The sequence below is a fragment of the Coccinella septempunctata genome, chromosome 7 (genome assembly GCF_907165205.1).
Source record: "Coccinella septempunctata chromosome 7, icCocSept1.1, whole genome shotgun sequence".
In the NCBI taxonomy this organism is placed as follows: domain Eukaryota; kingdom Metazoa; phylum Arthropoda; class Insecta; order Coleoptera; family Coccinellidae; genus Coccinella; species Coccinella septempunctata.
Window position 1 is genome coordinate 21808691 of NC_058195.1, and position 72089 is coordinate 21880779.

Consider the following 72089-nt stretch of genomic DNA (forward strand, 5'->3'; position numbering starts at 1 on the left):
CTTAGTTAATACCACGTAGTGATCACTTCCGATATCTGGTCCTCTTCTCACTCTTGTATCCAGAATAATTGACCTTTGTTCTCTCTGTAGTAGGACGTAATCTATTATCGATTTCTCTCCGCGACTTTTAACCTCCCTTGTGTATCTATGAATGTTCTTGTGTTCAAATAATGTATTTGTTATTAACATATTATTTAATAAACAAGAATTAAGTAGTCGCTCACCATTATTATTCCTTATGTTTTCTCCAAATGGTCCCATTACCTCCTTGTACATCCTGTCCATTCTACCCACTCTACCATTGAAATCGCCCAATATAATTATGATTCCCTTGGCTTCTTCGGTGACCATTGTTAGATCCTCCCAAAATTTGTCCTTAGTTTCAGTATTGTCATCTTCATTTGGGCCATATACCACTATTATTGTCTTGATTTCATTATTCAAGTGCTTAATTTCCACTGATAATATCCGGTCTGACCAATTTCTCCACCCATATACACTCTCACATATTCTTCTACTTATTAGACATCCAACTCCTGATTGTGCCCTCCTGTTTTTCTCTACTCCACTATATATTAATAGATGATCATTTTTTGTTCTTGTTGATCCTTCCCCTTTTTTCTTTGTTTCAGTTATTGCCAATAATTCCAGTCCTATATCCTCAAATTCAGCCTCCAGTTCATCCTCTTTTCCCTGTATACCCCTTATATTCCAAGTTGCTATCTTCCACATACACTCCGACTTCAACTTCTTCGATTTATCGTTTTCTTGTCCTCTTTCATGCTTTCCCTCCTTTTTGGTCCCCACTTGCATGGTTATTTCTAGTTTTTTGGTTGCGATTTCTCTATTTTTCCTCTCTCCTCATTCCATCTGTACCTCACGTTGTCTATGATCAATTTTTGAAAACCTTCCTTAACATTCTTCCCTGCGTTTTTCTCCTCCTTTCCAAATGTCCTCAATTTTCTCTGTATTTCCCTTTGTGCTTTCGTCATATCGTTGTTGATGTACACTATTTCCCCTCTAATTTTCATCAATTTACTCTTGTTTTTCATCACCTTCAATTTCTCAGATTCAGTCTCCAACTCAACTACATAAGTTTTCACGCCTATTTTCCTGGTTGCTTTGAATTTAGGTTCTATCTCCAAGTTCTTTTTGAAGAAATTCTTCATCTCGGTTTCCACTGAATCTTGTTGAATATCATTTATATCTAGAGCACTTATGACTATGTTATTCCCCCTTTTATCTCTATCCATACTCTCTAGTTTAGAGTTTATCATCTTTATTTCCGTTTCAAGTTTTTCGTTTTCTTCCTTGATGTCTTCATTTTCCTTTCTTAACTTTTTCATCTCTTTCTGGTAATTTCGCTGTTCCTCTCTTATTTCTCTCATTTCCTTTATCATAACCTGCATCATTTCCATCATTTGATCCATTTTATCATCTTTGACGATGCTTGATCTGGGTTTTTGTGGTGATCGAAATACTTTCTTACTTGTTGTAAACATTTCTCCCTCATCGTCCTCGTCCCTTCTTCTCTTTCCTTAGTTGCTTGTGTAATCTTCATTACTCATTTTGTTATTCTCTTCTGTCTGCAATCTTCAAAATATAACCGAGTCCACCTCTGTTCCGGAATCCGGTATCAAGATCGTTTATCGGCGGCAATAACGTTCGTTATCTCTGGCGACAGCTGGTTTCCTTTTCTGTTGTTAAATTTTCAACCCGAATTGTTCGTTATTATTTACTTAATTACGGATAATTTGCTCTCAAAAACTGTATTCTTCAACTTGGTATCCACCAGTGTATCTTCAATAAGCCTGATGACTTTTGAAAAGTTCCCGCTCGTAATTTTCGAGTATATCGAGTTTAATTACGGAGCTCCGAATGTCGCGTACCCCAGCACGGTTCTCTCTCTTCTCCATGCTAACGTTATATGCTGACGACACAGGCATAGCAAAACGACACCGCAACCCAGAAGTCATAGATCGAGTTCTACAGGAAACTATCGACGAAACAAATGACTGGTGCATAAAGTGGAAAATCAAGCTCAATGGACAAAAGAGCCAAGCAATATTACTACAGAAAAGAAGACTGCGACCCACAACGAAACTGGAGGTTGACGGCGAAGAAATCGACTGGAAAAATGAAGCTAAATATTTAGGAATAACGCTTGACAAAGGACTTACTTGAGAAAGTCATATCAAACAAGCAATCGACAAAACGAAAGCAGCGATGAATAGACTCTAGCCTATTCAATCGTTGAGATATGCCGCCTGGCTTGCAATAATGGAGGAGAAAACGCGCTGCGCCTCTCTTTACTTAATTCCTCCGTATACTGATATTCCGCCTGTCTACATCTGCTTGCACAGTACAACGTTGCCATTTTCGGAGGTGCTAACGAGCAAAGAGTCTTTCAGAGCAATTCTCCGATATACAGCTCAGCACACTAGCGCCAGTGATATACACTCGAACTAAAAGATTGTTCAGTACATAAAGGGGGTGCGTTGTGACCTCAAAACGATTTTTTGATATGTTGGTCCCTGAAGCCTATATATATATATATATATATATATATATATATATATATATATATATATATATATATATATATATATATATATATATATATATATATATATATATATATAATGTAATCTGACTAACGGGATTGTTTGGAGTGAATTTTGATATTTATATATATATATATATATATATATATATATATATATATATATATATATATATATATTTACATCTGGCATACTTTATTGCGTCCTTTCAAAAAGCAACCTTATTGCGTCTCCCAGAAATACGCTACCTAGGTGGAATCTGATCGAAGTATATTAATCTACGCAAAAAATTACGTAGTTTGGTCGTTTCAGATCTCAAATATCTTCATTAATAAAGAAGTTGATATACGCACATTATTGCGTCCTTTCATGGTCCTACCATTAGTGCGTCCGGCGTATATTTTGTTTTCATATGTAGCACAATGCTGCGTCCGAATTTTATTCAATCTTTCACCATTAGCATGTTGTTGCGTCCAGCGTAGTTGCCATATATGTTTTAGAATCTGGTACAGTAGGATTATTCGAACTCAATGACGTGATCGTATTATAACATTGGCTCCAGTTATTACAACTTTCATCTTTCAAAACACCTCTATATTTATGATGGCTATCATCCTTAGTTTGTGGACTGCTCACTTGGGGAATCGTATTTCAGAATGTTTCAAGCACTCTTCAAGTGTCTTTTTGTCGAGAAGAGCTTAAGAGATTATGTAATAATTCTAAAAACGTTATATATTTCATTTTCATTTTTTTTTTTTTGATAACAAATGAATGTGAGAGAGTGGTGCTCTGGAGATAACTTAAATTAGGAATGCATTAACTGCACAGCTGTTAGTTTATCCTACGTTTATCCTACGAACAATTTGGCAGTCTGGAGAGTCAACTACTCTCTCAGGGTAGTTAAATGGACGGCGAATGAAATTCTCGACTTCGATAGAAGAGTTTGAATATGAATCGTAGCCTGCATCCTAGCTCTTCGATATACAAGTACTCTCTTTGCTTATAGGAGGACGAAACCATTGAGCATATCCTCAGTGACTGCCCAGCGGCAGACAAGGTTCGCTCAGGCTGGTTCTAGGGGAACTCATGAACTACTCCTCCTCTGTTATCACCTCTTCCCTTTGGAAGATGGCACTGGAGGTAGAAGCTTAGCTCTTTGAGCTTGTTTGTGTGCCACATAGAACCACTTTGGTCGCGGTACTCGCGGTAGCAGGTCTGGGGGATTCGACAGATGCGCCGAACAAACTGTAACTGTAACTCTTCGATACAAAGGATATACTTTCCTCGAATGCAGGAAGACAGGGGTTTCAAAGTTTGCAATACCAACATTATACACAAAAGTTCGAAATGGAATGAGATTATTGAGAGGTCAAGACCCACTTAAGGGAATAGTAGCTCATAATAAAATCACAGTCAAAGAGCTGGAGTGCTTTGGAGAAGCTAATATCCGACATATGAATCGATCTTAAGCTAGTAGGAAAATCTATCACGCCAGCAGAACAAAAGATATTAGAAAGCCAGATTAGACAAGTAAAACTGAAGTTTTCATTCGAATATCATATGGGTAAACATATACTTTATATATTTCAAGAGATTGAAAGACCATGACTTGCTGTAAAAATCATCTTCTGCTTTTCTGGAGTCGGCTGAGCTGATGTCGGAAACGAGAGGATTTGTTCATCAAGATGGACTGATACTAGATACTAGAATACTAGGTATTATAGGAAGAATATAATGCAAGTGGTCACCTCAACATCTTGCAGGGCTAGCCGTGATCGAGGAAAACTCTCATGCACATCGTGTCCGCTTGCAGAATTCATACTTTATCAGGGTATATAGAGAGACACAATGCGAATTCCTTAATTCCATCTGAGAGAAGTTTATGGCATAGACAAATAACCAAAGCTCTCATTTGTACCTCCAAAGACCAAAGCAGTTTTTGAGAATGATAAAGCTCGCATATATTGCAATTAGGCAATTAGGCGTGTATATACACGCAATAAAGCTCGATAAAGTTCTGCCAGAAAAAAAACTCAAAGAATTTCTTGTGTTGTATTCCCTTCGCTGCCAAAAATAATGTGGTAGTGAACGAAGAACAGAAAAGTGAAAAATAAGGATCAATGTTCGAACAGGGGGCTTCATACCCAGGGCATAAAGTTTGAATGGTAAATCTGATTGAAGAATTTTTAGATCTGAGAACTAATAACGATACTGAATTGGAGATCATTCTGGCCTGCATAACTCTGGCAGAATGAAGAACTATCTCAAGAACGTGGGGACAACACCTGGTTCTGTCACTAGGGCAAGAAAAGGGTTTCTGGGCGTGACAATGGTCAACGCAGCTTCCAGAAGAAGTTTTAAAGTTTGGGAAATGGTGACCATACCATCAATCTCTGACCATAGGATAATCGAATATAAAATAACAGAAGAGGAAGTGATCCACCATTAAGATCCATCTGAAGCAAACTGAACAGTTTTCAAGGAATTGATATCACACTTTGCCGAATTGACCACTGAAATCTCAATTCCTATCTGAACTATCAAACTGAAATTCAACATGTGCATTTCAATTCGAAAACTACGTGCAGTTTCGAGATTTGGTTCGAATTGATCCAACAGTTTTCGAGGAATTGATATCACACTTTGCCGAATTGACAACTGAAATCTCAATTCCTATCAGAAATATCGAACTGAAATTCAATATATGCATCTCATTTCGAAAACTATGTGCAGTTTCAAGATTCGGTTCGAATTGATCCAACAGTTTTCAAGGAATTGATATCACACTTTGCCGAATTGACCACTGAAATCTCAATTCCTATCTGAACTATCAAACTGAAATTCAACATGTGCATCTCAATTCGAAAACTATGTGCAGTTTCAAGATTTGGTTCGAATCGATCCAATAGTACCTTAGGAATTGAAATGATATTTTGCCGAATAGACCACTGAAATCTCAATTCCTATCTGCACTATCGAACTGAAATTCAACATGTGCATTTCAATTCGAAAACTACGTGCAGTTTCGAGATTTGGTTCGAATTGATCCAACAGTTTTCGAGGAATTGATATCACACTTTGCCGAATTGACAACTGAAATCTCAATTCCTATCTGAACTATCAAACTGAAATTCAACATGTGCATCTCATTTCGAAAACTATGTGCAGTTTCAAGATTTGGGTCGAATTGGTTTAACAGTTTTTGAGGAATTGATATCACACTTTGCCGAATAGAACACTGAAATCTCAATTCCTATCTGAACTATCGAACTGAAATTCAACATGTGCATCTCAATTCGAAAACTGTGTAAAATTTCAAGATTTGGTTGGAAAAAAAATGTAATTTATTGTTTTTCCATTTTTCATTTTCCAAATCACTTTGAACTGCTCTCTGGAGTGCAATTCTCTATTGAATCATCAACTGTTAGGTTCGGTTGAATCAAAAAAGTGAGTTTTATACACTCCATATCCTAAGACAGTAGTAGGACACCCTGATTTTTATGCAGAGGAGCAAATAGGTCATTTTATGGGGGTCTGAGCCCTTGCTCCTTTTTGACCCAAAAAATCGAGATTTTCGATATTTAGTTGTTGAGCTGGAACGGGAGCCTGATCAAATCTGATTACGAAACCGGAAATCCTAATTGGATCAAACGAATATAACAAGAGATATTGCAGATTGAAATTTTCAACTTTTGAAAAATGACATTTCCAAAATGAAAATATGAACGGTGAGAGATAGGCTTTCAGGAATACTTGCTATAGATTCAGCATATTCGAAAACCTATATTTTCATGATGAACTTTCAAATATCCGACGTTTTTTAAAGAAAAATCGAATTTATCGTTTTTTCATTTTTCATTTTCCAGTTCACTTTGAACTGCTCTCTGGAGTGCAATTCTCTATTGAATCATCAACTGTTTAGTTTGGTGGAATCAACAAAGTAAGTATTATACACTCCATATCCTAAGACAGTAGTAGGACACCCTGATTTTTATGCAGAGGAGCAAATAGGTCATTTTAGGGGGGTCTAAGCCCTTGCTCATTTTTGACCCAAACAATCGAGATTTTCGATATTTAGTTTTCGAGCTGAAATGGAAGCCTTATCAATGCTGATTACGAAACCGGAAATCCTAATTGGATCAAACGAATATAACAAGAGATATTGCAGATTGAAATTTTCAACTTTTGAAAAATGACATTTCCAAAATGAAAATATGAACGGTGAGAGATAGGCTTTTGAGAATGCTCGCAATAGATTCAGCGTATTTGAAAACCTTCATTTTCATACCAAACCTGCAAATATCTGACTTCGTTTAAGAAAAAATCGAATTTATTGATTTTCGATTTTCAATTTTCCAGTTCACTTTGGACTGCTCTCTGGAGTGCAATTCTCTATTGAATAATCAACTGTTAGGTTTGGTTGAATCAAAAAAGTAAGTACTATACACTCCATATCCTAAGACAGTAGTAGGACACCCTGATTTTTATGCAGAGGAGCAAATAGGTCATTTTAGGGGGGTCTAAGCACTTGCTCATTTTTGACCCAAAAAATCGAGATTTTCGATATTTAGTTTTCGAGCTGGAATGGAAGCCTTATCAATGCTGATTACGAAACCGGAAATCCTAATTGGATCAAACGAATATAACAAGAGATATTGCAGATTGAAATTTTCAACTTTTGAAAAATGACATTTCCAAAATGAAAATATGAACGGTGAGAGATAGGCTTTTGAGAATGCTCGCAATGGATTCAGCTTATTTGAAAACCTATACTTTCATATCAAACTTTCAAATATCTGACTTCGTTTGAAAAAAAAATCGAATTTATTGTTTTTCCATTTTTCATTTTCCAGATCACTTTGAACTGCTCTCTGGAGTGCAATTCTCTATTGAATCATCAACTGTTAGGTTCGGTTGAATCAAAAAAGTGAGTTCTATACACTCCATATCCTAAGACAGTAGTAGGACACCCTGATTTTTATGCAGAGGAGCAAATAGGTCATTTTATGGGGGTCTAAGCCCTTGCTCCTTTTTGACCCAAAAAATCGAGATTTTCGATATTTAGTTGTTGAGCTGGAACGGGAGCCTGATCAAATCTGATTACGAAACCGGAAATCCTAATTGGATCAAACGAATATAACAAGAGATATTGCAGATTGAAATTTTCAACTTTTGAAAAATGACATTTCCAAAATGAAAATATGAACGGTGAGAGATAGGCTTTCAGGAATACTTGCTATAGATTCAGCATATTCGAAAACCTATATTTTCATGATGAACTTTCAAATATCCGACGTTTTTTAAAGAAAAATCGAATTTATCGTTTTTTCATTTTTCATTTTCCAGTTCACTTTGAACTGCTCTCTGGAGTGCAATTCTCTATTGAATCATCAACTGTTTAGTTTGGTGGAATCAACAAAGTAAGTATTATACACTCCATATCCTAAGACAGTAGTAGGACACCCTGATTTTTATGCAGAGGAGCAAATAGGTCATTTTAGGGGGGTCTAAGCCCTTGCTCATTTTTGACCCAAAAAATCGAGATTTTCGATATTTAGTTTTCGAGCTGAAATGGAAGCCTTATCAATGCTGATTACGAAACCGGAAATCCTAATTGGATCAAACGAATATAACAAGAGATATTGCAGATTGAAATTTTCAACTTTTGAAAAATGACATTTCCAAAATGAAAATATGAACGGTGAGAGATAGGCTTTTGAGAATGCTCGCAATAGATTCAGCGTATTTGAAAACCTTCATTTTCATACCAAACCTTCAAATATCTGACTTTGTTTAAAAAAAAAACCGAATTCATTGTTTTTCCATTTTTCATTTTCCAGATCACTTTGAACTGCTCTCTGGAGTGCAATTCTCTATTGAATCATCAACTGTTAGGTTCGGTTGAATCAAAAAAGTGAGTTTTATACACTCCATATCCTAAGACAGTAGTAGGACACCCTGATTTTTATGCAAAGGAGCAAATAGGTCATTTTATGGGGGTCTAAGCCCTTGCTCCTTTTTGACCCAAAAAATCGAGATTTTCGATATTAAGTTGTTGAGCTGGCACGGGAGCCTGATCAATGCTGATTACGAAACCGGAAATCCCAATTGGATCAGACGAATATAACAAGAGATATTGCAGATTGAAATTTGCAACTTTTGCAAAATGACATTTTCAAGATGAAAATCTGAACGGAGAGATAGGCTTTCAGGAGTACTTGTTATAGATTCAGCATATTTGAAAACCTATATTTTCATGATGAACTTTCAAATATCGGACGTTGTTTGAAGAAAAATCGAATATTGTTTTTCCATTTTTCATTTTCCAGTTCAATTTGAACTGCTCTCTGGAGTGCAATTCTCTATTGAATCATCAACTGTTTAGTTTGGTGGAATCGACAAAGTGAGTATTATAAACTCCATATCCTAAGACAGTAGTTGAACTTCCTGATTTTCAGGCAGAAGAGCAAATAGGTCATTTTAGGGGGTCTAACCCCTTGCTCATTTTTGAACCAAAAAATCGACATTTTCGATTTTTAGTTTTTGCGCTGGAATGGAAGCCTCATCAACGCTGATTACGAAACCGGAAATCCCAATTGGATCAGACGAATATAACAAGAGATATTGCAGATTGAAATTTGCAACCTTTGGAAAATGACATTTCCAAAATGAAAATCTGAACGGTGGGAGATAGGCTTCCGGGAATGCTTGCAATAGATTCAGCGTATTTGAGAACCTTTATTTTCATATCAAACCTTCAAATATCTGACTTCGTAAAAAAAAAAATCGAATTTATTGATTTTCGCTTTTCAATTTTCCAGTTCACTTTGAACTGCTCTCTGGAGTGCAATTCTCTATAGAATCATCAACTGTTAGGTTTGGTTGAATCAAAAAAGTAAGTACCATACACTCCATATCCTAAGACAGTAGTAGGACACCCTGATTTTTATGCAGAGGAGCAAATAGTTCATTTTAGGGGGGTCTCCTTTGCTCATTTTTGACCCAAAAAATCGAGATTTTCGATATTTAGTTTTTGAGCTGGAATGGAAGCCTAATCAATGCTGATTACGAAACCGGAAATCCCAATTGGATCAGACGAATATAACAAGAGATATTGCAGATTGAAATTTGCAACTTTTGAAAAATGACATTTCCAAAATGAAAATCTGAACGGTGAGAGATAGGCTTTTGAGAATGCTCGCAATGGATTCAGCTTATTTGAAAACCTATATTTTCATATCAAACTCTCAAATATCTGACTTCGTTTGAAAAAAAAAATCGAATTTATTGTTTTCCATTTTTCATTTTCCAGTTCACTTTGAACTGCTCTCTGGAGTGCAATTCTCTATTGAATCATCACCTGTTGGGTTTGATGGAATCAAAAAAGTAAGTATTATACACTCCATATCCTAAAACAGTAGTAGGACACCCTGATTTGTATGCAGAGGAGCAAATAGGTCATTTTAGGGGGGTCTAAGCCCTTGCTCATTTTTGACCCAAAAAATCGAGATTTTCGATATTTAGTTGTTGAGCTGGAATTAAAGCCTGATCAATGCTGATAACGAAACCGGAAATCCCAATTGGATCAGACGAATATAACAAGAGATATTGCAGATTGAAATTTGCAACTTTTGAAAAATGCCATTTTCAAGATGAAAATCTGAACGGAGAGAGATAGGCTTTCAGGAATACTTGCTATAGATTCAGCATATTCGGAAACCTATATTTTCATCATGAACTCTCAAATATCGGACGTTGTTTGAAGAAAAATCGAATATTGATTATCCATTTTTCATTTTCCAGTTCAATTCGAACTGCTCTCTGGAGTGCAATTATCTATTGAATCATCAACTGTTTAGTTTGGTGGAATCAACAAAGTAAGTATTATACACTCCATATCCTAAGACAGTAGTTGAACTTCCTGATTTTCAGGCAGAAGAGCAAATAGGTCATTTTAGGGGGGTCTAACCCCTTGCTCATTTTTGACCCAAAAAATCGAGATTTTCGATTTTTGTTTTTGCGCTGGAACGGAAGCCTCATCAACGCTGATTACGAAACCGGAAATCCCAATTACATCAGACGAATATAACAAGAGATATTGAAGATTGAAATTTGCTACTTTTGAAAAATACCATTTTCAAGATGAAAATCTGAACGGAGAGAGATAGGCTTTCAGGAATACTTGCAATAGATTCAGCATATTCGGAAACCTATATTTTCATAATGAACTTTCAAATATCCGACGTTGTTCAAAGAAAAATCGAATTTATTGTTTTTCCATTTTTCATTTTCCAGTTCAATGTGAACTGCTCTCTGGAGTGCAATTCTCTATTGAATCATCAACTGTTTATTTGGTGGAATCAACAAAGTAAGTATTATACACTCCATATCCTAAGACATGAACTATTTGCTCCTCTGCATAAAAATCAGGGTGTCCTACTACTGTCTTAGGATATGGAGTGTATGGTACTTACTTTTTTGATTCAACCAAACCTAACAGTTGATGATTCTATAGAGAATTGCACTCCAGAGAGCAGTTCAAAGTGAACTGGAAAATTGAAAAGCGAAAATCAATAAATTCGATTTTTTTTTTACGAAGTCAGATATTTGAAGGTTTGATATGAAAATAAAGGTTCTCAAATACGCTGAATCTATTGCAAGCATTCCCGGAAGCCTATCTCCCACCGTTCAGATTTTCATTTTGGAAATGTCATTTTCCAAAGGTTGCAAATTTCAATCTGCAATATCTCTTGTTATATTCGTCTGATCCAATTGGGATTTCCGGTTTCGTAATCAGCGTTGATGAGGCTTCCATTCCAGCGCAAAAACTAAAAATCGAAAATGTCGATTTTTTGGTTCAAAAATGAGCAAGGGGTTAGACCCCCTAAAATGACCTATTTGCTCTTCTGCCTGAAAATCAGGAAGTTCAACTACTGTCTTAGGATATGGAGTGTATAATACTCACTTTGTCGATTCCACCAAACTAAACAGTTGATGATTCAATAGAGAATTGCACTCCAGAGAGCAGTTCAAATTGAACTGGAAAATGAAAAATGGAAAAACAATATTCGATTTTTCTTCAAACAACGTCCGATATTTGAAAGTTCATCATGAAAATATAGGTTTTCGAATATGCTGAATCTATAACAAGTACTCCTGAAAGCCTATCTCTCTCCGTTCAGATTTTCATCTTGAAAATGGCATTTTTCAAAAGTTGCAAATTTCAATCTGCAATATCTCTTGTTATATTCGTCTGATCCAATTGGGATTTCCGGTTTCGTAATCAGATTTGATCAGGCTCCCGTTCCAGCTCAACAACTAAATATCGAAAATCTCGATTTTTTGGGTCAAAAAGGAGCAAGGGCTTAGACCCCCATAAAATGACCTATTTGCTCCTCTGCATAAAAATCAGGGTGTCCTACTACTGTCTTAGGATATGAAGTGTATAAAACTCACTTTTTTGATTCAACCGAACCTAACAGTTGATGATTCAATAGAGAATTGCACTCCAGAGAGCAGTTCAAAGTGATCTGGAAAATGAAAAATGGAAAAACAATAAATTCGATTTTTTTTCAAACGAAGTCAGATATTTGAAAGTTTGATATGAAAGTATAGGTTTTCAAATAAGCTGAATCCATTGCGAGCATTCTCAAAAGCCTATCTCTCACCGTTCATATTTTCATTTTGGAAATGTCATTTTTCAAAAGTTGAAAATTTCAATCTGCAATATCTCTTGTTATATTCGTTTGATCCAATTAGGATTTCCGGTTTCGTAATCAGCATTGATAAGGCTTCCATTCCAGCTCGAAAACTAAATATCGAAAATCTCGATTTTTTGGGTCAAAAATGAGCAAGTGCTTAGACCCCCCTAAAATGACCTATTTGCTCCTCTGCATAAAAATCAGGGTGTCCTACTACTGAATTAGGATATGGAGTGTATAGTACTTTCTTTTTTGATTCAACCAAACCTAACAGTTGATTATTCAATAGAGAATTGCACTCCAGAGAGCAGTTCAAAGTGGACTGGAAAATGAAAAACGGAAAAAAAATAAATTCGATTTTTTTTTTAAACAAAGTGAGATATTTGAAGGCTTGGTATGAAAATGAAGGTTTTCGAATACGCTGAATCTATTGCGAGCATTTCCGAAAGCCTATCTCCCACCGTTCAGATTTTCATTCTGAAAATGTCATTTTTCAAAAGTTGCAAATTTCAATCTGCAATATCTCTTGTTATATTCGTCTGATCCAATTGGGATTTCCGGTTTCGTAATCAGCATTGATCAGGCTCCCGTGCCAGCTCAACAACTTAATATCGAAAATCTCGATTTTTTGGGTCAAAAAGGAGCAAGGGTGAGTTTGTCAGTGGAATTTGACTGTGAAATAGCTGCAATAAAAACACAGAAATTAACCCTAATATCAATTTATCGCTCAACTAATGGTGATTTCGGGAATTTTTTGGAAATACTTGAAAATGTTTTGAACTTGGTGGATATTCATGATGATCTTGCTATTGCAGGTGATTTTAATGTGTTTTTCAGCATGTATGGGAATGATACACTGGATAGGAATGCTGTAGCACTGGTGGAGGTTCTTGAGTCTTATGGCCTAAAACAGACTATTTTTGAGCCCACAAGAATGGATAAATGTATAGATAATATATTTGTAAGGAACACAGAATTGTGCAGTTTTTTCCCCAAAATTCTGAGAGTGAATTTTTCGGACCATGATGCACAGCGCATTAGTATCCCAATGCATTCAGCACCCACCACTTCCATCACTAATAGCAGGTGCAGACCATTGACACAGGTAGGCTATGTGAATTTTATTGAGTTAATTATTCATCCGGGTCTCAGTGAATTTTATTGAATTAATTATCCATCCGGACTTCAGTAAATTTTTGAATTGATTATTCATCCGGACTTCAGTGAATTTTATTGAGTTAATTGTTCATCCAGGCCTTGGTGAATTTTGTTGAATCAATTATCCATCCGGACTTTAGTAAATTTTTTTTTTTTTTTGAATTGATTATTCATCCGAGCTTCAGTGAATTTTATTGAGTTAGTTGTTCATCCGGGCTTTAGTGACAGTGATATTTAATCGGACTTAGTGATACTGAAACATTATAACCAGTGTTGAATTATTCCGTGTGTTAGCTTTGAACTTAGACTTTACATTATTTCATACCGGACATTGAACTTATTGAGAGTGTGTTACTGGATCGTGGTTCGGGTGGCAAGATAGTTGAACTATATGTCATTGAACATGGATGTGAAGAGGCTGCTCAGTGATGAATTGACTTATGAACTAGAACTGAGAGGACAGTCAATACCAAGCACTGTGATGACAAAGCGGAGTCTACTACGACAAGTGTTACAGTCAGACATACCGCTACAGCCTTGCACATCAATGAACCCCACACTGGATATCGACATTTGCCAAAATAAACTCACCGATCTAGTGGAGGCACTTCAGAATTTCAATCACGCTAATGCGACTAACGAATTCTCGCGAATATTCACAAGATTAACACACATTCAGGGAAGACTGAATTTTATTATCACTTCCGATGAAACACAGTTACAACTGATCGAACAACTGAAGGCGACTACAACTAAGGCCTTGGAGACGCTGGAGCAACTGAGTAGTAGCAACACCCGTGGACAGCCATCCAGTCAGCAGGAACGGTCCCTCTTGGATGTGGAGGTTCCCAGTTCACCTGGGATGTCCCCGATCCAACCGGAAAGAGCTGAAACATCCCTGATTGATCTTGGAGATGGGGTCAATCTTCCGATAGCTGCTGGTGTCTCACATCCTGGTACACCTGTAAGGAATAAAACATTAGAACATGTCATGAACGAGACAAGGCGGACATGTACAGCATTACTGCGGCAGATACCGGCATTACCTGTCACCCAGTCACAGGACTGTGGGACAGCATCACCTGAAGGTCCGACACCAAGAAGATGGATTAATTCTACCCGTAGAGTATCTTTTCCACACTTACCTGCATCTTGTGTGAGCTCTGGCAGGACCATGACCAGAGAGAGAGTACCATTAGAGCCGGAACCTCGACCGTCACCGGTGCCAAACATTCCTGTCCACAAATGGAATATTTCATTTGGTGGCACAGGTAGTGTGAGCGGCTTCATCGAGGAGGTGGAGAGATTGGCCGAATCTCGTAAGGTACCCCTAGAACAAGTGTTCGAGTCAGTTTATGAACTACTGCGGAAGGATGCCAGGGATTGGTTCATCCCCAGGAGGGGTACATTCAGGAATTGGCAGGATTTCAAGGAGCAACTTAAGGAAGCATTTTTACCGGTGAACTATGAGGAGAACCTGTTGGAGGAAATAAAAAGGAGAATGCAGGGTCCTGATGAAAAGCTGCTGATGTACGTCACTCGAATGCAGAATTTGTTCCAGAAGCTAACATACAGTAGACCAACCGAAACGGAACAAATCCGAATCATCAGGCAGAGGCTGTTACCGACCCTACAACAGGCCTTAGCATTCCAGGAGACAAACACCTACGATGAGCTCCTGCGAAAAGGAAAGGTTTTCGAGTTAGTACAGTGGCAAATGAGCCAGTACACCAGGCCACCGTCGAAACCAGGTCTTCTTGACGAGCCCCACCTGACGTATCGTCCGGTCCAACAAAACCGACAACAGGCCAGTTTCTCCTTGGACACCGAAAACATATCAGGAAACTCAGAACCACCAGTACCAGTAGGTCACAACAGACCACAAACACCGCCGTCACCGCCTAGAAACACCCAGCCAAGACCGGATCGACCAACGGCACGAGTCGACAAGCAAAATACAGGTTCACCCAACCGAGCTCCATCACCTACACCAACACGACGATCAAACCAACAAGGAGACCGACAGGAAACACAAGGAAACCGGACTGACCCACCGACAAGGAAAGTATCTTTCCAAACACAGTGTTTCCGATGTGGTGAATACGGCCACATGCGGCGAGAATGTCGAGGACGACCGAGGTTGTTCTGTTCTCGTTGCCAGAGGAAAAACATTCGCTCAAGCGATTGTCCATGCGGCCCGGAAAACTAAAGGGAGGTATGGAGAAGGGGTCGACCATATCTCCGGGGACGCTGACTCCTATGGCATCGACTGTGTGTAACGACAACCGTCCGCTGGTGGAAGTAAAAGTAGCCGGGAAGCGCTACAATGCACTGATTGACACCGGAGCCACGAGGAGTTTCATCAGTCAGAAAGTGGCAGAACAATGTGAATGTCAACCAGCAAATAAATCAAATGGGGAAAGGGAAAAGAAAACACAGTCAGTTTTATTATTCAAGTGAAAATCATAAGCGTGTGAAAATCATAAGTCAATTTCCATATTGTGCGGTTATCAGAAATAGCTGGTTAACTGTTCGGTTCTGTTTAAGGTTACCAGTGATGTTCTATTATAACTCAAGATAGGTTAACTCAACGCAATCAGCAAATCGGTCACTCAACTGATCTAAATAAATTATATTTCAGAAATATAAGCCGGATAAAATATTTCTTGCAAGTCAACAGCTGAATAAATTGGTTTGTATGGTTCACTGTTCAAAACTATTCTCCTCGGTTAGATAAAAAAAAGAAGTTATTCCAAAAATGAACCCGGTTTTAAGAGTCCCAACGCTCGGGCGTCAATTTTGTAACGGGTTTGGTTCGGAAAAAGGATTAATCTCGAGCGCCAGCTATTCTTTCAATAGGGAGAAATAGCAAACCCACCCAGGCACCTACCAGTCGGAGACAGAGTTGGGTTTATCTAAGGTGGTAGCGATAACAACATGTGCATCTCAATTCGAAAACTATGTGCAGTTTCAAGATTTGGGTCGAATTGGTTCAACAGTTTTTGAGGAATTGATATCACACATTGCCGAATTGACCACTGAAATCTCAATTCCTATCTGAACTATCGAACTGAAATTCAACATGTGCATCTCAATTCGAAAACTATGTGCAGTTTCAAGATTTGGTTCGAATCGATCCAATAGTACCTTAGGAATTGAAATGATATTTTGCCGAATCGACTACTGAAATCTTCATTCCTATCAGAACTATCGATCTGAAATTCAACATGTGCATCTCAATTCGAAAACTATGTGCAGTTTCAAGATTTGAGTCGAATCGATTCAATAGTTCCTTAGGAATTGAAATGATATTTTGCCGAATCGACTACTGAAATCTTCATTCCTATCAGAACTATCGATCTGAAATTCAACATGTGCATCTCAATTCAAAAACTATGTGCAGTTTCAAGATTTGGGTCGAATTGGTTCAACAGTTTTTGAGGAATTGATATCACACATTGCCGAATTGACCACTGAAATCTCAATTCCTATCTGAACTATCGAACTGAAATTCAACATGTGCATCTCAATTCGAAAACTATGTGCAGTTTCAAGATTTGGTTCGAATCGATCCAATAGTACCTTAGGAATTGAAATGATATTTTGCCGAATCGACTACTGAAATCTTCATTCCTATCAGAACTATCGATCTGAAATTCAACATGTGCATCTCAATTCGAAAACTATGTGCAGTTTCAAGATTTGAGTCGAATCGATTCAATAGTTCCTTAGGAATTGAAATGATATTTTGTCGATTCGACCACTGAAATCTCAATTCCTATCTGAACTATCGAACTGAAATTCAACATGTGCATCTCAATTCGAAAACTGTGTAAAATTTTGCCGAATTGACCACTGAAATCTCAATTCCTATTTGAACTATCGAACTGAAATTCAACATGGTCATCTCAATTCGAAAACTATGTGCAGTTTCAAGATTTGGTTCGAATCGATCCAATAGTACCTTAGGAATTGAAATGATATTTTGCCGAATCGACTACTGAAATCTTCATTCCTATCAGAACTATCGATCTGAAATTCAACATGTGCAGTCGATTCGACAAAATATCATTTCAATTCCTAAGGAACTATTGGATCAATTCGAACCAAATCTTGAAACTGCACATAGTGTCCGAATTGAGATGCACATGTTGAATTTCAGTTCGATAGTTCAGATAGGAATTGAGATTTCAGTGGTCAATTCGGCAAAGTGTGATATCAATTCCTCGAAAACTGTTGGATCAATTCCAACCAAATCTTGAAATTTTACACAGTTTTCGAATTGAGATGCACATGTTGAATTTCAGTTCGATAGTTCAGATAGGAATTGAGATTTCAGTGGTCGAATCGACAAAATATCATTTCAATTCCTAAGGAACTATTGGATCAATTCGACCCAAATCCCGAAACTGTACACAGTTTTTGATTTGAGATGCACATGTTGAATTTTAGTTCGATAGTTCAGATAGGAATTGTGATTTCAGTGGTCTATTCAACATGTGCATCTCAATTCGAAAACCATGTGCAGTTTCAAGATTTGGTTCGAATTGATCCAACAGTTTTCGAGGAATTGATATCACACTTTGCCGAAATGACCACTGAAATCACAATTCCTATCTGAACTATCCAACTAAAATTCAACATGTGCATCTCAAATCAAAAACTGTGTACAGTTTCGGGATTTGGGTCGAATTGATCCAATAGTTCCTTAGGAATTGAAATGATATTTTGTCGATTCGACCACTGAAATCTCAATTCCTATCTGAACTATCGAACTGAAATTCAACATGTGCATCTCAATTCGAAAACTGTGAAAAATTTCAAGATTTGGTTGGAATTGATCCAACAGTTTTCGAGGAATTGATATCACACTTTGCCGAACACACCACTGAAATGTCAATTCCTATCTGCACTATCGAACTGAATTTCAACATGTGCATTTCATTCAATTCGAAAACTATGTGCAGTTTCAAGATTTGGTTCGAATCGATCCAATAGTACCTTAGGAATTGAAATGATATTTTGCCGAATCGACTACTGAAATTTGCATTCCTATCAGAACTATCGATCTGAAATTCAACATGTGCATCTCAATTCGAAAACTATGTGCAGTTTCAAGATTTGGGTCGAATTGGTTCAACAGTTTTTGAGGAATTGATATCACACTTTGCCGAATAGACCACTGAAATCTCAATTCCTATCAGAAATATCGAACTGAAATTCAACATATGCATCTCATTTCGAAAACTATGTTCAGTTTCAAGATTTGGTTCGAATTGATCCAACAGTTTTCGAGGAATTGATATCACAATTTGCCGAATAGACCACTAGAATCTCAATTCCTATCTGCACTATCGAACTGAAATTCAACATGTGCATCATCTCAATTCGAAAACTATGTGCAGTTTCAAGATTTGGTTCGAATTGATCCAACAGTTTTGAGGAATTGATATCACACTTTGCCGAATAGACAACTGAAATCTCAATTCCTATCTGAACTATCAAACTGAAATTCAACATGTGCATCTCAATTCGAAAACTATGTGCAGTTTCAAGATTTGGGTCGAATTGGTTTTAACAGTTTTTGAGGAATTGATATCACACTTTGCCGAATAGAACACTGAAATCACAATTCCTATCTGAACTATCGAACTAAAATTCAACATGTGCATCTCAAATCAAAAACTGTGTACAGTTTCGGGATTTGGGTCGAATTGATCCAATAGTTCCTTAGGAATTGAAATGATATTTTGTCGATTCGACCACTGAAATCTCAATTCCTATCTGAACTATCGAACTGAAATTCAACATGTGCCTCTCAATTCGAAAACTGTGTAAAATTTCAAGATTTGGTTGGAATTGATCCAACAGTTTTCGAGGAATTGATATCACACTTTGCCGAATTGACCACTGAAATCTCAATTCCTATCTGAACTATCGAACTGAAATTCAACATGTTCATCTCAATTCGAAAACTATGTGCAGTTTCAAGATTTGGGTCGAATTGGTTCAACAGTTTTTGAGGAATTGATATCACACTTTGCCGAATAGACCACTGAAATCTCAATTCCTATCTGCACTATCGAACTGAAATTCAATATGTGCATCTCAATTCGAAAATTATGTGCAGTTTCAAGATTCGGTTCGAATTGATCCAACAGTTTTGGAGGAATTGATATCACACTTTGCCGAATTGACCACTGAAATCTCAATTCCTATCTGAACTATCGAACTGAAATTCAACATGTGCATCTCAATTCGAAAACTATGTGCAGTTTCAAGATTTGGTTCGAATCGATCCAATAGTACCTTAGGAATTGAAATGATATTTTGCCGAATCGACTACTTAAATCTTCATTCCTATCAGAACTATCGATCTGAAATTCAACATGTGCATCTCAATTCGAAAACTATGTGCAGTTTCAAGATTCGGTTCGAATTGATCTAACAGTTTTCAAGGAATTGATATCACACTTTGCCGAATTGACCACTGAAATCTCAAATCCTATCTGCACTATCGAACTGAAATTCAACATGTGCATCTCAATTCGAAAACTATGTGCAGTTTCAAGATTTGGTTCGAATTGATCCAACAGTTTTCAAGGAATTGATATCACACTTTGCCGAATTGACCACTGAAATCTCAATTCCTATCTGAACTATCGAACTGAAATTCAACATGTGCATCTCAATCCGAAAACTATGTGCAGTTTCAAGATTTGGTTCGAATTGATCCAATAGTTCCTTAGGAATTGAAATGATATTTTGTCGAATCGACTTCTGAAATCTTAATTTCTATTAGAACTATCGATCTGAAATTCAACATGTGCATCTCATTTCGAAAACTATGTGCAGTTTCAAGATTTGGTTCGAATTGATCCAACAGTTTTTGAGGAATTGATATCACACTTTGCCGAATAGACCACTGAAATCTCAATTCCTATCTGCTCTATCGAACTGAAATTCAACATGTGCATCTCAATTCGAAAACTATGTGCAGTTTCAAGATTCGGTTCGAATTGATCCAACAGTTTTCGAGGAATTGATATTCACACTTTGCCGAATTGACCACTGAAATCTCAATTCCTATCTGAACTATCGAACTGAAATTCAACATGTGCATCTCATTTCGAAAACTATGTGCAGTTTCAAGATTTGGTTCAAATTTTTTCAACAGTTTTCGAGGAATTGATATCACACTTTGCCGAACACACCACTGAAATGTCAATTCCTATCTGCACTATCGAACTGAATTTCAACATGTGCATTTCAATTCGAAAACTACGTGCAGTTTCAAGATTTGGTTCGAAATGATCCAACAGTTTTCGAGGAATTGATATCACTCTTTGCCGAATTGACCACTGAAATCTCAATTCCTATCTGAACTATCGAACTGAAATTCAACATGTGCATCTCAATTCGAAAACTATGTGCAGTTTCAATATTTGGTTCGAATCGATCCAATAGTACCTTAGGAATTGAAATGATATTTTGCCGAATCGACTACTGAAATCTTCATTCCTATCAGAACTATCGATCTGAAATTCAACATGTGCATTTCATTTCGAAAACTATGTGCAGTTTCAAGATTTGGTTCGAATTGATCCAACAGTTTTCGAGGAATTGATATCACACTTTGCCGAATAGACCACTGAAATCTCAATTCCTATCTGCACTATCGAACTGAAATTCAACATGTGCATTTCAATTCGAAAACTACGTGCAGTTTCGAGATTTGGTTCGAATTGATCCAACAGTTTTCGAGGAATTGATATCACACTTTGCCGAATTGACAACTGAAATCTCAATTCCTATCTGAACTATCAAACTGAAATTCAACATGTGCATCTCAATTCGAAAACTATGTGCAGTTTCAAGATTTGGGTCGAATTGGTTTAACAGTTTTTGAGGAATTGATATCACACTTTGCCGAATAGAACACTGAAATCACAATTCCTATCTGAACTATCGAACTAAAATTCAACATGTGCATCTCAAATCAAAAACTGTGTACAGTTTCGGGATTTGGGTCGAATTGATCCAATAGTTCCTTAGGAATTGAAATGATATTTTGTCGATTCGACCACTGAAATCTCAATTCCTATCTGAACTATCGAACTGAAATTCAACATGTGCATCTCAATTCGAAAACTGTGTAAAATTTCAAGATTTGGTTGGAATCGATCCAACAGTTTTCGAGGAATTGATATCACACTTTGCCGAATTGACCACTGAAATCTCAATTCCTATCTGAACTATCGAACTGAAATTCAACATGTGCATCTCAATTCGAAAACTATGTGCAGTTTCAAAATTTGGTTCGAACCGATCCAATAGTTCCTTAGGAATTGAAATGATATTTTGCCGAATCGACTACTGAAATCTTCATTCCTATCAGAACTATCGATCTGAAATTCAACATGTGCATCTCAATTCGAAAACTATGTGCAGTTTCAAGATTTGGGTCGAATTGGTTCAACAGTTTTTGAGGAATTGATATCACACTTTGCCGAATAGACCACTGAAATCTCAATTCCTATCTGCACTATCGAACTGAAATTCAATATGTGCTTCTCAATTCGAAAACTATGTGCAGTTTCAAGATTCGGTTCGAATTGATCCAACAGTTTTCGAGGAATTGATATCACACTTTGCCGAATTGACCACTGAAATCTCAATTGCTATCTGAACTATCGAACTGAAATTCAACATGTGCATCTCAATTCGAAAACTATGTGCAGTTTCAAGATTTGGTTCGAATCGATCCAATAGTACCTTAGGAATTGAAATGATATTTTGCCGAATCGACTACTGAAATCTTCATTCCTATCAGAACTATCGATCTGAAATTCAACATGTGCATCTCAATTCGAAAACTATGTGCAGTTTCAAGATTCGGTTCGAATTGATCTAACAGTTTTCAAGGAATTGATATCACACTTTGCCGAATTGACCACTGAAATCTCAATTCCTATCTGCACTATCGAACTGAAATTCAACATGTGCATCTCAATTCGAAAACTATGTGCAGTTTCAAGATTTGGTTCGAATTGATTCAACAGTTTTCAAGGAATTGATATCACACTTTGCCGAATTGACCACTGAAATCTCAATTCCTATCTGAACTATCGAACTGAAATTCAACATGTGCATCTCAATCCGAAAACTATGTGCAGTTTCAAGATTTGGTTCGAATTGATCCAATAGTTCCTTAGGAATTGAAATGATATTTTTTCGAATCGACTTCTGAAATCTTAATTCCTATTAGAACTATCGATCTGAAATTCAACATGTGCATCTCATTTCGAAAACTATGTGCAGTTTCAAGATTTGGCTCGAATTGATCCAACAGTTTTTGAGGAATTGATATCACACTTTGCCGAATAGACCACTGAAATCTCAATTCCTATCTGCACTATCGAACTGAAATTCAACATGTGCATCTCAATTCGGAAACTATGTGCAGTTTCAAGATTCGGTTCGAATTGATCCAACAGTTTTCGAGGAATTGATATTCACACTTTGCCGAATTGACCACTGAAATCTCAATTCCTATCTGAACTATCGAACTGAAATTCAACATGTACATCTCAATTCGAAAACTATGTGCAGTTTCAATATTTGGTTCGAATCGATCCAATATTACCTTAGGAATTGAAATGATATTTTGCCGAATCGACTACTGAAATCTTCATTCCTATCAGAACTATCTATCTGAAATTCAACATGTGCATCTCAATTCGAAAACTATGTGCAGTTTCAAGATTCGGTTCGAATTGATCTAACAGTTTTCAAGGAATTGATATCACACTTTGCCGAATTGACCACTGAAATCTCAATTCCTATCTGCACTATCGAACTGAAATTCAACATGTGCATCTCAATTCGAAAACTATGTGCAGTTTCAAGATTTGGGTCGAATTGGTTCAACAGTTTTTGAGGAATTGATATCACACTTTGCCGAATAGACCACTGAAATCTCAATTCCTATCTGCACTATCGAACTGAAATTCAACATGTACATCTCAATTCGAAAACTATGTGCAGTTTCAAGATTTGGTTCGAATTGATCCAACAGTTTTCGAGGAATTGATATCACACTTTGCCGAATTGACCACTGAAATCTCAATTCCTATCTGAACTATCGAACTGAAATTCAATATGTGCATCTCAATTCGAAAACTATGTGCAGTTTCAAGATTTGGTTCGAATCGATCCAATAGTACCTTAGGAATTGAAATGATATTTTGCCGAATCGACTACTGAAATCTTCATTCCTATCAGAACTATCGATCTGAAAATCAACATGTGCATCTCAATTCGAAAACTATGTGCAGTTTCAAGATTTGAGTCGAATCGATCCAATAGTTCCTTAGGAATTGAAATGATATTTTGCCGAATCGACTACTGAAATCTTCATTCCTATCAGAACTATCGATCTGAAATTCAACATGTGCCTCTCAATTCGAAAACTATGTGCAGTTTCAAGATTTGGTTCGAATTGATCCAACAGTTTTCAAGGAATTGTTATCACACTTTGCCGAATTGACCACTGAAATCTCAATTCCTATCTGAACTATCGAACTGAAATTCAACATGGGCATCTCAATCCGAAAACTATGTGCAGTTTCAAGATTTGGTTCGAATTGATCCAATAGTTCCTTAGGAATTGAAATGATATTTTGTCGAATCGACTTCTGAAATCTCAATTCCTATTAGAACTATCGATCTGAAATTCAACATGTGCATTTCATTTCGAAAACTATGTGCAGTTTCAAGATTTGGTTCGAATTGATCCAACAGTTTTCGAGGAATTGATATCACACTTTGCCGAATAGACCACTGAAATCTCAATTCCTATCTGCACTATCGAACTGAAATTCAACATGTGCATTTCAATTCGAAAACTACGTGCAGTTTCGAGATTTGGTTCGAATTGATCCAACAGTTTTCTAGGAATTGATATCACACTTTGCCGAATTGACAACTGAAATCTCAATTCCTATCTGAACTATCAAACTGAAATTCAACATGTGCATCTCAATTCGAAAACTATGTGCAGTTTCAATATTTGGTTCGAATCGATCCAATAGTACCTTAGGAATTGAAATGATATTTTGCCGAATCGACTACTGAAATCTTCATTCCTATCAGAACTATCGATCTGAAATTCAACATGTGCATTTCATTTCGAAAACTATGTGCAGTTTCAAGATTTGGTTCGAATTGATCCAACAGTTTTCGAGGAATTGATATCACACTTTGCCGAATAGACCACTGAAATCTCAATTCCTATCTGCACTATCGAACTGAAATTCAACATGTGCATTTCAATTCGAAAACTACGTGCAGTTTCCTAGACTGATTCATTCGCCTAGACTGATTCATTTTTGCTACAGTGATGATTTATTCGTTTTTTCTCTTTATTTGTGCAATTGATGAAGAAGTTAATTTGCGCGAAATATTTCTTCCTACTATGGGGGTCATGTCAAGAAAAACAATGGTTAAGACTCATTGATGAATCCACCTGCTACAGGTTAAATTATGTTGGAACGACCGCATGCTGAAAATTTACTGGGAAATTCACAACCGCACAGAACAAAAGGGGCTTAAAAATTTCGAAATTTCCAATACCTTTTTTTTTCCGTACTGATTACTTATTCGCTTCACAAAATGTATTGGAAAATCCAGATACATTATCATTCTCAGATTTAATAACCATACAGTGGCACCACAGGTATATTAATAAACATGCATTTTTAGGATTATAAGGCCTGCATTGAACATGAGCTATTTGAATTCAAATTCTACAATTACTTCAGCTTCATTATCCCAAGGTAGATTATTATTTCAACTGATCACAACAAACGATCGAAATTAAAATATTTTTTGCAGATTGTTCTGCTTATATACCTGATTTGAGTGGGAGCATCGATTTCTCAGCCAATACAATCAACATCTCAAATGCTGTCGAAAACCCTACGACAGATACTTCAACGGACTTCGAGAAGTCTCTTCTGGTGAATAAACCTGGACACAGTGCTCCAGATGACAATATCATGTACGTGAATACGGTAGAGTCAGGAAGAAAAAAAGATTATTGTATCTTCTGTCGAACTGAGCAGGCCAAACTGAGTCGGCATTTGATAAGAAAACACAAAAATGAAGAAAAAATAAGAGAAATTCTTAGTCACGAAATAGGAAGCAAGAGAAGAAAGGAATTATTTGCAGCGATTCGTAAGAATGGCCAATTCTTCTTCAATACGAGTGAAATGGTAAATACTGGCGAGCGTAAAGTAGCCAGACGTCCGAATGCAAAATATAATAAAAAGGCCGTTGATTTCGTGACTTGCCCCTCTTGCTGTGGCGATTATGCCAAATCAGCATTCAGAAGGCATTTCCAGCGGTGTGATAAATCTGGAATCAAGAATAAGAGGAATAATTTAATAAAATCTAGACAAATAGTAGGAAGGATCCATAGAAGCGCCAGCGACATCCTAAGGAAAAGGGTGTTTCCGACATTGACTGAGGATGATGTCTCAAAAGAAATCAGATATGATGAGTTGGTCATTTTATTTGGAAACAAGTTATGCCAAAAATATAAGGACCCTCATTTTTACGACATGATTAGACAGAAACTCCGCCAACTAGGACGTTTTCTAATAGAAATAAAAAAGATTAATGATGACGTAGATTATTTGTTCGATGTCTATTACCCAAAGAATTATGATTCGGCAATAACTGCTGTGCAGAACTTGGCTGGAATGAACGAATCAGGTATCGAAGGAAGACATTTTGAAGCTTCAAACCTATGTGCGTGATAGGCTGAGAGCTAATCACGAAATTCTGAAGGTGAAATTCAATGAATTGAATTGGCTTCAATTAGGAGAAGCGGCGCTTCTCTCGATTCAATTGTTTAATAGAAGAAGATCGGGCGAAATAGAACGAATCCTTATCGAGGATTTTCGTTCATTCGAAAAAATCGATGAAACATCTATTGGACAGGCGTTCAATACCTTTTCCTTGAAAGAAAAAGAAGCGGCACTGAAATACGTGCGCTTCACCATCAGAGGAAAACTGAACAGGACAGTGCCTGTTTTATTGCACCGTGAAGTTTTAGAATCATTAGAAACTTTACTAAAATATAGATCAGAAGCCGGTGTAAGCAAAAACAACCCGTATTTATTCGGAATCCCCGGCACATTGAAGGGGGATTTCCGGTATTTGAGCGCCTTTCAGTTAATGAGAAGGTACGCCTATGAGTGCGGGGCAAAAAATCCTCAAAATTTAAGGGGAACGGTACTAAGAAAGCACGTCGCCACAATGTGCGCAAATTTCAATCTCAAGGACAATCAGGTTGCAGATTTGGCTAACTTTATGGGCCATGCCGAAAAAATCCATAAGGAAATATATCGTCAACCTGTATTAACAAGGGAAATCGTACACATTTCCAAACTATTGGAAGCAGTGCAAGGAAATGATGGCGAGGATTCCGAAGACGACTCGGATACGGATTTGAATCTAGTTAGTTGTAACACAGACAAACTCGTCTCTTATAGTAGTACCATTGCCAATGATAGTAAAGAAGCTACTTCAACTACGTCACAAAGCATGGAAATCGATTTTCAATTAGAAGAGGCAGTGATTTCGAGTAAGATACATATTTATACATATATATGTAAGTTTGAATCTCGCGCCAAACTTCTGCTTCCGTTGATGTATGAACTGTCAAGGGGACAAAAGAGGAAAGGCGAAGTTTAATAACGGCTGCGATAATTGTGATCCCATATATAGAATAATATAATAAGATTAAGGCTATCGACAATTGTGTTGAATCAGGTTTGTTGATTTATTGTAAATATGTATGTAAATTAGAATAATGTTTTGTTTATTACAGTTTTCACTGCATCAACTGTGTCTGAATATAACCTTAAATATTCACTTTGCAAAGTCTCTGATTTCGAGACCTTACAATTCAACACAATGGAGAGCAAAGCTAAATTCCATTTTGCATCTGAGGCGGGTCCTGATGCCAAGAGCACTATAGTTAAGGTAAAAACTATACAGCTGATGGATCAACCAGAAATTTTTCGATTTCCAAACGATAAACAGAGCAGCTTGCACCATAAGCAACTTTTTGATACTAATGTGGTCAAAAATGTTGTAAAAAGTTTGAAAATTAGAAATAAATTTCGAAATGTGATGATTACTCTGGATGCTGAATTACAAGGTATTTACATGGACGAAGAAGGAAATGTCGCATTCAACGACGAATATTTAGAAGAGGTCTCACCGTTAGAAAATCCAACTAAAACAGGTATCCAAGGAAAATCTACAAGATCTTTAGCGAAAGATATGATCATAGAAAATTTTAATGGACAAAATTTCAAAGCGAGTACTTGGATTAGATTATTCGTTCAGGAATGTATTAGAGTGGGAATCACACAAGATAAATATGCAGAAACTTTGAGGTTATTTTTGACAGATTCTGCTGTAAACTGGTTTAATGTTTGTATGAAACAAAATAGTTTAAACAATTGGGAATTATGGAATAATTCTTTCATAGAAACCTTCTCAGTACAGTCGTGGACAGATATAGCATACGCATATAATTTTAAGTATTTAAATGGATCTCTATTAGATTTTGCACTTAAGAAAAGAAATCTATTGATGGAAGTGGACGATGAAATCTCCCTAAATTCTCAAATAAACTTAATTGTTATCAGTTTACCAAATCATATACAAAATAGAATAGACAGAAAAACAATAGGAACAATAGAGGACTTAATGTCAAAATTAAAACAATTTGGTCACTTGAATGATAGGAAAAAAGAAAACAACAAAACAGTACCTTCACATAAACAATGTTCAAATTGTGAAAAGTTGGGATTTCCTAACAGATTCCACCCTGAAAATATGTGCAGATTAAAAGAACAAAAATCAAGTTACAAAAAAAAATAATAATATTAAAGTAGTAAATAATGTAGATTTTGAAAATGCTGTAGCAAACTCAGAGGAGGCAAAAAACGAATAGTTCCCCCACTTATTAGATTAAATGTATTGGTGAATGATGAACCAGCGGTGGGCCTGTATGACTCAGGGTCTAACATTTCACTAGTAAATTATAAATTTTTAAATAAAATTAATATGCTTAAAAATATGATAAGTGGGAAGGAAAATATAGAAGGAGTAGCAGGAATAGCTAAAGCTGAAGGCGCTGTTACCCTCAAAGTAAAAATTTGTAATATAGAAACTAATTTTTCGTTTTTCATCATAAAAAGCGGGACTTTTAAGGAAGATTTATTATTAGGTCTGGATGTAATAAAGAAATTTAGACTATGTCAAAATGAAAATTTAAAAATTACACAAAAAGGTGAAATAAAGAAAGATAAACAAGAAAATATAAATTATAAAAAAGAACCCAACAATATACAAATAATTTTGCAAAATTTTGATGATGTATTTGCAAAAACAAAATTTGATATTGGAATAATAAAAGGGTATGAAGCAACTATAAAATTAAAGGAGAATAAATACATATCTAGAAAACCATACAGATGCTCATTTCAAGATAAAATTGAAATTGAAAAGCAAACAAAAGAATTATTAGAAGCTGGTTTGATAGAAGAGTCATGCAGTCCTTATGCAGCTCCAGTGACAATGGTCTATAAAAAAGAAGATGGAAAAAAATCTCGTTTGTGCATAGACTTTTCAGATTTAAACAAAATACTTGTTCCTGAAAGTCAACCATTCCCTAGGATTGACGATTTAAAAGTACGTGCTAGAAATTGTAAATATTTCACAAAACTAGATGTAAATTCGGCGTTTTGGTCGATACCTATACGAGAAAAGGACAGGTACAAATTGGCTTTTGTAACCCATCAAGGCCACTGGCAATGGAAATGCTTACCATTTGGTCTGAAAACCTCACCGGCAATTTTTCAAAGGACATTATCTAGTATTTTAAGAAAGAATAATCTTAGTGAATTTGCTGTAAACTATATAGATGATATTTTAATTCATTCAGAGAACTATGAGGATCATTTGAAACATGTTGAATTAACTCTACAAGCACTTCAAGACCAAGGTTTTAAATTAAATTTAGCAAAATGTGTATTTGCCAGTAACAAAGTGATTTACCTAGGTCATGAGATAAGTGGTAACTACATAAAACCAATGAATGATAACCTCATTGCCATAAAAGAGTTTCCGGTACCACAAACCAGAAAACATATCAGACAATTTTTGGGGAAAATAAATTTTTATGTGGAATATATACCGAACCATGCTATATTACTAGAACCTTTATATAATTTATTAAGGAAAAACATAGAGTTCAACTGGTCTGAAAAATGCCAGAGTAGTTTTCAAAAAGTAAGAGATTATTTGTGCACTGGTCCAGCTCTGGCTATATTTGATCCTGAAGCCCCAATCTATATTTTAACTGATGCGAGTATAGATGGAATTGGGGCAGTGTTGAAACAACCCCAAGAAAATGAGGAATTAAAACCAGTATTTTTCTTCTCAAGAAAATTAAATAACTCACAAAAAACAAAAAAAGCAATATATATTGAATGTCTAGCTATCAAAGAAGCCATCTTATATTGGCAATATTATTTAATAGGAAAAAAATTTGTTATATTCACAGACCACAAACCCTTAGAAAATTTTAATGACATAGTATATAATCCAGGAACAGAGAATCTAGAAGCAGATTGCTTATCTAGGAATCCTGTACTAGAACCAAGAAGAGAATGCGATGAAAATTCAATAATAAAAATAGCAAATTTTTTACAATTAGAGGATATAAAAAATAACCAAAGAAATTTACAAGTAGATAACAAGTGCAATATTAAAAATGATATCATATATAAAACGCTAAATAACAGAGAAAAAATATGGTTAACAGAAGACTTTGGAATATCTTTGGTACAAAAGGTTCATAAAAATCAAGGACATATTGGAACCAAACAATTAATTCTGGTTATATGTCATAAGTTTTATTTTAAAAACATGTATAAACATATCAAGTTGACATGTCGTTCTTGTGAAGTTTGTAAGAAAAATAAAACCAGAATTGGCTGTTTCAAAGCACCTTTATCTCAATTAGGCCCAGCAAAGGAACCTTTTGAAATTGTCTCATTGGATACTATAGGAGGTTTAAAAGGAAAAAGCACTAAAAGATATATGCATTTAATAGTGGACCATTTTACGAGATTCGCTTTCATAAGCACATCAAAAACACAAGTTGCTAAAGATTTTATAAATTTAATTAAAAAAGTAGAACAACATGGGAAAATTAAAACAATACTAACAGACCAATACTCTGGCATAAATTCGACACAGTTTAAAAATTATGTTAATGGTCAAGAAATAAATTTGATATTTACAGCAAGCGACTGTGCATTTTCTAATGGTCTAAATGAAAGAACAAACCAAACATTAATTAATAGAATGAGATGCAAGATATTTGAAAATAAAAATAAATCATGGCCAGTAGTAGCCGAGGAGTGTATAAAAGATTATAATAACACAATTCACAGTTCTACCGGTTATACTCCGAATTACTTGTTAACCGGAAATGAAAGTTCTATTTTACCTGAGACATTAGAATTAAACAATAAAGAGAATTGGGAAATTAATAAGGAAAAAGCATTTGAAAATTCTAAGAAAATACATTTACAAAACAAAAAAATTTACGATGAAAATACGAAAAAAATAGAATATAAAGTAGGAGATTTAGTGTATGTTCAGAACAAAAACAAACTGAGCAGAGATAAACTGGATACTATCAGAGTAGGACCATTCAGAATCAAAGCAAAAATTTCAGATGTAATATATGGTATTGCTAGTAGATCTAGAAAGAGCGATAGTCTATTTCATGCTAGTAAATTAGTCCCATATACCGGGTGAATGACTTATTCGCCAAAAAGGGGGGATGTAAGTTTGAATCTCGCGCCAAACTTCTGCTTCCGTTGATGTATGAACTGTCAAGGGGACAAAAGAGGAAAGGCGAAGTTTAATAACGGCTGCGATAATTGTGATCCCATATATAGAATAATATAATAAGATTAAGGCTATCGACAATTGTGTTGAATCAGGTTTGTTGATTTATTGTAAATATGTATGTAAATTAGAATAATGTTTTGTTTATTACAGTTTTCACTGCATCAACTGTGTCTGAATATAACCTTAAATATTCACTTTGCAAAGTCTCTGATTTCGAGACCTTACATATATATTTAATGATTCTTATTTGTGGGAATGCAGCAAAGATCTAAATTTTAAAAAACCCTATCTCTTAAGGCGAATTCAGAATAGATTAGAACTATTTGTTTCGGACAATATTATTCAGACATCGAAACTCGCATACGATTAAAATGATGTGATTTTTTAGCTTAATAGACTGCATATCTCAAAAACAATAATGCATGATTATAACTGGTTTTAATTCATGAAAATATTATTTTACAGCTCCGTCTCCTAATGTCAAATGCCGTAGGATCCGTTGGTCTGAAGAAGAGAAAAGAATAGCTTCAGAAGCCTTCAAAGAATACATTCTGAATAATACATTGCCATCATTCCAAAAAATTCAGGAAGTCATGAATGCAAATCCAGGTGTATTTCATAGAAGTGTAGCCACCATTAAAACCTGGGTCAAAAATGAACAGTTGAAAAAAGCCAAGAGAGGGAATTGAATAATGTCCAGTATTTTGACTGTTTATGTGATATCAAAATATATTTTTTGATATGTTTTATATTTGTGTTTTATATATATATATAGTAGAAATTATTTCACCAACTCCTGAATTTTGATCCACATAATTTTTTCAATAAATCTGAGTATTTTTCTTATGTTGAATAAGTTTTCCTATATTCTCATGTGAATTGAATTGAATTTCTTGGAATATGGTAAATCAAAATTATTTTCAAGTGCTTATCAACTAATATATGAAGTTTCAATTCAGTTTTGCATTTTTTCCATATCAAAACACTTTTTTAATGATATGTAGCCATACATACAAATAATCAGTCGACCAAATCAATTCGTGAGCTGTCCACAATTATATCATAGAGGAATTCATAATGAAATGGACAATTCAAATTTATATACACTGGTCCCAATAATTACCGTTGTATCTATTTTTGAAACGGTCCTCATATGTACTGCTAGACAAACGAAAACTTATGGGGACCGGTCCCAATACGTACCGCTGCATCTAAAAACATATGGGGACCGGTCCAATAAGTACCGAAAGTCCCCATATGTACCGCGCGATCTCCGAAACGGTCCCCATATGTCCCGCTGTACATAGATATATATATATATATATATATATATATATATATATATATATATATATATATATATATATATATATATATATATATGACTAACGTTGAGTTCCAATATATATATATATATATATATATATATATATATATATATATATATATATATATATATATATATATATATATATATATATATATATATATATATATATATATATATATATATATATATATATATATGACTAACGTTGAGTTCCAAGACATTTTGTACATATGGAAAGAGCATATACATCCGATTGTATATCGGTTCATTTTACCATATATTAGTTCGAGAAAGCTTTGGTTACATCAAACTCAATATACTCATTGTTGTTCAACTTTTATATCAATTTTTGCATGCAATGTCTAGTTCCAAGACATTGCCTAAAAAAGTTGTTTAATGTTGATTGCCTAGATTTCCTCATTTTAAATAATTATACATGGTGGACATGTGTTGATTATATGTCCTGAAGTAATAAACTTAGTAGAAAATGTTAGGATACGAAATTCCTCCTACTATGAAAAAAATTAAGAATGAATTATTTACTTTAAAGTCCTAACCACACAAAGTTCCTTTCTTCATCGGCCTTAGGTACCTTTTTATTATTGAATATTTTTTCGTCACAATTCTGATTGGTATTGATTAAACTTATCTTATTTCAAATCAATTATATATATATATATATATATATATATATATATATATATATATATATATATATATATATATATATATATATATATATATATATATATATATATATATATATATATATATATATATATATATATATATATATTATCAAAAATACAATTCTGGTTATTAATAAATTAAAAAAAATTGTTCCATTTCCATCATTGGAATTCCCTTCCATGTACGAACTGGGTCCATAGTCTCTTATCCATAGCCATAGTTCTTGCTTCATTCCATGTTTGTCCTTTTCCATTAATTATTTCGGTTATAGTGTTATTCCAGGTTTGTTCTGGTCTTCCTCTTTTCTTTCTCTTTTGGATTTTGGCCTCCCATATTTTTTTCACAGGTCTTGCGTTGTTCATTCTATTTAAATGTCCCCACCAGCTGAGTTGCCTTTTGTCTATAAAATCCTGTAATGGCTCTATCTCTAGATCTTGACGTATTTTCTCATTCTTTATTCTATGCATTTTCGTCACTCCCTTCGCTCTTCTAAGATATTTCATTTCTACCGCTTTGATCTTACTTTTCTGTTTTCTATTTAATGCCCATGACTCGCATGCAAAGGTCAGTGTCGGTCTATAGACTGCTTTGTACACTTTAATCTTTGTGTTTTGAGAAATCTCTCTTTTGCTTATGAAGCTGGTATTCATCATATGGAATAATTTTATTGTACTTTCTATCCTTCCATTAATTTCTATGTCCTGTTTTCCATCCCCACTCAATTCTACTCCCAAGTATCTAAAAGTCGTCACCTGTTCTATTTTCGTTCCATCCAATTGTATTTTTATTTCTTCGGGGTTGCCTATCACCATGACTTTTGTCTTGGTCGTATTGATTTCCATTCCGAAATCCCTAGTTATCTCATTCCAGATCTCCATGTTCCTCTGTAGATCCTTTTCTCGTCCATTGATCACGACGATGTCGTCTACAAATGCGCACTCTGATATTTCCACCCTCTGTAAATTTTTGTATCCGACTTGATATTTCTTAGTTCTTTTTGTGACCTCTTTCAGTATTTCATCCATAAATATTAGGAACAGCACCGGACTCAAACTTCCTCCGTGTCTTAATCCTGCTTTTGTATGGAATGTTTCTGATGTCCTATTCAGGCTTATAACTTGATTTTTATTTAGTTTGTATATGTTCTTTACGACCTTCAACAACTTTTCATTTACTCCTCTTCTTTCCAGTATAGTCCACAATTTCTCTCTCTTCACCTTATCGAAAGCCTTCACTAGGTCTATGAAGCCTACATATAAGTTTCTGTTCTCCGTTCTTGCTTTTTCACATAATATCTTCATAGTAAAAACATTATCTTGAATGCTTCTTCCTCTCCTGAAGCCGCTCTGTGTTTCCTCCAGTGTTGTTTCGACTTTCTCTCTAATTTTTTTGTCCAGTATTATCTCATACAATTTGATAGCGGTGCTTAATAAAGTTATTATTACAATTCTGTTTGTCACCTTTTTTATATATCGGGACTATTAAGGCTGTCTGCCAATCCTCTGGAATTATTTCTTCCTTCCACACCCTCTCAGAGATCCTCAGCAAATTTTCCAGTCCATTATTACCTAAGTTCTTAATAATTTCCGATGTTATCTTGTCACATCCAGGCGCTTTTCCATTCTTCAATGTTTTTATCGCCTGCTTTAGCTCCTCCATTGTTATTCTTCCACCCTCATAGTCATCAACATTTTCCGGTTTTCCATATGATTCTTCTCTTTCGTCCTGTCCACCATCCAATAGTTCTAAAAAATATTCTCTCCATCTCTTCATTATTTCATCATCCCCGGTCAACAAAATTCCATTTTTATCCTTAATTTTCACATTTTCATTTTTACCTTCATTTCTTTGTGCTTTGAGTGTTCTGTAGAAGAGTTTTTGATTAGTCTTATAACTGGTTTCCATTTTTTCCCCAAACTCTTTCCATTTTTTCTTTTTTAGCGATAATATAAGGGCTTTGACACTCTTTCTCTGATTTTTATATTGTTCATAATTGTCCGTAGTTCTATTACTCAAGTACTTCCTCCATTTTTCCTCCTTTTTCATTTTTAGCTGTGCTTTCACTTCCTTGGTCCACCATGCTGTTTGCTTTTTCTTATTTGATTTCTTGTAGCTTCCACAAGCTTCTTTTGCCGTTTCTATGACTATGTTTTTAAAGTCATTCCACATGTTTTCCAGTGAAGAGTCCTTCATCTGATTGTTTTCCTGCTAAAATCTTTTTTCCGTTGCCACTCTGTATAATTCTGATACCTCCTTGTTTGATAGTCTATATGTTCTTATGCATTCGTGTTCTATTTTCTTTCCTCTGCTTACGAGCTTCTTTATTTTACTATTGGTATCTACTTTTAACTTAGTTAATACCACGTAGTGATCACTTCCGATATCTGGTCCTCTTCTCACTCTTGTATCCAGAATAATTGACCTTTGTTCTCTCTGTAGTAGGACGTAATCTATTATCGATTTCTCTCCGCGACTTTTAACCTCCCTTGTGTATCTATGAATGTTCTTGTGTTCAAATAATGTATTTGTTATTAACATATTATTTAATAAACAAGAATTAAGTAGTCGCTCACCATTATTATTCCTTATGTTTTCTCCAAATGGTCCCATTACCTCCTTGTACATCCTGTCCATTCTACCCACTCTACCATTGAAATCGCCCAATATAATTATGATTCCCTTGGCTTCTTCGGTGACCATTGTTAGATCCTCCCAAAATTTGTCCTTAGTTTCAGTATTGTCATCTTCATTTGGGCCATATACCACTATTATTGTCTTGATTTCATTATTCAAGTGCTTAATTTCCACTGATAATATCCGGTCTGACCAATTTCTCCACCCATATACACTCTCACATATTCTTCTACTTATTAGACATCCAACTCCTGATTGTGCCCTCCTGTTTTTCTCTACTCCACTATATATTAATAGATGATCATTTTTTGTTCTTGTTGATCCTTCCCCTTTTTTCTTTGTTTCAGTTATTGCCAATAATTCCAGTCCTATATCCTCAAATTCAGCCTCCAGTTCATCCTCTTTTCCCTGTATACCCCTTACATTCCAAGTTGCTATCTTCCACATACACTCCGACTTCAACTTCTTCGATTTATCGTTTTCTTGTCCTCTTTCATGCTTTCCCTCCTTTTTGGTCCCCACTTGCATGGTTATTTCTAGTTTTTTGGTTGCGATTTCTCTATTTTTCCTCTCTCCTCATTCCATCTGTACCTCACGTTGTCTATGATCAATTTTTGAAAACCTTCCTTAACATTCTTCCCTGCGTTTTTCTCCTCCTTTCCAAATGTCCTCAATTTTCTCTGTATTTCCCTTTGTGCTTTCGTCATATCGTTGTTGATGTACACTATTTCCCCTCTAATTTTCATCAATTTACTCTTGTTTTTCATCACCTTCAATTTCTCAGATTCAGTCTCCAACTCAACTACATAAGTTTTCACGCCTATTTTCCTGGTTGCTTTGAATTTAGGTTCTATCTCCAAGTTCTTTTTGAAGAAATTCTTCATCTCGGTTTCCACTGAATCTTGTTGAATATCATTTATATCTAGAGCACTTATGACTATGTTATTCCCCCTTTTATCTCTATCCATACTCTCTAGTTTAGAGTTTATCATCTTTATTTCCGTTTCAAGTTTTTCGTTTTCTTCCTTGATGTCTTCATTTTCCTTTCTTAACTTTTTCATCTCTTTCTGGTAATTTCGCTGTTCCTCTCTTATTTCTCTCATTTCCTTTATCATAACCTGCATCATTTCCATCATTTGATCCATTTTATCATCTTTGACGATGCTTGATCTGGGTTTTTGTGGTGATCGAAATACTTTCTTACTTGTTGTAAACATTTCTCCCTCATCGTCCTCGTCCCTTCTTCTCTTTCCTTCGTTGCTTGTATAATCTTCATTACTCATTTTGTTATTCTCTTCTGTCTGCAATCTTCAAAATATAACCGAGTCCACCTCTGTTCCGGAATCCGGTATCAAGATCGTTTATCGGCGGCAATAACGTTCGTTATCTCTGGCGACAGCTGGTTTCCTTTTCTGTTGTTAAATTTTCAACCCGAATTGTTCGTTATTATTTACTTAATTACGGATAATTTGCTCTCAAAAACTGTATTCTTCAACTTGGTATCCACCAGTGTATCTTCAATAAGCCTGATGACTTTTGAAAAGTTCCCGCTCGTAATTTTCGAGTATATCGAGTTTAATTACGGAGCTCCGAATGTCGCGTACCCCAGCACGGTTCTCTCTCTTCTCCATGCTAACGTTATATGCTGACGACACAGGCATAGCAAAACGACACCGCAACCCAGAAGTCATAGATCGAGTTCTACAGGAAACTATCGACGAAACAAATGACTGGTGCATAAAGTGGAAAATCAAGCTCAATGGACAAAAGAGCCAAGCAATATTACTACAGAAAAGAAGACTGCGACCCACAACGAAACTGGAGGTTGACGGCGAAGAAATCGACTGGAAAAATGAAGCTAAATATTTAGGAATAACGCTTGACAAAGGACTTACTTGAGAAAGTCATATCAAACAAGCAATCGACAAAACGAAAGCAGCGATGAATAGACTCTAGCCTCTGATAGGAAGAAGGAGCTACATGTTTAACGAGAGAAAATGGAAGATAATCAAAGCCGTTACTAGGCCGCAACTGACATATGGATCAGTTGCCTGGGGTTTCGCGGCAAAGAGCCAAATCAAAAGAATTCAGGCCACTGAAAACAAGCTGCTACGATGTGCAATAGATGCACCTTCTTTAGTCAGGAATAGGCAGATTTATAGGGACCTAAAATGGGAAAGCATAACGAAATTCATGAACAGAAAAGCAGAGAAATTATTCGAAACAGCGAAAAACCATCCGAATCAAGAACTCAGGAGACTTGTGGACTACGACCCAGAGGAAGACAAAAGGAGAATGCGAATTTACCGAAGGAGACCAAGAGATCAATTAAGAAGAGATTAAAATAAGAACATAAACTTATTGAAAAATCCAATAAAGAGTTATCCGTTAGAGGATAAACACATAAATCCCAGCACGATAGTGTGCGAGAAGAAAACTGACTAAGATATGAACGGTTTAAAGGCAAATGCCCGGAACCCATATTCAAGAAGCAGTTAAGGGTTTTTAGTGGGTCTCAAGCTCAGGAGAGTGAGAATCCCCACACTTGTTCCCCCTCAGGAGAGGGTGGTTCGTCTGATTTGCAGATTTTCCTCTGTTACACCAAAAAAAAAAACTTGACGGTTTGACAATTTGAGCTTTCAACTTCCCTGAGATTTACAAGCTCCTCGTGTTCGCCGTCGCTGAATTCTTCAGCCTCGGTCGCTTCTATATAGGAACCCTCATTATCTGAGGTTTCCGACATGGTTTTATACTCAGATTTCTCAAAATATCGAACAATTTGAAAATAATAAAATATTCAGCAATCTTCACTGAAATAGACTGATATAAATCTATGGTATGAAGCCAAAAGTTTTCTATGCTATGAGAAAAATCAGAAAAAAGCTCACCTGATGTTTTCTGAAGTATCAACGATCAAAAATCTGGACACTGGGGATGAACACCAACTAAAATTTCAACGAATTAAAATTCCGATAACAAATATAGAACCTACACAAACTTCACAGACGGAATCAAATATTCCGTAGCTTTGTTAGTGGGCACTTCCACTTCGACTTTCTCTTCCGCTTTCACATTTATAGCACAATGGAGCACTATAGCACGTCTTCTTTTGTCAAGATTTCATTCGAGACTGGTGGAGCTTACTATTCCTCGGGTTGAGTTGCCCTACTTTTCTCGGAAAATCGAGGAATGGCCCTGGTTATTTTTTCGTGTCGAGAAATGGAGTAGGATCGAATCATTTGTCGTCGGAGATGCATTTGGGTGTAGGTACTGCGGCTGAGGCAGTAGTGTCTGTCAGCTATTGGCTGACCACTTCAAATCGGTTTTTGAACCTGAGAAGTACTCATTTAATCGTAATTAAGCGGAAAGCGTTGATACCAATATCCTCAGTTCGATTTATTTATCTAGGAATGGGATACTCGAGAGTCTTCAGGAGCTCAACTTGAAAAAGGGTTGTGGACCTGACCATGTGCCTGCAATTTTCTTGATTAAGTTCGCGACGTCCTTAGTTGAACCACTTTATATCATATTCAACAGGTCTCTCACGGAGGGGGCTTTTCCAACTTTATGGAAGGAAGTTCCGGTGATATTCATCTTCAAAAGCGGCCAGAGATCGGATTTAAGGAATTACAAGCAAATCAGCAAATTATCGTTGATACCGAAGCTGTTCGAAAAATTCGTCCATAAATATCTCATGTTGCTCAACTTATGATACCAGAACAACACGGTCTCTTTCGTGAGAGATATGTGGAAACTAATTCTCAGTATTTACTGAATATAAACATGATGCACTAGACGCGCGGGAGCAGGTCGATGCTGTGTACTCTGACCTATGAACAAATAAATAAATATATTACTCCAAAACGATACCACGTGTTATTGGTTCATTCTTGGTGGGACAGGTAGCGCGTCGTGATAAGGATTGAAAAATATTCCTAAGGTGGCCTTTCTTTCCGGCTTAAAGACACCATCCTGCAGTTGAGACGTATTACACTGTACTGTACTGATGAGGGACAATAAGGGCCAAACCAGTCTACAGTTTGTGTCTATATTTTTTAGCCTCTCTGGGAGTTCCTCCACTGATTCATGACTAGCACGCATTAATGGAACGTCAATTATTTGAATTGTCGTTTCCATATTGAAAATGAATTTAATCGAAACTTCAATAGGAACTGCACTTATTTGTTTGATGATGATAATAATAATTTTTTCATTTTTCAGCTGTGCCGTTGTGGAAACTTGAAGTTGATAGTTTAGAAATTGACACACCACTGGATCTGATTGTAGCTAATATTATCAATGAATATCGTAACCTCCAAAATTAGTGACCGCTTCATTGAAGAGGTGTATTTGTTACAGTTAAAGGTTGATGCTAGTATAAAGCCACCTAACTCGAAGTTTTTACCTATTCAAGGATGGCTAAAGTTCGATAAAGTGTAAATTTGCCTTGGAGAATTTTATATTCAGCCGACTTTTGTGCACATTACCTGAAATTGAACGGCTAAAAACCTGAACGATGAACGCGCGAGGTGGTTATGGCTCATGGCTCGTGAATTAAACCTATTGGCTCCCTAGGCCAAAGGATTTAATCCTGAATAATTTGAAAGCCTACAGCAGCACAATTTGGCTTCGATACATGGCAAGACCTTCAAGCGTTCTTGGCACATGCCCTAGATTGTGAATAATATGAATTCATTTTAATGCTGAATGCTTTTTTTTTATTGAATTAACAAGATAAAATGAGTTAATCAAAATTGTAAAAATGCCAATATTTCTAGGTTGATAAGATATGCCAGTTTGCAGTCTTCAAAGGTTAGTAAATAATGCTATTTGTGTACCTATGAGATGGTTTAGGGTTAAACTATCTGACAATTAGGTGAGGAACGTTAGGTTACATAACGCCATTCGGTTTTTAAATCGAACAAATATTATATGAAATTGAGCACTTCTGTTCTTCTTCCTTTTGTCTATATTCACATTCTACTTAAAACTTTCAATGCTGACAACGATACAACTGCAGCTACTGTTTCAAACTGTTTGCTGACAACTACATGTAAATGGTATATCAATTTGCTTGAGTTTGGCTGATTTTGTTATTTCCAGACTAGGTAGGTGAAAATGTCCAGAGGAGTCCTGGGCTAGATTTTTGTGAAAAGTTCATTACTGGAAACCGTTTTACTTTTATATACGTATACAGGGTGTTCCTAAATTGAACGTACAAACGAAAAGGGGAGATTCCTTAAGTGAGTTTAAGAAAAAAAAGTTCCATAAACATGAGGTCGCAAACGTTTCGTTTTCGAGATACAGAGTGTTGAAGTTTGAATTTTTTTCAAGTTTTTTTCTCATAGTATCTACACTTCACAAGATATTCAACTGAAATTTGGCATAGATATTACATTTTAGAGTTCTCATCACGTGACATGGCAATTTCGATAGAAGATCTACAGGGTGATATTTTTTCTGGAACACTGCCACCTGTTCTTCTGCAGAACTTTTTTTTGGTGAGCAACTGTTAATTTGAAAAAATGTAAAAAGAAGCTTTGTTCTTATACTAAACTTTTCGGTCTCTTGTAGTTTTGTCGTATCTACCAACGATTTCGAGAAAAAAAATTTTGAACGATTCTCTCGAAATCCTCGTGATAATCCAAACTTTTTTTTCTCGAAATCGTTGGTAGACACGACAAAACTACAAGAGACCGAAAAGTTCAGTATAAGAACAAAGCTTCTATTTGCATTTTTTCAAATTAACAGTTGCTCACCAAAAAAAAGTTCTGCAGAAGAACAGGTGGCAGTGTTCCAGAAAAAATATCACACTGTAGATCTTCTATCGAAATGGCCATGTCACGTGGTGAGAACTTTAAAATGTAATTTCTATGCCAAATTTCAGTTGAATATCTTGTGAAGTGTAGATACTATGAGAAAAAAACTTGAAAAAAATTCAAACTTCAACACTCTGTATCTCGAAAACGAAACGTTTGCGACCCCATGTTTATGGGACTTTTTTTTCTTGAACTCACTTAAGGAATCTCCCCTTTTCGTTTGTACGTTCAATTTAGGAACACCCTGTATATTACGTTTTTACGTTATATCTTCAAGTCAGATGAAGATATCGTGGTGCGATTTCCAGTTTTTCACTTTTCACGAAAATTCAGCCTAGGACTCCTCCTTACGTTTCTTTCTTTCTAGAAGTACCAGAAACAGGGATACCCTGAACATTATGTTGTGCTTGATTGAAATGCATTTACCCATGTTTCTGTAATCAGTATATTAGCATTCGTGATTTGAATACTATCTTTCAGTTCACCTATTTTGCTTATCATGGAACACACATAGGAAGACTTCAATAAGAGACACTTCTAATTTTTAGTATCAGTATCATTCTGTGAGAAAACTATCTTTGGAATGTTATTAACGTATTCGATTCGTATGTATATCCTTCCTTTATAATTGTTTCTTCTAGTCCCTTGAGTACGTTTTCCAAAATAATATGTTCTCTATAGCGAATATATTTGGAAATATATGTTATATTTACGAAGTATCGCTTTATTTCTTAAGATCTCTCAGGACACTGCTTGGACGTCGCAATTTGTTTCTTCAGATTATGTTGTTGTAACGCAATTTTTGAAAGAAAATACTAGTTTGATCACCGATCTAGTACTTCCTTGGCTGGTAACAATACTTGTATTGGATAAATTGGACTTATTAATCCAATACAAGTAGACGTGATGAAAATCCATCCCCAATTTCCATCCGAGAGGTTGCGCTTGCATTTAAGTTAAGAGGGATGAACCTAAAAGAAACTGATATGAGCATCTTCTCAAAGACCTGAGCTTAGCCAGCTAATCTTTTCTTTTCACATCTACCTTAAGTCGTAACATATAAACTTGTATGAAGTTGATCAATAAGTATCTAATGATAGCACCCGAATAAAATATTGTTTGTTGTTAAGGGTATGGTCCGTGAGTCAACCAGATCAGGTCAGGAAATCGTTTGAGAGCGGTTATGCGTCAACTGATTTTGTTTAATGAAGCTGGTTAATATACGAAACGCTTCGGTTCATCTTGTTTTCATTCGTGTCTGGCCTGTAAATTTACAAATACTTTTGGAATAACTTACTACTCTTTTTACAGAGCTGATATAAAATTCGAAACAAAAACAATTGAAAGGTCGGAGAAATTAAAAAGCCTTATGTCAATCTACAGAACACATACATAAAACCGTGAAAATCGTCTTTTTTTAATGGTTGATACGGTTCATGGAGTTGAGCGCATTCAGTGTCGGTTAATTTCATGGACAACGATTTCTAGGGATACGGACCACCCGAACGGAATTCTGGTACGCTTGGTTAACTCACGGACCATAACCTAAATTTCTGGAAATTCTTGGTTAAACATTTGTATGGCACCTGTTCAACATTCAATATTTCTTCAAAATGTAGCTTGAAAAACTGAAACTGTACAGTAAAAGTATTATTGAATTGAAATTTTTTTCATTACCTACAAAGACCTTTGAAAGCAGAATAAAATTCAATCTGACCTTATGACTGCAACCACTTATTCGAAAATGCAACGGTGAAAAAAAGAACAAAATTGTTTTACTATCGTAAGAGTAAGTACTCCCAATTATAAGACAACATATATACATAGCTGAATAAAAACATAGTTACATAATCCTAATCATCAGTAAGTTTAAATAGACTTCGGTTCGTTTCCTATTTGTAATACGCAATAATGTAGGTGCCTCATTATCTCGTTTAGGACAACTGAATATTATAATTACTTATTCATTCGGGATACAGTTCAGAAAAAATTCAGTAGTCATTAGCTTTTTTGATTATATAGAGTGGTCTCTAGTCGTTGTACGTGCGCAGTTTTCACACGGTTTCTTTGAATAAACCGATTGCCTAGTATTTTTAGATTTTTTTCTAGAAACCATTTGCTGAGGAATTTTTCCAGATTTCCCCAATAAAAACACGAAATAAATCACAATTGAAATATCATCGAAATCCTGCAAGAGGAGCTGTTGGTTTTAAGCAAAGATAGATCTCAGAAGGCACACCATGTCCAAGCCAATATGAAAAAAATCTATCCAATATGGAAAAAAATCTTGAATAACATCTTCCTACTCGACAAATACACGAGATATAGATGACTGATCTGCGGGGAATATAATATATTGAGTGAAAGCAGAAATAAGGGAAAACTATGTTAGTTATTCAAATGGTACAATCTTGAATATAAAATGAATGATTATTTTCGAATAACTGCGGATAGCTAAACATGTATCGACAATATATTCTCCAATTTCGAACCAAACAGCACAAGCACCAAGAATTCACAAATGGGAGACCACTCAGCATAAATCATCACATTTGCATCTGAAACAGCAAATTGTGCCAATCAAAAATACTTTCGAAAAATTACAACACCTAAAATAGACAATATAGTACATGAAGTGAAGGCTGTTAATTATGAACATATGGTTTGATTTAGTGTTTCCTGAACAAAGGAGAAACCACAATCATAATCCAAGTAGAAATGAATCACGAAATAATTCGAAAATCGAAGAAATCTTTTGTGCACTGGAAAACAAAACATAATCTCTAAGAGATATTGGACTAATGATTGCGGAAAATTCGTAATGATTCCGATAGATATATAAATCTAACTCTTGATCACAGTGACAGAAGTTTAAAAATAATAATTGTATCTCTTATTGTCGTTTTTTCTATCTTAAAAAGTTAATTATAGATTCTGACGACCAGAGGACCTCATTTTTATTCCTTTGACTGGTTGTGACGACGAACATTTGGGGCCGAAACTCGTGTATGAAAAACCTGAGGAGGAGCGAACGAAATAATAAAGGTCAACATCCAATATGATTTCCAAGTCAGAGTAAAAAGGCATTTCTACTGAGGAGATAACTTATAGAGAAGACCACGATAAAGCTTCAAGTAGAATGCGCATTACCCCCAACACTCTGAAAATTGCGACACTAAAGAACAAATCAAACAAGTGAAAAAAAAAGAAATACATTCAATGAAAGAAATAGTCAGAAAAACCATTGAATTGGAAAAAGCCAAATTATCAGAAGCATCAGACTAATCATGTTCAAGTAAAAAATCTGTAACATCAGAAATAATATGTGCAGAAAAAAAAGTAAAGGAATGGTTGAACGAAAAAAATCCGGAAAATACCGGTGGCGATTGAATAATCGTACGGTCACATCAAGCGTTTCACTACATACGAAATTCTTATCACGAGCAACCCACATAGCATGGTATATTTGTCAAATATTTATGAAATATTTGTAGGCAAGGTTTTGAATATTTAATAAATCTTTCGTTGAAATATTCATGAAATAAAGTTATGTCCGACTTTTTCTCACGTTGAAATATTTCATGAAATATTTCATATAGATTTTTGAAATATTTTCTACAGCATTATGTGAAATCTCTTCTAAAGATCATAGTAATAATACATGGAATATTTACGCAAGATTTCTTCTAATTGAAGAAAATGTTTCCTGAAATCTTCAGAAGAGGTTTTCGAAATCTTCCAACGAGGGGTTCAGAAATGTTACGGAATATATTTCTGCGATGTTTGTGTGAAGTTGTTGGAATCTTTCTAGAAATATTTTTGTAAGATTTATATGCAATAATAGGAAATATTTCCATAAAAATTTAGGAAATGTTTTGAATTATATTAAGCGTTATCTGCATTTCTGCAATAATATGCAAAAAAATATCTTGCAAATTCTCTGAACAACATTTCGTCAGGGTAGCTGAGTAACTTCATAAAATACATGTTCCCGAAGATTTGAGCAATACTTTGAACACATATCTTCAAAGTAATACCAAATTTTTGAGGCGCAGCGCGTTATCTCCTCCATTATTGCAATTCAGGCGGCATATCTCAACGATTTTGTATCGCATTCTTCTGTAGAGGAAAGAATCACGTGAAAGAAAACCAATCTTGGCTCTCTCGAATGGGATTATGACTGTTTATATTTCATCGTGTGTAACTATGCATCCGTTGAACTTCTTCCATCTCAAGCTAACAATATAATTCTGAATTTGGCGAACTATTTCATTACCCATCTGAAAACAAATCGATTTGAGTCTTGTCCATAATAATATTGCTTCTCTCTATGGAAATGATCCATATAGATAACACTGCCTATTAGAATAACGAATAATCAGTATTGTTACATTGCATATAATAAAATGAGCGGTTCAGCGAAAAAAAAATTTTCGGAAAAGAATATTCAGATGTGAATGATGATGAATATTCAAGCACAATGAGCCATTACGAAAATTTTCATTTCAGAATCAAGAGAAAAATGCTACAAATTTTACAATATCACAGAAATGAACAACGTCGGCTAAACCGAATGTTGGACATTGTTATGTTATTTCAAATGGAACGCTCTATATATTTTTCTTAAATCGGATTGCTCAATGATTTTGAGGAATCCTTTGCTCAGAAACATCCCTTTTATTATCGATTATGTTTAAATATTAGATTTTCCCGAAAACTTAAAGAGCTTGTACCATCTCTCTGGTTCAAATTTTTTAGTGATGTATCATAAAGTAAATTACAAATTATATCGAAACCAGTAAGATTTCATGAAGAATTATCCAAAACAGATTTGCATTTTGCGATAGATCATACAGGATGTAAGGGAAAAAATAAACAAAATTGAAGTCTTTTGAAGGCCTCGAGTCAACATATTTTGAAATTGCAACCATATTTTTGTCGAAACATGATGAATCTACAAAATGAAGTCAATAATATAGATACGTACTCGGATACATATGATTGATATACAGATGATTGATTGGTAAATTCCCAAAAGCTATCATGAACATCGGACACTATGATGGACGCATGATGAAAGGAGAAAGACAAAAGTTAATTTAAGTATTTCCGCATGAAGTTTTATTATTCAAAATAAATGATGATTCTTATAATTAACAAATCAGTTGCAATTGAAATTTTCGTTTTGGTCTTCAAAAATAACACATATTGATTAAACTCCCACTATCCAAAATAAATAGGTACATAGATAAAATATATCTATATACAGGATATCTGTAAACAAATGCGAAGGACTAAGGGAGATGATTCCTCAATGAAAATAAGCGGGGGTAGTTCTTCCTATAAATTTTTTTCCAAATCGACAGCCCTTCCAAGATACAGCCTTTGGAAAGCGATGACGAGTTTACAGTTTTTAATTTTTTGTTACAGGTTCTAAAAAACACTGAGTCATGAAACAATATATATTATATAAAGCACTGAATAGATTGGCACCAGTTTCAACTTCGGCAAGCTTGTAGTTCAGGCGATAAGTTGCTATCGATTTTTTCTATGTCTCTCCCTTAAATTCAAAAATTTCTGTTAAAATACTGAAATTTGAGTTATTATGCTATTAGCATAGAAGTTAACGAAACTAGCAGGTCGGGGCATCCTAGATTTCGGGCCGATTCACCTTAAAAAAACATAATAAAATGAATTTCGTGAATACCGAGGCTAAAAACCACTATGATCCGCTATAAAAAATTAGTATTTTTTCCCTAATATACCGACTCAATGAATGCTACGTTGCTATTACTATAAGGCCCGGTTGTTCAGTTCAGTATTAGGCCGAAATTTAAGATGATCCTAGATTAACCTGACAGAACTGAACTGAAATGTCAAAATCAATCTAGGATAAACTTTAATCCCGAACTGAACAACTCGGCCTATTCATGTAGGGTTTCGGATTTTACGGGAATCTACTACTTTTTCTTCAATACAACAACTGCGCTGAAGGAAATGTGATTGACTGTTAGCGACACATAATATCAACCATCTAAATTCTGTAGTCTATACAAATTTTTTTGAACTCTCTTTATACTATGTAGCAAGCACTCTGAAACTGAAATCCGTGATTTGACAAAATGAGTTGTCAGTTTATAGACTGACCAACATTTTCCAAAGCTATTGATCTATTAATTAAATCGTTCTATAATTGGTCCTAAATTGACAGTCGTATTGTGAACAACGATATGCAGCGGATTATCTAAACACGAAATAAATTCTGAAATGTTTCGGATCATGAGGCTAATTGAAAAAGTATCTTGTTCGTATCATTTGCTGAACTTCTTTATTCTAAATATTCTTCAATGAATGAAAATATAATATCAACACACATAATTTTTTGATTTATTCGTCATCAAATCTCTTTTACTCTCTTTCGTCTCGCTCTTTTACCCTCTTTCGTCTCTTTACTCTCTTTTCTTTGCGATTCTTCTTTGATTGATTTTGAGTTACGAGGGTGGTGCTCTTAGAAATGAATTTTTATTTTTCGTTTTTCCGCGACTGCCTTGAATAAAGGAAGTAGGTCCCCGTCTAAACCGTTCAGTTTCTTCATTAGACCTACACCGGTTACTTCTTTGACACTTCTGCAGTGTATCGCTTTCTGTTATCTTTTATCATACTCTACCCTGTTTCGCGAGTCTGACTTTTCCCTTCGCTATGAGTCATGGTGCGTGAGCCCTTGGGGTAGTGAAGAGAAAGTCCCGTCAACCCCCTCTGTTCGCGTTCCCACGTCATTTGTGTCGAAATAGAAATCTCTTCTTTTCTATCAGTCATGGTGCGTAAGCCCTTGAGGTAGAGAATAAAAGATACCGCTCGTCGTCAGTGGAATCCCGTAGTTGCGCTCAAAATAGACCTTTTCTTCGCTATCAGTCATGGAGCGTAGCCCTTGGGGAAGCGAATAAAAGTCTCGAGTAGATCCGCTCTGGTTGTATATGTTTGCTGATCGATTCGCTCATATTTCATACCTACACATATTTCCGTTCTTTATATAATCAGTTTCCGAAGGAGTGAATAAACTGATACATAATTCGATTTTATGTTCGACTGCATCATAAACACTTTATTTATGAATTCGTTTAGAGTCCATAATTGACTACTTTATTGGACACCACTTTATTGGACTCAACGTCACTATCATTCTGTCAAGTAAATATACTAGATGCAAACAACACTTTATTCAAGGGACAAGAATTGAACTTCGACCTAAAAACAAAATCATGAATTACTATTCTAAACATTAGTGTGCTAGTGAATATTAAAAACACATTCTTTGTCATTATAAAAATGCATGCCTGACGAAGTCGAGCTCGAAGTGGAAGCACAGTTTTCGATCTGCAATACTCTTGATGCTTGAATCAACTACTTCCGGGCCCAATATTATGATGGCAACACTTATTTTAGTACTTCTCGATTCATCTATGTAGTCCATAGCGAAGAACTTTTGTGAGCTTTCAATTCACTGTTGAAGTAAACTAGAAAGTATTCTGGTTTACTTCTGTCAGTCTTCTGTCGATTTTACAATTTTCTTTGTTTTACACAAGTTTTTATAGGCCGCATACATATTTTCATAAGCACTTTTAGATTTAGTGGGTGAGAGAGATTCTTTGGCGCTTACGGCTGAATTTTCTACGCTTTCTTCTCCAGTACTATCTATTTTTTGAATTATTATGACGTTTGTCACAAAATTAGGGAAATAAACAACTGTGTTTACCTAGGTTGCTAAGGTCGCTGGTTACTAAGGTAAGAAAATCAAAAGCACACTTAATGTTTTTCAGTAATAAGCCATTTCAGAAAATAAAATTTCTGCATTGCAGTCCAACATAAAGCTTTGTATGCAACTCGTACATAATTAGGCTTTATGGACTTGCCCAAGTTATTGGCCTCGCTCGCTTCGCTCGCTCTGAATAGTGGACCATTTGATTCTTTGCAAAAAATAGTTTCCAAGACATTTTTCTTAGTTATTTGAAAATAATTCTTGTGTGCCCAAGGCCTTCTTTGGGGCTTATTCTAGTTTGAGTTGAACAGAAAGAAGTATTTTACGATGTGGGAGCGAGACTGAGAATGACGCAATTAAATTAGACACTACTACGCGCGCGAGTACAAATGTTTGCTGTCCCGGAACCATCAACCCAGTGTAGCTTTTGTCGAACAACACCATCAGGAAAATCCGTGATTCGCAGAGAAAAATTTATGGACAGATGAGTCCACATTGGAAAAATATGGTTACCTGAGCACGCATAACTTGCACGAGTGGCAGTTAGAAAGTATCTTGATGAGGTAAACTCTAGCGATTGGTAACTATCTCGTTCACCAGATTCAAATCTGCAAGATTTATCTTATTGGGAGCATAGAAAGTAAAGGTTTATTTGGCCAATCGAAAATAACTGAGTTACTGCACAGATAAATGGAGGCAGCTGAATTTGTTAACAATGGAAGAAACAAACGTTTGATAACACGATCTTATAGAGGAGTTTATACCACGGGAATTCCTCGTCATCCGTATAAGGCGTAAAGGGGGAAAGACTACCAGAATGTGGTGTCTTTCCAGAACATTTAAACGATCAATAGAAGTTACGAATATTACAATAGTTTCCACTTTCGTCGAAAAGACGAACGTCTTTTTTCAATTTCACCAGGATACGAATTGTAGCCAATGGCGAGACTTTTGGAGAAATTTTTTCATGTGGAATTTCATAGAAGAGATAATTCTACATCGGAAAGTTAATAACATAAATGAATATTTGTTCTTCAATAAAAAAAAAATTCCGTTTGACGAATAAACAAATTTCTAGGTGACGAACTGATCGAATTGAATTATAATAAATACCCCATATAAATTAGCAGTTTCTGACGTGAGATATTCATTTTTTTTCGAACTGACCACTAGAACGGTGTAGACCCCTTTTAAGGAGATAGCAAGCTTGCATTGCGGCTGAGGAAAACAATGCGAACATCTGCTATAAACCTTATTATCTAAATGAAACATTAAATGAATTTTATTTTAGTGTCATCATCGGTCTCGCTCCCACATCGTGAAGTGATTCTTCCTACCTCAGTCAAACACGAATCAACCTTGAAGAAGCCTGTTTTTTTGCAGAATATGAAATTTTCCACCATTTAAAGAATAATAATTTAGAAAATCTCATACCGTTTTTGATTTGCCAAACTCGCACAGTATGTATTTTATTTTTAGTGTCATTTTCTTCAATGCTGGACGAGCTGGTTCTAAATTTAAGGCCATAGTAGAATCATTATTCAGTATTACTCAACACGAAAAAAAAAATAAGGGAATTGAAGAGTGAAAAAACGCCACAAGTATTCCAATATGACAGAGTTTTCTATTACTCCAAAAGCCTTCATTCTTATCAATTATCATCAATAATATCAATATTGATCAAACTTACGTCACGTCAAATTAAGTGAAGAGATGTTGAAAACGGTTGACGGTATTTTTCATTACCAAATAATAATACTGATATAGAGTAAGATTAAGATTGAATATCGAATTATAATAAGACTTTTAGAAAATATTGATACAATCTTAACTGAAATTCGACTGTAAAAATTTTCAAATCGTTGACTTTTAATGTTATTTAGCAGATAATCGAGTTTGTGACGATATCTCAACGTTTATTCCCATGAGCTGTAAATAAAGACTTCCTAAGGTTCAGAATATGTTGGTTTTTATACTGACTCAAAATTTTCATGAACGAACACTATGTATAACCTACTGCAAGTTCATTATGAAATGAAAAGAACAGGTATTTTGTTCTTTATGGAAAGTTGTTTTTCCATCAGATTAAAATTCTTCATATGAAGCGAAAAACAATTTTATTGATTTTGGAAATAAGTTTGCAATTCAAGCATTTCATTTTTTTTTTCAGTTAATGTAAAGAAGTTCCTGATTTTCTTCGAATCATCAGAACACCTAGAAAAATTTCTGGAAGCCATTATATTTTGGCCTATCACATGGTTTCGGCTTGAGATAGCATTTGGGCTGAATTAACATATCAGTTATTTTTCAGTATTCAACTAGAATATGCGTTTGACTGATAAAAAATTGAACCACGAATTTTCATCACTGATTAGAATATTAACATCCATATATGACGTTTCCCTTCATAGAAGCTTCGAAAGACCACAAGATGAGTACCTAACTGTGACGCGCAATAAGAATTCTGCATCCCCAAGAGATATTCGAAATTCAACCGCTGGATGAGAATTCTCTCCATTCACTATAGATAAAAACGGGAAGGAGCTGTTGCCACATCTCTGAGTCCATAAAGTACAAGGTGTAGTTTACAATATACAGGACATGTATATTACAGTCGCGCCCCCGGTGGAAATGTCTCAAACTAAAATATACAATATTTACCATTCTCCGACCATTAGGGCTTCACGAGAAGAAATTTTCATTTCGTAATAGTGATGTCATCTTTACAATTTAAGCAGATATCTGTATTCAAGGTTCTTCCACATCACTCAGTGCTTCGAATCACGTAAACCAGAGTCAAATAAGAACGATGACTCTGTGATCACAGGGGGTCTGTCGTGTTTGATTTGTCATTGCATGTCATTCTAACCTAAAATTGTTACTTCCATGATGAACGCTCCAGAAAAAGGAAAAAGAGGTCTAGTCAATAATCAATTATCATTTTATTTTAATCTTCGACAATTTCCATGTTAAATGAGTACATATGGTAAAATTCATATTCTGTAAGTGTCGTACTATAATATTTTTGTTGTCAACTAACCTGTACTATTATTGTAGAAGCCCTGAAGAAGGAATAAAAAAGTTCTGAAAGCTAGGCATTGAATTAAGAGTTTAAATAAACCAATTATCAGTCTATTCCCTGAACATCAATATATACACATATAGTAAGACTGTGATTTTATCAGAAAAAGAATATATATATATATATATATATATATATATATATATATATATATATCCAGCATACTATGTTGCGTCCATACATTGTCTTTGGGCCATACACTATATATATATATATATATATATATATATATATATATATATATATATATATATATATAGTGTATGGCCCAAAGACAATGTATGGACGCAACATAGTATGCTGGATATATATATATATATATATATATATATATTCTTTTTCTGATAAAATCACAGTCTTACTATAAGTGTATATATTGATGTTCAGGGAATAGACTGATAATTGGTTTATTTAAACTCTTAATTCAATGCCTAGCTTTCAGAACTTTTTTATTCCTTCTTCAGGGCTTCTACAATAATAGTACAGGTTAGTTGACAACAAAAATATTATAGTACGACACTTACAGAATATGAATTTTACCATATGTACTCATTTAACATGGAAATTGTCGAAGATTAAAATAAAATGATAATTGATTATTGACTAGACCTCTTTTTCCTTTTTCTGGAGCGTTCATCATGGAAGTAACAATTTTAGGTTAGAATGACATGCAATGACAAATCAAACACGACAGACCCCCTGTGATCACAGAGTCATCGTTCTTATTCTTCAGGTTACTTGGCAAGGGACATTAGATAGGTGTATATGTTACTCAGATTTTGAACATCAGATTTTTTGTTTACGGTGTTATTGTTGTTTTTTATGTGAATCATCTCTAAAATTAATCGTTTGTTATATTTTGAGCTTTTTTCTAAAATTCTTACATTATCCAGATCTATTTCATGTCTTTCTTCATGAGCGTGTTTTGTTAAGGCACATCTTGTGTTGTTTTTCTTGATATCACTCCTATGTAAACTTAATCTGCTCTTGAGCCATTGTGATGTCTGCCCAATATAGACGTCTTGACAATTCTTGCAACTTATCTCATACACAATGCCAGATTGAAACTGTTTTGGTGTGGTGTCCTTTAATCTAGAATACAGGGTGAACAAGGTTTTGGAATTATATGTGGCTATTTTCAGATCTTCCCCCTTAAAACAGTTCTTGATTCTACCAGAGAGGGTTTTTATGTTCATTATACTCCCATATTTTATCTCATCAATTTCATTGTTTTGTGATGGTACATTGACTTCTTCAACCTCATTCATTCTACTTGTGGCCGACTCAAAAAGTAGTTTTCTGAGCATACTCCTTGGATAACCATTTTCCACAAATATTCTGAAAAGCTTGTTACTATTTATCTGCCTGAAATCGGGATGGCAAATTCTATCTACCCTTGTTCTCATTCCTTTTATAGTATTTATTTTCGTCTTGATTGGGTGATCAGATAAGTAATGGATAAATTTGTCTGATGTTATGTCTTTTCTATACCAGTCTAATTTTATGGTGTTGTTTATTCGGCAGACCTTTGTGTCCAAAGCAGAGATATTGAGTATGGCGTATGATAAAGACAATGAATATTATATCAAGGATTCCTTTGAGTTTGCTGATCTTGTGAACAATCTTAAGGTACCACCTGACCACGTTGTCATATCGTTGGATGTGGTCAACTTGTTCGGAAACATCCAGAGTGAACTAGCAATCGAAGCAATAAGTAAAAAATGGAATGTGATCCAAGAATATACGAACATACCTAAACAACTCTTTATGGATATCCTCAACTTTCTGATGGAGAACAGTTATTTCTCCTTCCAAGGAAAATTTTACCTGCAGATATTTGGAAGTTCCATGGGCTCAGATCTGAGTCCAATAATATCCCTTTATGTGATGGATTATCTTTTGGACGGCACGGTTGCCAAGTTGCCATTTAAATTGTTTCTTATAAAAAAGTACGTAGATCATCTCCTACTCATTGCTCCAGCTAACGAAATCACTAACATCAAAACCACATGCAATAGTTTTAATGAACACATCCAGTTCACTGTAGAGGAAGAAGATGAAAACCACTCAGTTCCATTTTTGGACACAAAGGTCTGCCGAATAAACAACACCATAAAATTAGACTGGTATAGAAAAGACATAACATCAGACAAATTTATCCATTACTTATCTGATCACCCAATCAAGACGAAAATAAATACTATAAAAGGAATGAGAACAAGGGTAGATAGAATTTGCCATCCCGATTTCAGGCAGATAAATAGTAACAAGCTTTTCAAAATATTTGTGGAAAATGGTTATCCAAGGAGTATGCTCAGAAAACTACTTTTTGAGTCGGCCACAAGTAGAATGAATGAGGTTGAAGAAGTCAATGTACCATCACAAAACAATGAAATTGATGAGATAAAATATGGGAGTATAATGAACATAAAAACCCTCTCTGGTAGAATCAAGAACTGTTTTAAGGGGGAAGATCTGAAAATAGCCACATATAATTCCAAAACCTTGTTCACCCTGTATTCTAGATTAAAGGACACCACACCAAAACAGTTTCAATCTGGCATTGTGTATGAGATAAGTTGCAAGAATTGTCAAGACGTCTATATTGGGCAGACATCACAATGGCTCAAGAGCAGATTAAGTTTACATAGGAGTGATATCAAGAAAAACAACACAAGATGTGCCTCAACAAAACACGCTCATGAAGAAAGACATGAAATAGATCTGGATAATGTAAGAATTTTAGAAAAAAGCTCAAAATATAACAAACGATTAATTTTAGAGATGATTCACATAAAAAACAACAATAACACCGTAAACAAAAAATCTGATGTTCAAAATCTGAGTAACATATACACCTATCTAATGTCCCTTGCCAAGTAACCTGAAGAATAAGAACGATGACTCTGTGATCACAGGGGGTCTGTCGTGTTTGATTTGTCATTGCATGTCATTCTAACCTAAAATTGTTACTTCCATGATGAACGCTCCAGAAAAAGGAAAAAGAGGTCTAGTCAATAATCAATTATCATTTTATTTTAATCTTCGACAATTTCCATGTTAAATGAGTACATATGGTAAAATTCATATTCTGTAAGTGTCGTACTATAATATTTTTGTTGTCAACTAACCTGTACTATTATTGTAGAAGCCCTGAAGAAGGAATAAAAAAGTTCTGAAAGCTAGGCATTGAATTAAGAGTTTAAATAAACCAATTATCAGTCTATTCCCTGAACATCAATATATATATATATATATATATATATATATATATATATATATATATATATATATATATATATATATATATATATATATATATATATATATATATATATATATAGTTATAAAGTGTTAATATCACCTGCAAAATAGTGACTCGTTTAACGCTCCCACCTCATATATATCGCTGTCACCTCCGAAATCGGAGGTGACAACGTTTTGCCTTGTTTTTTAGCTTGTTAGATTCAGGAGGCTTCAGGGACCAACATATCAAAAAATCGTTTTGAGGTCACAACGCACCCCGTTTATGTACTGAACAATCTTTTAGTTCGAGTGTATATCACTGGCGCTAGTGTGCTGAGCTGTATATCGAAGAATTGCTGTGGGGGACTCTTTGCTCGTTACCACCTCCGAAAATGGCAACGTTGTATTTTCAAAGCAGATGTAGACAGGCGGAATATAAGTATACGGATGAATTAACTGTAGAGAGGCGCAGCGCGCTATCTCCTCCATAATTGCAATCCAGGCGGCATATCTCAACGATTTTTTATCGCATTTATCTGTAGGGGAAAGAATCACGTGAAAGAAAACCAATCTTGGCTCTCTCGAATGGAATTATGACTGTTTATAATTCATCGTGTGTATCTATGCATCCGTTGAACTTCTTTCATCTCAAGCTAAATATTCAGATGTAAATGGTGATGAATATTCAAGGACAATGAGCCATTCCGAAAATTTTCATTTCAGAATCAAGAGAAAAAATGCTACAAATTTTACAATATCACAGAAATGAACAACGTCGGCTAAACCGAATGTTGGACATTGTTGTGTTATTTCAAATGGAACGCTTTATATATTTTTCTTAAATCGGATTGCTCAATGATTTTGAGAAATCCTTTGCTCAGAAACATCTGTTTTATTATCGATTATGTTTAATTATTGGATTTTCCCAAAAATTTGAATAGCTTGTACCATCTCTCTGGTTTAAAATACTGGAACTAGCAATCTGCACTCAACTAGTAGAATACCTTGTAAAAGAAAAGATCCTTTTACCCACACAACATGGTTATGTAAGAGGTAGATCAACTCAGACAGCAGTGTTTGAGTTCATTTCAGGAATCCTTAATGCCTTGGAGGATTCTAATATAACAGTGGGTCTAATGCTGGATCTATCAAAGACATTCGATACTCTGTCTCACGACCTTATTCTCCATAAACTTTCTGCATATGGCATAAACAAGCTAGACTGGTTTCAATCATATTTAGCAAACCGCAGGCAGAGAGTGGTGATCTCTCAGAACGGAAAAACAACAGTTTCGGAAGAAGAACTCACAGAGTTCCGCAGGGTAGCATATTGAGCCCTATCATTTTCATCATTTTTCTAAATGACCTAAGTGCCATATTCGATGAAACCATGGTTAGGACAGTGAATTATGCAGATGACACAAATTCACTGTATTGGCCAAGCACAATTTAGAGTTGAGTTTACCATTTCACACTCAACTCTAACTCTAAATCGTGCTAGCCAGTGGTTTGAAGCAAACGGTTTGTGCATGAATTCTGAAAAAACAAGTGCCATCCTATTCAGGACAGCTCATTCCGGTCCCCAAGTGCCTACCAGCATTTCACTGTCTAACTCCACATTAGAACTGACTAAATCTTGTCGCTTCCTAGGCCTCACTATTGAGGTAACCCTTGATTGGGGAGAGCACATTTCCAACCTTTGCAATCAACTGGGTATCATCTGCTACACTTTGGGAGTCCTCAATAAATATCTGGACATAACCTCACTGAGAACAATATACCAGGCAGTGTTTAGGTATGGCATCATGTTCTATGGTAGTTCATACAACCTACATAGAGTGCTGAAAATGAAGAAGAGAGCCTTCAGAATGATCTGGAGGATGAGGAGGACGGAATCATGCAGGGGAGTCTTCAGAAGGAATGGTCTTTTGACTGCTCCTGCTGTACACATCCAAGAAAGCCTGATATTTACATTCAAGAACTAGCACTACTTCGAAGAGAAAACAGTAAGTAATTACAATACGAGGACAACTGCACTAAAATATCCAAGACACAGATTAAGCCTCACTGAAAAGGGACCTGAATATAGATATATTCGTTATTACAATAAGATAGCTCACAAACTAAGAGGAGAATGGACTCTACAACAGTTCAAGAAATTCATCTTCAAACTCCTACTTGAAATCGAACCCTACAGTGTGGAAGACTTTATGGAACACAGACTATAAAGCAGAAAATGACCCTGTTTTACTTCAAGTGTTCAATGTCATGTGTACACTTTACCTGAAATAAAGCACATTATTTATTTATTTATTTAAATTTTTTAGTGATGTATCATAAAGAAAATTACAAATTATATCGAAACAAGTAAGATTTCATGAAGAATTATCCAAAACAGATTTGCATTTTTCGATAGATCATATAGGATGTAAGGGAAAAAATAAACAAAATTGAAGTCTTTTGAAGGCCTCGAGTCAACAGATTTTTAAATTGCAACCATATTTTTGTCAAGACATGATGAATCTACAAAATGAAGGTAATAATATAGATACATACTCGGATACATATGATTGATTGGTAATTCCCAAAAGCTATGATGAACAGCGGACACTATGATGGACGCATGATGAAAGGAGAAAGACAAAAGTTAATTTAAGTATTTTCGCATGAAGTTTTATTATTCAAAATAAATGATGATTCTTATAATTAACAAATCAGGTGCAATTAAAATTTTTGTTTTGGTCTTCGAAAATAACACATATTGATTAAACTTCTACTATCCAAAATGAATAGGTACATAGATAAAATGTATCTATATACAGGATATCTGTAAACAAATGCGAAGGACTAAGGGAGATGATTCCTTAATGAAAATAAGCGGGGCTAGTTCCTATAAATTTTTATCCATATAGACAGCTCTTCCAAGATGCAGCCTTGGAAGGCGATGACGAGTCTACAGTTTTTAATTTTTTTTTACAGGTTCTGAAAAACACTGAGTCATAAAACTATACAGTCGCGTTTTAGCTGTGCTCGGAAGTACACGTGTGCTATCAGCGGTCCACATTATCTCTTCCAAGTCATATGCTATACAAACGTACGTAGATAAATATTCCATTCGTTAATTATTGTGAAAAATAATAAACAAACACCGGATTCTGAATTTTCATAATACTAGTTGTCCTGAGGGCGACTAAAACAATAATACTATGGCTAACAGCCTTCAATGGCAAACAGTAAAGAAAAGAAAATTCTCAAACCTTTCGCCAGAAATAAATGAAAATTCACCAATTGAAACCAGCAATAGATTCCAATATCTCAACAAGGAAAACGAGAGTGATGATATTACAGAATCACCACCGAAAATACCAAAACCACCACCCATTTTTATACACGGAGTTACAAATTTCCCACAAATGATTGAACTTCTATCAACCGCTATTGCTGATGAACAATATTATTCAAAAACTTTGACCAACAATTGTGTAAAGATAAACGTCACAAATCCAGAAACCTACAGACAACTAGTAAAATTCCTGAGAGAAAAAAACATCATTTTTCATACCTACCAAATTAAACAAGACAGAGCCTACAGGGTAGTTGTCAGACACCTTCATCCCAGTATTCCAACAACTGACATAAAAGCAGACATAGAAAAACACGGACATAAAGTCAGGAACATCAGTATCATAAGAGATCGAATGAAAAATCCACTTCCGCTTTTTTATGTGGACTTGGAACCAAACGACAACAATAAAGATATATACAAATTGGAGTTCATCTTAAATCAGAAAATAAGCATCGAACCACCAAAAAGGAAAAAAGAAATTATACAATGCACTAGATGCCAAGAATATGGACACTCCAAAACTTATTGTAATAGACCATACATGTGCGTAAAATGTGGTAATCAGCATGATTCTAAAACTTGCCAGAAACCAAAATCGACTCCAGCAAGATGTGCATTATGTGGGGCTGATCATCCGTCCAACTACAAAGGTTGCCAGGTATATAAACTCATATCAAAAACGAAAAACAACAATAAAAACCCCCTGCAATATGACAGACAACAGAACATTCCAGAAACAATCCAAGAAACAGAACAACAACCAACAAACAAACAACCAAACAAACAACCAACAAACAAACAACCAAAAGGAATGTCTTACGCCCAAGCCCTTCAGCGAAATAACGAACATGAAGATCCACCCTCTCAGAGACAAAACTCTTCCTTAGAAACCATGATGAATAGTTTCCTTTCCGACCTGAAATCCATGATCACGCAGATGATGAACCAGAATCAGATTATGCTCAATCTGCTCACAACACTCGTGAATAAACTTCATTAAAATTCAACAGCTTCATCCGCATAGCCTCATGGAACGCGAATGGCCTTCCAAACCACAAAAATGAGCTTAAAGCTTTTATGAACCTATATAAAATTGACATAATGCTGATATCAGAAACCCACTTCACTGAAAATAGTAAGTGACAACATAAGATTAGACATTGAACTCAAAGAAACTGAAGAATTAGAAGAAGCTGCAAGGTATATAACAGAAATAATCCAGAGAGCAGCCTGGGAATCCACACCAACCCCATCAGAACAGGATGATATCGAAAAGAAATTACCACTGCGAATTCGAGAACTGGTAACTGAAAAACGACAAGCTAGAAGTAGATGGCAAAGATCCCGTAACCCAGCAGATAAAACAATTTATAATCACTTATGCAGAAAACTACACAAAACTCTTGAAGATTACTACAACTCCCAATTTGAACACCACATTCAAAATATAGACAACAACAGCGAGCACAACATCTGGAAAGCCACGAAAAAGTATAAGAGACCTATAACACGAAAACCTCCAATCCGAAAGACAACTGGGGAATGGGCCAACTCCGACGAGGAAAAATCAAAAACCTTCGCTCTACACTTGTCAACAGTACTCAAACCGAATGATCCGCACCCAGGCTACAACGACACAGAAGTTGAATCTTTCCTCGATGCTGCGTGCCAGATGTCTCTCCCCATAAAGCCTTTCAAACCCAAGGAAGTTCTTCAAGAAATAAGAAGACTAAAAAATAAGAAAGCCCCTGGTTTCGATTTGATTACTGCAGAAATTTTGAAGAAACTGCCACAAAAGGCTATACTACTCCTCAACATTATATTCAACCGTATGATGAGCCTTTCCTACTTCCCGACTATCTGGAAATATGCCGAGATAATAATGATCCATAAACCGAACAAACCTGAAAACGACGTGGGATCTTACAGGCCCATAAGCCTTCTACCAATTTTGGGCAAATTATTGGAAAAACTTCTACTCAAAAGATTGAAGAAGGATATAGATTTTTTCACAACACTACCCAACCATCAACTTGGATTCAGGGAACACCATTCGGCAAGCCATCAAATACATCGTGTGATGAACACCATATCAAGAAGCCTTGAAGACAATAAATACTGTACAGCTGTATTCCTGGACTCATCCCAAGCGTTTGACAAGGTTTGGCATAATGGCTTACTCTTCAAACTGAAAAAACTTCTCCCACAGCCATACTATTTAATTATGAAATCATACCTTACCAACCGATATTTTGCTGTGAAACAGGGTGATGCTCTATCTGAACCAACTGAAATAAAAGCAGGAGTACCACAGGGAAGTATACTGGGTCCACTGCTTTATCTGATATATACATCAGACATTCCAGAAAATCAGAACACTACGATAGCCTCATTTGCAGACGACATAGCAACACTCACAGCCCACGAAAACGCAGCTACAGCTTCCGAAAAGCTCCAAGAACATCTGAATGAACTGGAGAAATGGTATCGAAAATGGCGCCTTACCATCAATGAAACAAAATCAGTCCAAGTCACATTCACCAACAAACGAAACATATGTCCACCAGTTAAGATAAATGAGAACCAAATCCCAGTTAGAACAGAAGCCAAATATCTAGGAATCCACTTAGACCAACGACTCACCTGGAAACCACACATTCAAGCTAAGAAGACCCAAATCAATATGAAATTTCGACAAATGTACTGGCTAATAGGCAGAAAATCCAAGCTATCTCTCCAAAATAAAGTATTGATTTACAAAGCCATAATTAAACCCATATGGACATACGGGATTCAGTTCTGGGGATGTGCCAAAACATCGAACATCCAAATAATACAGAGAGTCCAATCCAAAATCCTTCGAGCTTTAACAGATGCTCCATGGTACGTCTCAAACTTCACCATACATAATGATTTGAAAATCCCCTTCATTATTGATGAGATAAAAAAACGCTCAAAAAAATATCTACAAAATCTGGAAGGACATGAAAACAGCTGCATAGACCAACTAACGGAAAACCCGTTCAACAGAAGAAGGCTGCAGAAAACATGGCCAATTGACTTCAATTGAAGTTTGAATAAGAAGTTTCAATAAGTTTGATAACTTCTACATGACATTTTAATATCACCATATTTACTTATTACTTGTGAAAAGTAGATTGTAAATTTCAATAAAGGTTATAAAAAAAAAAAAAAAAATAAAACTATACATATTATGAAGCACTGAGTAGATTGGTACCAGTTTCAACTTCGGCAAGCTCGCAGTTTAGGCGGTAACTTGCTATCGATTTTTTCAATGTGTCTCTCCCTTAAATTCAAAAATTTCTGTGAAAATGTTGAAATTTGAGTTATTATGCTATTGTCATAGAAGTATACGAAACTATCAGGTCGGGGGATCCAAGGTTTCGGGCCGATTCAAATGAAAAAAATAACATAATAAAATGAATTTCGTGAATACCGAGGCTGAAAACCACTATTCTCCGCTATAAAAATATATTATTCCAATAATATACCGAGTTAATTAATGCTACGTTGCTATTACTATAAGGCCTGGTTGTTCAATTCAGGATAAGGCCGAGATTTAAGATGATCCTAGATTAACCTGACAGAACTGAACTGAAATGTCAAAATCAATTTAGGATAAACTTTAATCCCGAACTGAACAACTGGGCCTATTCATGTAGAGTTTCGGATTTTGCGAGAATCTACTGCTTTTTCTTCAAAACAACAACTGCGCTGAAGGAAATGTGATTGACTGTTATCTATATCATTTACATCATTATTTGCCGAACTTCAAAGTTCTGAATGAATTAAAATCTAAACTTGAAAATATACGAGATAATTTTCGCAAGAATTTCAATGAAATCTGAAAATTTTCATCATTCTGGAGCATTCTGGACATCAATAATTCTCGAATCATTCATGCAATAAATTCAATTTTATCCAATATAACACGCAAAACGAAATGTTATTCGAACTCGGCATCTTGAGCAATTCGTTCCTAAAAAGCCCGAATCAGGTAGAAAATTTTGAACCCTTCATATCAGCGTTAACACGTGTTTTGCAGTAAACAGATGCCGATTTCGTTTTCAACGGGCCATGTAACTAGGGTCGGCGTTGGGTGAAAGGATGAACGGTTCTTACAACAAGAAGAATTTGAATTTTCATATGACGGTGAGGGCATTCGTTTTAAAATTTTCAGAGTACAAGAAGTATACAGGGTGTTTCACGAGTAAACAGACAAATGAAAACCGTGAATAGAGGGCATTGAGCTGAGTTCAGAATCATACCATATACAAGGTGTTCCAAAACTAGTGAATCAAACGTCACACCACGATAGAGTAAACCAAATATTATCGAATGACACCAACATTAGTTCGACGAAAATGTACCGTTTCCAAAATAATCAGAATTTTATTAAAATACATAAAGTTGCCGATTTTCGAACTATTTTTCTTAATAACAGGGCCAGTTTGTGAAAAAGGATATCGATTTTAAATTATATTGAAGTAATATTATTGTTTCATCTCCCCTAATTGAAATTATTTTAAGTAGTTAATCGATAACCATAACCTAAGTAAATGTAAATTAAAACAATTGTTTTTTCTACATGATTTTTAATACTCAGAATAAACAGACACACATATGAGGTGTTTTTGAACTAAGCTCAATGCCCTCTATTCACGGTTTTCGTTTGTCCGTTTACTTGTGAAACACCCTGTGTACTGAAAAATTTCAAAAGACTCCTCGAGCAATTAAGAAATGCCATTAAATCAAGGAGTTTCTTTTGAACCGCTATGATGAAAAATGTCAATATCCAGTTATTATTATTATTTGGGGTGATTCATGGAAAATCCCCAATATCTCGAAAACCAAGGCACTTTTGCCAAACGTAAAATATATTTATTTGAACCGCCATAGAGTACTCTACCCGCAGGCTCCATATTATCCATTCATTACGCCACACCCTGTATAATTATTATTATTATTATATCAATGTATTGAAAATAAACAGACATGAATACTAGGCAGTTGTTTTGTTTGAAGGTGAAGCTCCTGTTGCTTCAAACTTCTTTCAATTATTTTGACTACCATTCACGCAAGATGATTTTTGTTGAGGAATTCAACATTCTCGTAATTATCCGTTCATTTCTTCAAGAGATACCCATTCCCTACCACCTATGAGTATTCAATTCAATGCTAACACTGCATCAAATGCATTTCATCTTCGGGTTGATTTTTTTGAATTCTACAACTGATGTAACGTCTTCAGCCTTCAGCCAAAGAAAATAAACAACAGTAACTCTCCTCAAGCTACTGATTACTTCTATTTACCATGTAAATAAATAGATTTGGTATGTCTTCAATCAGTTTGTATAAATGTCAATTATGTTCGTTACATATTTTCGACGCAATATTTTCCGAAGTGATTTGACATTGTGATGAAATACGTAATTACTGAGAGTCTCACGTAGAACGGACTACGTAGCATTTATTTAAAACTCAAAAATGTTTTGACAAGCGTCTTAACCCAACATTTTCGTACCATACAGAGTGAAAGGTATTCAATTTCCATGGCCAATCCTGTGCTAAAATGAAAGTGAATGAAGTATAGAAGCTGAAAGTAAAACGTATATCTTTGTTGATTCATTCGGGAAAAACATTTCAATGGAGTTCCTCATGTCGTGAATATAATGCCCAAAATTTAGATAACTATTTCATACCAGAACAAATTCGGTAAAATTGTCTTTGGAATTAATCTCATATGTAACGAAAAATTTCATTGTCATGTATCATTCATTTTAGGACCTATACGGTATTAAACTGCCCTATCGGACGAAGTATCGTAGACATAGCATACTTATTCAAAACTGTTGATATTCATGAAGAAAAGATAATAACTTCTGCCCAAATACGTAATTACGCTACGCTACGCTTTGTGTAGATGTTGGATTATTTCATGAGTTTCTGTTTTCAATATCTTGTTCGCAGGTGTAAGGGTATAAGTTACGGTGAACTTACAGGGGGGCCATTTGAAAACGAAACAGAATGCGGCGAATTGGCCACATTCCTTGAAACGGAGATTTTTGTTTGAAGGGGGACACTTTTTGTTTTATAATTATTTATTAGTAAAATAGCCTTCCCTTGAACGTGGCAGCTGCATCCCTCAAATTTTGAATAGGGAAGATAGGTTGTGTGATACCTCATATTATGAAAGCTTATGAAGTCAGATTTCTATTTTTGTACTTTTTTCGAAAATCGGATTGAATTTGACTAATTAATGGATGTTCATAATATTACAGAATATTTTCTTAAAATTGTGAAAAAACTATAGGTTCTAAGACATTTAAGAAGTGAAACAGCCATCTCCTTAGCGGGGCGGTTATCCCTCTCGAATTTTCAATAGGGAAAAATTGGCCATGTGATACATCATTTGTAAGCACATCACTTAAGCTTTCTAATATGAAAAATTATCTAATAAAATTCAATAATTAATGGTTTTTCCTCGAATCACCTAAGAATATTTCCTGATTCGTGATCTTGCATAAATTTTTCTCAAAGATGTCATATTCTTTTATTTCGAACTTCTGTATTCGGTACTTGTTTCTGTAACTTCGACATTTATAGGCGAAGAATTTTCATTTCCTGCTACAAATATCGGCACTTGATTTAACTCGTGTTCGGAATAGAACTGTTGATAATTCCTTTTTTGTTATATCTAATAAAGATTATTCTTGTGTCCTCCAGCCGTTAATTGCAATCAAATAACAATGAAACCACGATTTTCATTTTACTTAATTTCTTTCGTCGATTAGTTCAATTATTTATAATGCGTTCAGTCGAAATCATGGTTTACACGATTACAGAGAGGTTGGAAATTTTTTCACTTCCTTCGAAAATAACCTATGTGCTAAGCTAAGAGAACGGCTGAACTATTCAATCAGCTTCATTTGGATGGAAATGTAAATTCGAGTTCATGGCAAAGTTCCGATAAACTGGTTCAGTGTGTAGTAAAGAACGAAATGTAAAAATGAATGAAGGGGTGAATGTGACAGTTCTTGGTCCGGTAGCTCTCAATCCAAGATCGAGTACTAGGCAACTTGCAACAGAATCTGGTTCTCAACGTAGCATTTTGAACATTTCGAAGCGCCATACTTTCCACCCGTACAAATTCCATCTTGTACATACCCTGCAGATGATTTTGACCACCGTGCCATCTGGAATTCTGTTCATTTATTCAATTATTGCTGTATTCCGTTACCAAGAATATATTTACAAAAGACTCAAAAAAAAAACTGTCGGTGCGATCAAACCAACAATTCCTTAGGGCTACTTGCGACTGTGTGCCCTCCTGTGACTGAAAAAACTCACCCGTGACCCACAGATCCTTCCACACTGCGGGCATGGATAGCAACTGACCAGATCTGGCCGCCGCTGTATTCCTCATTATAACTGTGGACCAGAGACCTCCACTGTGATCTGTCTAACGCTAGTTGTTCCAAGTTATGATTGGCATTAACTGATTTTAAGGATTGATGCAGTATATCCTTAAACCGCTTATATTGGCCTCCTGTTTTCCGAGCTCTCTCTGTGAATACGCCACACAGAGCTTTTTTGTGGAGTCTTGTGTCTTGCATCCTCAGAATGTGGCGACTCCATCTGAGTCGTGACCTCGTTACTTGAGTCTCAATAGTTATACAACTTGCGCGCTGCAAGACTTCTGCATTTGAAACTTTATGGAACCATGTGCATAATGCATATGCATAATGTCTCAGATGACGTTGTTTTGTTTGTTCAAGCTATTTAGTATGTCGCCTCCAGATTTCGCTTCCCTAAAGAACAGTCTTCAGATTGAGGTCGTGATTTTGAAACACTCTGTGTTCAGGTTAGCCCTAGAGTGTTAATGAAGCTTCCCAAGTATTTGAACTGCTCGACCTGTCGATGTTATACCGCTCGTTATCGGTCGCCAGAGCCTCGTTTGTAAAAACTGCGAGTAGGTAAGGTTGGCATTTGAGTGGAGAGGCTTTAAAACGAATCCTTTCCTCTCATTTTAAATACTGTTAGATGTAAAATCGGCAAGAGTTTTGTAATGGCTCACAATTGAATATGATTTAGTGTTGAGGGTGTTGGTACATGAGTCACAAACCACTCGCAAGTTCAGGTAGGTAGGTAGGTAGACACCTGTCAGCGACGCGCATTGCTGTATAAACAATTCTGTCCAAATACGTAATTACGCTACGCTACGCTTTGTGTAGATGTTGGATTATTTCATGAGTTTCTGTTTTCAATATCTTGTTCGCAGGTGTAAGGGTATAAGTTACGGTGAACTTACAGGGGGGCCATTTGAAAACGAAACAGAATGCGGCGAATTGGCCACATTCCTTGAAACGGAGATTTTTGTTTGAAGGGGGACACTTTTTGTTTTATAATTATTTATTAGTAAAATAGCCTTCCCTTGAACGTGGCAGCTGCATCCCTCAAATTTTGAATAGGGAAGATAGGTTGTGTGATACCTCATATTATGAAAGCTTATGAAGTCAGATTTCTATTTTTGTACTTTTTTCGAAAATCGGATTGAATTTGACTAATTAATGGATGTTCATAATATTACAGAATATTTTCTTAAAATTGTGAAAAAACTATAGGTTCTAAGACATTTAAGAAGTGAAACAGCCATCTCCTTAGCGGGGCGGTTATCCCTCTCGAATTTTCAATAGGGAAAAATTGGCCATGTGATACATCATTTGTAAGCACATCACTTAAGCTTTCTAATATGAAAAATTATCTAATAAAATTCAATAATTAATGGTTTTTCCTCGAATCACCTAAGAATATTTCCTGATTCGTGATCTTGCATAAATTTTTCTCAAAGATGTCATATTCTTTTATTTCGAACTTCTGTATTCGGTACTTGTTTCTGTAACTTCGACATTTATAGGCGAAGAATTTTCATTTCCTGCTACAAATATCGGCACTTGATTTAACTCGTGTTCGGAATAGAACTGTTGATAATTCCTTTTTTGTTATATCTAATAAAGATTATTCTTGTGTCCTCCAGCCGTTAATTGCAATCAAATAACAATGAAACCACGATTTTCATTTTACTTAATTTCTTTCGTCGATTAGTTCAATTATTTATAATGCGTTCAGTCGAAATCATGGTTTACACGATTACAGAGAGGTTGGAAATTTTTTCACTTCCTTCGAAAATAACCTATGTGCTAAGCTAAGAGAACGGCTGAACTATTCAATCAGCTTCATTTGGATGGAAATGTAAATTCGAGTTCATGGCAAAGTTCCGATAAACTGGTTCAGTGTGTAGTAAAGAACGAAATGTAAAAATGAATGAAGGGGTGAATGTGACAGTTCTTGGTCCGGTAGCTCTCAATCCAAGATCGAGTACTAGGCAACTTGCAACAGAATCTGGTTCTCAACGTAGCATTTTGAACATTTCGAAGCGCCATACTTTCCACCCGTACAAATTCCATCTTGTACATACCCTGCAGATGATTTTGACCACCGTGCCATCTGGAATTCTGTTCATTTATTCAATTATTGCTGTATTCCGTTACCAAGAATATATTTACAAAAGACTCAAAAAAAAAACTGTCGGTGCGATCAAACCAACAATTCCTTAGGGCTACTTGCGACTGTGTGCCCTCCTGTGACTGAAAAAACTCACCCGTGACCCACAGATCCTTCCACACTGCGGGCATGGATAGCAACTGACCAGATCTGGCCGCCGCTGTATTCCTCATTATAACTGTGGACCAGAGACCTCCACTGTGATCTGTCTAACGCTAGTTGTTCCAAGTTATGATTGGCATTAACTGATTTTAAGGATTGATGCAGTATATCCTTAAACCGCTTATATTGGCCTCCTGTTTTCCGAGCTCTCTCTGTGAATACGCCACACAGAGCTTTTTTGTGGAGTCTTGTGTCTTGCATCCTCAGAATGTGGCGACTCCATCTGAGTCGTGACCTCGTTACTTGAGTCTCAATAGTTATACAACTTGCGCGCTGCAAGACTTCTGCATTTGAAACTTTATGGAACCATGTGCATAATGCATATGCATAATGTCTCAGATGACGTTGTTTTGTTTGTTCAAGCTATTTAGTATGTCGCCTCCAGATTTCGCTTCCCTAAAGAACAGTCTTCAGATTGAGGTCGTGATTTTGAAACACTCTGTGTTCAGGTTAGCCCTAGAGTGTTAATGAAGCTTCCCAAGTATTTGAACTGCTCGACCTGTCGATGTTATACCGCTCGTTATCGGTCGCCAGAGCCTCGTTTGTAAAAACTGCGAGTAGGTAAGGTTGGCATTTGAGTGGAGAGGCTTTAAAACGAATCCTTTCCTCTCATTTTAAATACTGTTAGATGTAAAATCGGCAAGAGTTTTGTAATGGCTCACAATTGAATATGATTTAGTGTTGAGGGTGTTGGTACATGAGTCACAAACCACTCGCAAGTTCAGGTAGGTAGGTAGGTAGACACCTGTCAGCGACGCGCATTGCTGTATAAACAATTACAATATCCGCATTTTGAGCGTATGCTGGCTGCTTCTGTTCTATTCATCTGAATCTTCAATTCTCAAATAATATATGATAATTAAACAGTAAAATCATTTTCAGCCATTACAAAACTCTTCCACTGACATCGTTATGACGACAACTTCGGCGACAACTTATGAGGGATGCTGACCCGCCGTATTACACAAAAATGCGGTCTGACCACTTTCTCCATCTTCTTTGCACTATATACTAGTTTTCTGAAAATTTTCAATTATTATAAAACATTTTCAGAACATGTTGTATTTTTTCATACCCACATCGAAGCGCTTTGCCGCCAGGTGTTTCACTATCTGACCTTGCGAGTGGGTGCTGACTCATGTACACTTCCAAAACTAATTAATATGTAATTTTGGGCCATTACAAAACTCTGGACCATTTTTGTTGCCAGCTCTCGGACCATGTGAAGGGATGAGTGAGCGAATGGCCAATGATCTAAATTTCGTTTTTAATATTTATTTTACAGATGAATGTACTTTTTTCCTCAACGGGTGGGCTGATGAAAATCCCAAATTAACTTTGTAAATTTATACACATCACCAAGAAAAACTGAATGTTACGGCTGGAATCTTTGGTGATCGCATAAGTGGCCCTTTTTTCTTACCAGGAAATCTGAATGGAGATACGTTCAAAACCACATTGATTCAATATGTTGACTGACATTATCGAGAAAAATGAGCAGTATTCAGAAGATGAGTTGGTATTTCAGCAGAATGGGGTTACTCAACAATAGATTTCCAAATCGTTGGATTGGAAGAATAGGATCTTCAGAATGACCCTCACGATCGTCTGGCCTTTCACCACTAGATTTTTTTGTTGTTTGTTGCGGGTTCATATAAAAAATAGAATTCATTCTACTCAGCCCGAATTCTCAGAAGAATTACGTCATCGTATTGTCAACGAATGTCAACAAATGACCCCAGCGATGTTACAAAATGTTCTTCAACGGTTCGAACATTTGTGAAACTAATAGTTTTCAATAATTAGTTATAGTTTTCAATAAATTAATTTTCTAACTTGAGATTCTCTCTCTTAAAAAGTACTTATGGCAACGTTCTTTTGGAAAACTAATTCACATAGTATCAGTTTCAAACTGAAGTTGAACTTTCTGTTGATTTTCCTGACGTAATGACTTTCTGACTTTTCCGCAAGCAAATATTTGATGATTCAAGTAACTCAAAAAACTTAATAATAAACAGAATCGCAAAATATGACATCTTTGATAAAAGATTCATGCAAGAGCACGAATCAGGAAATATTCTTAGGGGATATGATGAAAAACCATTAATTATTAAAATTCAATTCAATTGTACAAAAAGCTGCAAATTATGAAAAGTTTAAAGAATAAGCTTTCAAATGATGTATCATATGGCCAATCCTCTGTATTAAAAAGTCGAGAGTCGTACCCCCCTTTCATTCGAAATATTCTTGTTACCACAACACGTGATGATTCACTACAGACAAAACTACTGGTGAAACGAATCCAATAATAAAAACCGTCAATTTTATGATCATTAATTCCGGCAACACTGTCGGAGGACTATTCCACTGTGAAATAAAAAAAAAATTATACATCGGAAGAACTATCCACCACATTTTGGATATTCTATATACAGCGGAAGACTGAAGGATCGTAAAATGGATAAAAATATATACACATGGAGGAGCCAAAGTGAACATTTTCGTGGGAGGACCCAAACATAGTAAAATGCGAAGAAATTTTTTTTTTTCTTGACCAGTATTTGGGCGGATTCACATTCGAACCTTGCCAAATAACCAATATACGCAGAGAAATCTGATATATATTCATGGGTTCTGGTAGAGGACTTATTGCTGGATCATATGGTGAGGACCTATAGATGCCGGGATGTGAATATATATATATATATATATATATATATATATATATATATATATATATATATATATAGTTATAAAGTGTTAATATCACCTCCAAAATAGTGACTCGTTTAACGCTCTCACCTCATATATATCGCTGTCACCTCCGAAATCGGTCACTATTTTGGAGGTGATATTAACACTTTATAACTATATATATATATATATATATATATATATATATATATATATATATATATATATATATATATATATATATATATATATATATATATATATATATATATATATATATATATATATATATATATATATATATATATATATA

At 35.4% G+C, this 72089-nt stretch overlaps 3 protein-coding genes across 3 annotated transcripts; 2 read left to right on the plus strand and 1 right to left on the minus strand.

Annotated features, from left to right (window-relative positions):
* The first annotated feature begins 14924 nt into the window (after window positions 1-14924).
* Window positions 14925-26244, plus strand: LOC123317632. Its single transcript, XM_044904237.1, has 4 exons — window positions 14925-15519; window positions 15585-15861; window positions 25187-25260; window positions 25319-26244. Exons 1-4 carry the CDS (start codon window positions 14925-14927, stop codon window positions 26242-26244), a joined length of 1872 nt encoding a protein of 623 aa, XP_044760172.1.
* A 16-nt stretch (window positions 26245-26260) lies between these two features.
* LOC123317063 lies at window positions 26261-32181 on the plus strand. Its single transcript, XM_044903422.1, has 2 exons — window positions 26261-27074; window positions 31898-32181. The coding sequence occupies exons 1-2, from the start codon at window positions 26666-26668 to the stop codon at window positions 32119-32121; spliced, it is 633 nt and encodes a 210-aa protein (XP_044759357.1). The 5' UTR covers window positions 26261-26665; the 3' UTR covers window positions 32122-32181.
* Window positions 32182-35840: 3659 nt separating this feature from the next.
* On the minus strand, window positions 35841-36614 carry LOC123317348. The gene is made up of 2 exons (XM_044903827.1): window positions 36026-36614; window positions 35841-35946 (listed from the first exon to the last, which is right to left on the minus strand). The coding sequence occupies exons 1-2, from the start codon at window positions 36612-36614 to the stop codon at window positions 35906-35908; spliced, it is 630 nt and encodes a 209-aa protein (XP_044759762.1). The 3' UTR covers window positions 35841-35905.
* Between the last annotated feature and the right edge of the window lie 35475 nt (window positions 36615-72089).

Bases quoted from the DNA above. Each gene is read 5' to 3' on its own strand.
- LOC123317063 (XM_044903422.1), top strand. From the start codon at position 26,666: ATGAGAAGGTACGCCTATGAGTGCGGGGCAAAAAATCCTCAAAATTTA. The intron at 27,075-31,897 runs GTAAGATACATA...ATTATTTTACAG, and splicing joins AGAAGAGGCAGTGATTTCGA to CTCCGTCTCCTAATGTCAAA.
- LOC123317348 (XM_044903827.1), bottom strand. From the start codon at position 36,614: ATGCAAGTGGGGACCAAAAAGGAGGGAAAGCATGAAAGAGGACAAGAA. The intron at 35,947-36,025 runs GTGAGCGACTAC...GAACATTCATAG, and splicing joins AAACATAAGGAATAATAATG to ATACACAAGGGAGGTTAAAA.
- LOC123317632 (XM_044904237.1), top strand. From the start codon at position 14,925: ATGCAGGGTCCTGATGAAAAGCTGCTGATGTACGTCACTCGAATGCAG. The intron at 15,520-15,584 runs GTGAATACGGCC...TCTCGTTGCCAG, and splicing joins AACACAGTGTTTCCGATGTG to AGGAAAAACATTCGCTCAAG. The intron at 25,261-25,318 runs GTAGATTATTAT...TATTTTTTGCAG, and splicing joins TTCAGCTTCATTATCCCAAG to ATTGTTCTGCTTATATACCT.